We start from the raw sequence: 72,089 nt of genomic DNA, 5'->3' as shown, positions 1-72,089 counted from the left end.
GGATAAATGTGATGTGCTGTATTTTGGAAAGGCAAATCAGTACAGTATATATGCAGGTAATGGTGTGTTCATGGGGGTGTGTTGCTGAACAACGAGACCTTGCAGTGTAGGTTCATAGTTCCTTGAAAGTATATTTTCGGGTAGATAGGACAGAGAAGAAGGCGTTTCGTTTGCTTGCCTTTACTTTTCAGTGCATTGAGAATAAGAGTTCTGAGGTTCCGTTGCGGCTGTACAGATATTGATTCGGCCAATTTACGAATATTACATGGAATTCTGGTTTCCCTCCTTTAAGAAGGATTTAATGAAACTTGAAAGCATTCAGAAAAGATTCACAATAATGTCGTCTTTTGAGGGTTTGAGCTCTCGTGAGACACTGAACTGTCTGGGGCTCTTTTCCCTGTAATTATTGTCACAGAGGAGGGAACATTTCTTTTTCATTTATAAAATCATGAGGGCCGTGTTGAAGGTAATTAAGATTGTACTTTCCATTGGTTGGGGGAATCCAGAAATAGAGGCAATGGCTTTAGGGTGAGTGGGAGGAATTCATAGGGACCTAAGGGGTAATGTTTTTTTACATAGAACACGGTATGGAATGAGCTGCCAGAGGAAGTGGCGAAAGCTTGCACATTTCGAACATGTATTGAACGTCTGGATGGGTATATCACCAGGAAGAGTTTCGAGGGAAATGGGCCAAATGGGACTAAATGGACCTGGGATATGTGGTCAGCATGAATAAGTTGGAAAAGAGTGTCTGTTTCCATTTTGGACAACACTACGAGACACCAATAAGAGCATGGTTGAACTGTGATCTAACCACTCATTCCTTCCTTTGTCCGTTACCTACAACATCTTCGTCATCAATTCGATTTCAAACAATAACACACTTCCCGTTGTGTTATGGAATGCACATGGTCGTCGTCCTCAGCCCTTGTGGCATGTCCTGCTACCGAGCACAGCATCTGATTTCAGGTCAGTATGCAGTACAGAAGCCACTCAGTGCCGGGGGCAAGTGTGAATTGAAAGCATAAAATCGTTGACATCATCGATGAAATTCCAGTCTCTAACACTGTATTAATTAAACATGTGAATATTACATTGTGAGTTGGAATAGAGAAAGCTGAATTTTATTTTCTGTCACATTCTGTTCCTCAATCAACATTACTTTTGGAGTGTTTCTGTAACGTGAGGCAGAACACTCCCACCTTCACAGGGGCCGATAAGAATGGGGGAACAAATGCTGAACCCAGCCAATGATGCCCACATCTCATTAGCGAGTGAAAAAACATTCTCTTTGTGTTCCTCCTCACTCACTGCCTCTGCAGACAAAGCAAAACATCCTCACTTCCCTCGTCCCACGGCTCGATGACATTGGCAAACATTCTAATGTTTGGTGTCACTTTCCCATGAGGTCACACTGATTTGTGTACAACAAAATGGAAAATAATATGTAATACTTAATAAATTGTGTAGTAAAGGGGTACTAGCTCCAACAACGCAGGGCTCGGGTCTCTTACTCGATTTCTCACTCACACAGCCACACACAGACAGTCACACAGACACACACACACACACAGAGGCACACACACATTATATCTCTGTTAAACAATCCCTGAATGTTAGATTAACGCCGGACATTCACACGCCTGGGTCAGGCTCAAGACACACCTCCCCCCGGCACTGAGTGTATTCTGTACTGCATACTGACCTGAAATCAGATGCTGTGCTCGGGAGCAGGACATGCCACAAGGGATGAGGACGATGACCATCTGTATCTTCAGAACCCCAATCTAACAGGGAATCAGAACATGACAGTGAGAAGCAAATAAAGAACTTGATGTTGAATTTGTAGAGTAGTTCAGGTCTTGCTGTGCGTGTGTACATGTCTGTGCGGCCTGCCATTGTATTTGTCTGTGTCTGTGCATCTGAATATAAGATAATGAGAGTAGAGAGTGAATTTAACTCAGCACCTCTTGTCAGATTATACATGCCTTTTAAAACATATATTGGGATTTCAGCTGTATAAAACTCTATGCTTTACCTGTCTGGGGAATTTCTTGATGGCTACAATGTGAAGTGGTGTTTCCTCTGCATCTAACCCTGTGCTGGCCATACCGTGGGCATTGCTGGGAATACATTAAAGATAGCCATACAGTATATCCAACTCTATCCTGTCCCTAACCAGAAAGTGTTTGATGGGGACAGTGAAGGGGGATATTAACTTTGGAACATAAGAACTATGCTAAGCCATTCCGCCCTTAAGCCTGATCTATCATTCGATGTGGTCATGGCTGATGTGTCCCCTCACTCCATGTTCCTTCCTTGGCCCACACCCCTCAAGACCTTCACTGACTAAAAACATAGCTGTCCGAGATTTAAACTGAACATCAGACCCAGCATCTTCGCTGTTTTTGGCAAAGGATTCCAAATCTCTCTCATGCCTTGCGTTTCACAGCACTTCTTAAATCTTTCCTGAGGTCTCTGGGCATTCAGGCTCAGGCTCTGCTCCATCTCGTTCTACAATCTGCAAACAGTAGACATTCTTTATCATGGTGGAACATGTCTCATCCAGTTCATATCTTGAAGGCTTTAATTAGATCTCCCCTGAGTCTTTTCAATTTGAGCTGAAACTTTTGTACAATCTCCCCTCAGAATTTATCCCCTCAAGTCGAGGATCATTCTTTCTTCTAACAGTTTATTCCCGTTCTCCCGATCTATCAATATCTCTGTGTAATTTGGAGGGAGCATCTGTACTGTTTGCAATGCTGCTAAACTGTAATCCTATCCGAGTGTTCTGCCTATATTGGGAGAGTATTATCGAAACAGTGTAGAAAGCGCTTTATTCTGCATTGAACACTGTGCTGCACCTGCCCAGGGAGTGCTTAATAGGGGTAATATAGAGGGTTCTTTACTTTGCACCTAACTTGATTTTCCACATGTTTCGGTGAGGTCTAGATTGAAAATATGAGAGGGGCACATACTCTGATTTAACCCAGTGGTGTTGCTGCCTGAGTGTATTTGATGGGCTAAGGATGGGGGAAGTCGGTGATTTTATCAATATCTGACCCACGCTGAAAGTGGCCTGGGAATTTCAAAAGCTGCAGAGTAGAGAGAACTCTATTCTCGATGTAATCCCATTCTCTACTTGACCTGGTTTAAATATGGCGAGTCTGGTGAATTGTTAGGAGAACTGAAACAATGTGACATGTGAATTGATGCTTTGTGGATGTTATAACGAAGACAAGATAAATTAAACCATCATATGTTAATTTGGTAGCAGAAATTCACAGAAAGCTTCTGTTCTGTTACTTATCTCCAAATTACTGTCGCAACGTGCAATGAATCAAAAGCTGATTTCTGTCCCATGTAAATGTATCATCGCAATATGAATATTCGTTACAGAGGTAGTAAATGGAAGAGTTTTTTGAAGGTGATTAAATGCAAATTCCAGAGACTGTTTGCAGTGAATCCCTGAGACAATGTCACGTTTCCCAAGTGTTTGTCTTACTTTCCAAGCACTAAATATCTGCACGACACATATATGCCAAAACTGATATAGTTCACCCACTGAATTGCACGTGTACAGACTTGTTCAGATCCTGATGATATTGGCTTTTGCCCGAAACGTCAATATTCCTGGTCCACGGATGCTGCCTGCCCTGCTGTGCTTTTCCAGCACCAATAATTCAGACTAGTTCAGTATCTGTCGCAAAGTTTGAATTCTGTAGAGCTAGGCCGCATCCTAAGTCTTCCTGAAATGCAACACAAACCAGCTTATGTAAAGATGAGACGTGAAGGCTCAGCTAGGGCACTTGAGAGTAACTAGATATCAACTGGATGAGGCATTTTTCCTCAAAATAAAGAATTCTTCGAGTTTGCAGATTGTAAAACGAGATGGAGCAGAGCCTGAGACTGAAAGCCCAGAGACCTCAGGAGAGATTTAAGAAGTGCTTTGAGACACAAGGCGTGAGACAGATTTGGAATCCTTTGCCATAAACAGCAAAGATGCCAGGTCTGCTGTTCAGTTCAAATCTCGGACAGATATGGTTTTAGTCAGTGAAGGTCTTGAGGGGTGTGGGCCAAAGGAAGGGACTTGGAGTGAGGGGGCACATCAGCCATGACCACATCGAATGATAGATCAGGCTTAAGGGCGGAATATCTTTGCATAGTTCTTATGTTCCAAAGTTAATATCCCCCTACTCTGTCCCCATCAAACACTTTCTGGTTAGGGACAGGATAGAGTTGGATATAGTGTCAGGCTATTTTTAATGTGTCCACAACAACCCCCATGGTACGGCCAGTACAGGATTGGATGCAGAGGAAACGCCACTCCACTCTGAAGTCATCAAGAAATTCCCCAGACAGGTAAAACATGGAGTTTTATACAGCTGAAATCACAATACATGTTTTTAAAGGCATGCATAATCTGAGAAGAGGTGCTCAGTTAAATTCACTCTCTACTTTCATTTTCTTACATTCAGATTCACAGATACAGACAATCGCAATGGCAAGCCGCACAGACATGTACACACACATAGCAAGACCTGAACTACTCTACAAATTCAACACCAAATTCTTTATTTGCTTCTCACTGTTCTGTTCTGATTCCCTGTTAGATTGCTGTTCTCATCCCTTGTGACATGTCCTGCTACCGAGCACAGCATCTGATTTCAGGTCTGTATGCAGTACAGAAGTCACTCAATGCCGGGGGGAGGTGTGTCTTGAGCCTGACCCAGTGTGTGGATGTTCGGCGTTAATCTGACATTCAGGGATTGTTTAACAAGAGATGTAATATGTGTGTGTCTGTGTGTGTGTATGTGCGTGTGCGTGTCTGTGTCTGCCTGTGTGAGTGAAATCGAGGAACAGACCCGAGCCATGCATTGTTGGAGCTTATACCCCTTTACTACAATTTGGTAAGTATGAAATATTATTTACCATTTTGTTGTACACAAACCAGTGTGAGCTCATGGGATGGTGACTTCAAATTTTCGAATGTTTTGCCAATATCATCGAGCCGTGGGACGAGGGAAGTGAGGATGGTTTGCTTTGTCTTCAGAGGCAGTGAGTGATGAGGAACACAAAGGGATTTTTTTTTTCATTCGGTAATGGGATGTGGGCATCATTGGCTGGGTTCAGCATTTATTCCCCCATTCTTATCGGCCCCTGTGAAGGTGGGAGTGTTCTGTCTCACGTAACAGAAACACTCCAAATGTAATGTTGATTGAGGAATAGAATGCGACAGAAAATAAAATTCAGCTTTCTCTATTCCAACTCACAATGTAATATTCGCATGTTTAATTAATACGGTGTTAGAGTCTGGAATTTCATCGACGATATCAACGATTTTAGGTATTCAAGACCTCCCCCCGGCACTGAGTGCCTTCTGTCCTGCATACTGACCTGAAATCAGATGTTGTGCTTGGTAACAGGACATGCCACAAGGAATGAGGACGACGATCATGTGTATTCAAAACACAACGGGAAGTGTGTTCCTGTTTGATATCGAATTGAGGACGAAGATGTTGTAGATAAGGGACAAAGGAAGGAATGAAGGGTTAGATCACAGTTCATTCATGCTCTTATTGGTGTCTCATAGTGTTGTCCAACATGGAAACAGACACTCTTTTCCAACTCGTCCATGCTGACCAGATATCCCAGTTTCATTTAGTTCCATTTGTCCCATTTCCCTCGAAACTCTTCCTGGTTATATGCTCATCCAGACGTTCAATAAATGTTCGAAATGTGTCAGCCTTCGTCACTTCCTCTGGCAGCTCATTCCATATACACATCACGTACTGCGTAAGAAAACACATTACCCCTTAGGTCCTTATGAATTCCTCCCCCTCACCCGAAAGCCATTGCCTCTATTTCTGGATTCACCCAGCCCATGGAAAATACAATCTTAATTACCCTCTCCAAGGCCCTCATGATTTTATAATTAAAAAGCAAATGTTCCTTCCTCTGAGACAATTGTTACAGGGAAAACAGCCCCAGGCAGTTCAGTGTCTCACTCTACCTCAAACCCTCAAATGGTGACATTATTTTGAATCTTTTCTGAACGCTTTAAAGTTTCATTATATCCTTCTAAAAGGAGGGAGACCAGAATTACATGCAATATTCATAAATTGGCTGAAACAGGCTTATGCCTAAAACGTCGAATTTCCTGTTCCTTGGATGCTGCCTAACCTGCTGTGTTTTAACCAGCAATACATTTTCAGCTGTGATCTCCAGCATCTGCAGACCTCATTTTTTACCCGAAACAATATCCTGTACAGCCGCAACGGGACCTCACAATGCACTGAAAAGAAAAGTCAAGCAAACGAAATGCCTTCCTCTCTATCCTATCTACCTGAAAATACACTTTCAAGGAACTATGAGCCCACACTACAAGGTCTCGTTGTTCAGCAACACACCCCAAGGAACATACCTTTTCCTGCATATATCCTTTTTATTTTTATTTCTATTCTGTTGTCGTGCAGCTTAATTTGGCTCCTTACCCGCTCCTTTCCATTTGCTCATTGGCCTATCTCTTTAAAGATGAATGGGCTGTGCATAGTTCTCACCAAACCTGTTAGTTTTGCCCTTGTTTTTGAAATAGGGTTCAAACAAGATGTAATGCCTCCCACTGAATCAATCATGTCTGGAACAAATTCAATCTCCATAGTGCAAGTTAAATATAGTTTGTACTTTACCCGGCTCAAGGTCAGCGGTTGCAATCAGTACATATTTTCCTCAATGTGCAGGCAGCTCACTGTTTGAAAATTATCTGTAGAGAAGGAACAATACTGATTTAACAACGCTTGTGAAATTCATGGTGGAGAGCTAAAAACCAAATCTACTGCTGGAATGGAGAGGAACTATGTTGAGAATGTTGTGCTAATGGGATTGACTGGAACGAGGGGTCATAGTTTATAAGGTGTTAGGAGGAAAGTATAAAGGAGATGTCAGAGGTATGTTCTTTATGCAGAGAGCTGTGAATGCATGGAATGCGGTGCTAGCGGTGGTGGTGAAAGCAGAGTCATTAGGGACATCTAAGTGACTGCTGGACATGCATATGGACAGCAGTGAATTGAGGGGTGCGTAGTTAAGTTATTTTATTTTAGATTAGGATTAATACTCAGCACAACAACGTGGGCTGAAGGACCTGTTCTGTGCTGTACTTTTCTATGTTCTATTTTTTACTTCAGTTCATGAATGACCAGTTCGTCTGTCTCCACACTTTGTCAAGGGTATCGTGTCTGTCGTACTATTGAGAAACTTAGTGAAATTTTGTCTCTGAGAAAAAGACCAAAAATATCATCTTTAATTCTCTGTTGTTTACTTTGTCCCAATTTCAGCATTTCATCTGCTGCCAATCGAGGGCACATATTTGACTTTCCTGATCACATTTTGCTTTACCTGCAGAAAGCTATTGCAAACACATTTGTATCTCTAACTAGTTTAATTTCATGGTGTTTTCTCTCACAATGCAATATTTTGTTAGTCCCTCCCTTTACTGAATTAGAACCTGTTCTGAGTCTCCAGGCCCGGGGTTTAACGTCAGCTTTAATTATATTTTATACATTTACTACATTACCACTGCACCAGAAAACGCTCCCCACCACCCAGCATCAGCTTTGTACACCTCGTCCTTTTATTGACAACACTCTTTACCTTCCCCTGGATTCCACGATTAGATGTTTATTAGGCTTTTGCTCATGTTTGCAACTCAAAGTTGGAACAAATGATGAAATCATTAAAATCTTTGACTTAAATGGAGGCTAACCAGACTACATAGTATACAGACTGTCGCATTATCAGGAGCAGTGGGGAGGCATTGCTTCACTGTCAGGTTGTCCACTTGCCAGATGTCAGCTGGCTTGAGCCTTTGAGTAAAGTGTACAGTATCGCTGACCTTATGAGGGAAGGTTATGCTTCCAGTGGAGAGATCAACGTAAAAGTATTTCTTCAGATGAAGTACTTGCCTTCTGACATAGAAATGATTCATTCCATTGAATGTTTGGATGATGAATAAACGTATTTCGTTCGGGGGAGTCTGGGACTAGGTACCACGTTATAGAAATCGAGTTTTTTAGAAGGAAAGGAATATACAACTGCAATCGAAATTATCTTCTGCATTTTGCGTTCAATCCCTGTTGACGCAAGAGGTGGCTGGATATTTGTTGTTCGTCTGGCCGAGATGGATGTTTTCCAAAATATAATTGTTGGCCAAATTAAAAGAAGGAGTGGGCCAACAGGGACAGTGACTTCAATTGAGGATTCAAGGGCAGAGTCGGTAATCAGTTCAGAGAAGAGGTGGTTCAGGTTGATGAATCTTTTCTGTCTCTCCCTCTCTCTCTCTGCCTGTCTCCATTTGATACAATCTCCCTCACCCCTTCTCTCTGTTCTCTGTCTTGCTCGGTCATTCTCACTATCTCGTGCTCTCACACGCTGACTCTCTGTCTTGTTCTTTCACTCTTTCTATGACTCAGTCTGTCTATCTGTCTCTGTCATTATCACTCTGTCTCTCCGTCTGCCTTGTTCTATGTGTTTTTTTCCCTCTCATTTCTCTCTGTCTGTGTCTCTTTCTGTATCTTGCTGTTTCTGTATCTTGCTGTCTCTCACTGTCTTTCTTTCCTCGGTTCGTCTCAACTGCTGTCTCTCTCTCTTACACTATCTTTCTCTCTCTCACTGATTCTCAGACTTTCGCACAGCCTCTGCCAGTCTCTCTCTGTCTCACTTTTTCTCTCTCCATCCTGCTTTTTCTTTACCTGCTATCACTCTGTCGCTACCTTCCTGTCTGTCTGTCTCCCTTTCTGCCTATCTCTCTGTGCATCTCTGTTTCTGTCTCTTTCTCTCTGACTTCCGCTATCTATCTCTCACTATCTGTATCTCTTTCCCTTTCTCCCCCACCTTTCCCTCTTTCACTGTCTCCCCCTCTCCCACTGTATCTCCCTCTATCACTGTATTTCTCCAGCTCCCAGTCTCTGCCATTCTCTATCTCACGTTCTCTGTCACTCATTCTCTCTGCCTCTTTCTTTCACTACTCTCTTCCCGAACTCTATTCCCTCCTTTCTTTCACTCACACTGTCTCTTCTTCTCTCCCGCTTTCACTCTCTCTCGCGCTTCTCTCTCTCCCTCTTCGTCTCTCTGGCTCTCTCTCTCTCTCTCTCTCTCTCTCTCTATATATATATATATATATATGTAGTGTCTCTATTTAGCTCTCTCCAACTGGATGTCCCACCCTTTCTTTATTGCTGCCCCTTCCTCTCTTTCTTGCTGTCCGTCCCTCTCTCTTGCTTTTCATTTCGTTTTCTCTCTTTCTATCTTGCACTTACTCTGTCTGTCGCTGTGTCTCTTTATATATGTCGTATTCACTGTTTCTCGATCTGTGCCTCCCTCAATCCTCCTCCCTCTTTATCCCTCTCTCTCTCACACACAGTGTCCCCCTCTCTCGCTCTCTCCCCATCTCTCTTGCTGTCTCCCCCTCTCGCTTCTCCCGTCACTCTCTGTCATGCTCTCTCTCTGTCCTACTCTCTCACACTTGCTGTCGAACGCTCTCTCTCTCATCTTCCCGTGCTTTCACTCTCACTGTTCCGTGCTCTCTCTCGCTCGCTGTACTGCACTCTTCTTTGATTGCTGTCCCATGTGCTATCTTGTTCGGGGTCCTGCACTCTCTCTCTCTGTCCCACGTTCTCTCTCTCTCGCTTTCCAGAGATCTCTAGTTTCCACTGTCCCGCGCTCCCTCTTGCTCACTGTCCAGCGCAGTGCCTCTCTCTCACTGTTCTGTGCTCCCTCTCTCTCACTGTCGCGCGCTCCCTCTCCCTTACTGTCCAGCGCTGTCCCTCTCTCTCACTGTCCTGTGCTCCGTCTCTCTCTCTCTGTCCCGCGCTCCCTCTCCCTCACTGTCCAGCGCTGTCCCTCTCGCTCACTATCCCACACTATTCCTCTCGCTCACTGTCCAGCTCTCTCCGTCTCGCTTATTTTCCAGCACTGTCTCTCTCGCTTACTGTCCAGCGCTGTCTCTCTCTCACACTGTGCAGCGCTGTCCCCCTCTCTCTCTGTTCCGCGCTGTTACTCTCTCTCATGGTCCAGTGCAGTCCCTCTCTCTCACTGTCCTGCACTGTCCCTCTCGCTCACTGTCCAGCGCTGTCCCTACCTCTCACTGTCCCGCGCTGTCCCTCTAGCTCACTGTCCCGGGCTGTCCCTCTCGCTCACTGTCCCGGGCTGTCCCTCTCGCTCACTGTCCCGGGCTGTCCCTCTCGCTTACTGTTCAACGCTCCCTCTCTCTCACTACCAGTGCTGTCCACCTCTCTCTCTTTCTCGTGCTGCTCCTCTCTCTTTATCTCTGTCCCGCGATCCTTCTCGCTCACTGTCCTGCACAGTCTCTCTCTGTCACTGACCAGTGCTGTCCCTCTCTCTCGCTGTCCCGTGCTCCGTCTCACTCACTGTCCAGTGCTCCCTCTCGCTCACTGTCCAGCACTCCCTCTTTCACTGTCCACTGCTGTCCCTCTTTCTCACTGTCCTGTGCGCCCTCTCTCTCACTATCCAGCGCTGTCCCTCTCTCACACTGTGCATCGCTGTCCCTCTCTCTCTCTGTTCCGTGCTGTCCCTCTCTCTCTCACTGTCCCTCGCTGTCCCTCTCTCTCACAGGTCAGAATTTTCGCACTCTCTCACTGTCCCGCGCTCCCTCTCGCTCACTGTCCAGCGCTGTCCCTCTCTCTCACTGTCCAACGCTGTTCCTCTCTCTCATACTGTGCAGCACTGTTCCTCTCTCTCTCTGTTCCGCGCTATCCCTCTCTCTCACTGTCCCTCGCTGTCCCTCTCTCTCACGGGCCAGAGCTTTCGCACTCCCTCACTGTCCAGCACTGTCCCTCTCTCTCACTGTCCCACACTCCCTCTCGCTCACTGTCCAGCGCGCCCTCTCTCTCACTGTCCCGTGCTCCCTCTCTCTCACTGTTCCGCACAGTCTCTCTCTGTCACTGACCAGCGCTGTCCCTTTCTCTCACTGTCCTGCGCTCCCTCTCTCTCACTGTCCAGCTCTGACCCTCTCTCTCACTGTTCCGCGCTCCCGCTTTCTCACTGTCCCGAGGTCCCTCTCGCTCACTGTCCAGCGCTGTCCCTCTACATATCCTCCACACATCCCCTCTTCCAGGAGTTATCGGGAATGCGTTAGCAGTGTCCTATGACTCGTGTAAGAAACTCCAATCGTCACCTGCAAATCGTACCCAAGGGAGATAACCGGAACATCTGCTTAATTGCTGGGCAAGCATCACCTAGGAGATAGACAGACATTTTCTGTTTGCTGACATGTGTGTCCCTGCATATCTTTCACACTCTTGCCAATGTAGGATGAATTGAACAAGTTGTTTTTTTCATCCTTTTCAGATTTTTTCTGTGTTTTCCCTGCAGTACGGTAAAAAGGTGCTGACAAATTTCAAAATGCGGGCACTCTGCCTGTTCCTGTTGCTGCTGCTCACAATCGCCATGTCAGATGCGGCTGTACTCGAAACCCTTACCTTGACTGGCATTGTCCATTGGTAAGTGTCAGTGAAACAGATCTTACCTGACCATCTCTGTAAGCTGGGGGTTGTGCTCAATCTGAGGTCAAGTCAGAGCCTGGTTGCCTGGAGCAGACTGGTAATAAATGGCGAGGATATGGCAGGTATAGGGAGTTTAGATTAGATTACTTACAGTGTGGAAACAGGCCCTTCGGCCCAACAAGTCCACACCGACCCGCCGAAGCGCAACCCACCCATACCCCTACATTTACCCCTTACCTAACACTACGGGCAATTTAGCATGGCCAATTCACCTGACCCGCACATCTTTGGACTGTGGGAGGAAACCGGAGCACCCGGAGGAAACCCACGCAGACACGGGGAGAACGTGCAAACTCCACACAGACAGTCGCCTGAGTCGGGAATTGAACCCGGGTCTCAGGCGCTGTGAGGCAGCAGTGCTAACCACTGTGCCACCGTGCCGCCCACCGTTCTCTGCAGCTGTTGGAAATAAGACTAAACCTATTAGCCAGGACTCTCAGTGCTCCCAGAAGAAGGGACTTGCAGGAAACTATTACCAGATTTCCCGGTGTCATATCTCTAACAGTGAAATCGATAGCTCCCGCTGACCCTGAAATGAAGGATAGAGTGAAATACATCGCAGTGAGCTTTGAAGAGAAAGTCCAAATTCCCCACACAGGCAACATTTTACTGTTTACTGAATCATCTCACTCACCTCTCAGTTTCCCTTTGTCTCCCTCTGCCTCCGTAGCTATTATTCCCATTTCCTGTCAGTCTGCAAGCCTTTTGTTCTGTTTGTCACTGTATGCCCCAAACAATTTTCCGGTTGACAAATCTTCCAGGATTCTCCCTACATCCAGCTCCCACTGATTGCACCTATAGCTCTCATTCTCTATCTCCCTCTCTCTCTCTCCCAGTCTCTATTTATTTCTAACCATCCCGTGTATCATGCGGCATCAAGCTGTGCATCAGTCAAAGTAACTTAAAATGAAGTTACAGCGAGTTATCAAGAAGGCTTGTGGCATTCTCTGATTCATTGCAGGAGGATTTGTCCAAAAACAAGTAACATTGTTCTGCTCTCTGTCAATTAACTTGATTCTCTCTTTAAACATCTCACTAATCTCACTGAATTTGCTACAACAATGGAATAGGGATACAAAGGAAATCAACATTGACCATCTCATGCAAGAACTTGAAATGTGAATTGCAGGGTTTCACGTTTTCTTTAATATGATGGGCATTGTTCCAAGCCACACATCTCAAACTGTGCACATTGACTCTGCAAAGAGAATGTTTTACCCAAACTCTGTTCCTTGACTGACAGCCTGACTTTACCTCTTTCAGTTTCCGCAGAGCATCAGGGCACCAGGTGACCGATAATGGGAGACAACACTTCGCCTTCCTGGTGGCTTTACTTGTTTCTCAGTGCGGAAGGACCAACAGACATGTAGACTTGAACGCCAGCAGACCAGGACGGCCATTCATTACCTACAATGTGAACAATTTCCTTAACTATCCAGGTGAAAACTACCTCGCTGTCTTCCCGAACAGCGGCAGTCGTTGCCCAGAAAGTAAATTGCTGAATCCCGCCCAGATCAACGGGAACCGCACCACGGCTCAACTTTTCCAAACTCTGCTGAATAACAGAACCCAGCACAATAACCAGCCAGTGGGCTGTACCATTCTCTACACCACCTACAGCCCATGTCTAGATCACTGTTTCAGTAACACGGGGAATTGTGAGATCATCCCAGCCTTGCATAGTTCCCCATTTCGGGACATATGGACTGATCCAGACATTCACAAGTATTTTGTTTTCAGTGAAATATTTGCACATGATGCAGATCAGAGCCGACACCAGGAAATCCGTGAAAAGCTGGCTGCAGTGGAGAATACCGGGTTTCATATCAGAAGGTGTGATGGAAAAGGCCTATTCCTGTATAGAGAATGCTCCGCACCAGAATACTGCATCGAATTGGCTCCAAGAATTGATTTAACATAATAAGGGATCTGGGAATTTCTGTAAATGGGTGCCGTGCCTGTTCAAATACATCTATCACATTTCAAATCATTATAATAATCTGAATTTACTAACTTACACTGATATCATTTCTGCTTGTCATTCAACGAATCATATTGGATGTGATCAGAGATAAAGTGTTAGTTATCCACTCAATAAATTCAAGAAACCCTCACAGTCAAAATCAATTGCATTCACAACGTCTTTTTCCTGTCCAGCAACACATCTGTAAATGCAACCCAATAGTGGTCCCACATTCTCAGTGTCAGTCTTATTCTAACCAGTCTTATTCCTGATGAAGGGTTGCTACCCGAAACGTCCACTTTCTTGCGGCTTGGATGCTACCTGACCTGCTGTGCTTTTCCAGCACCACTCTAGTCTTGACTCGAATCTCCAGCATCTGCAGTCCTCATTTTCACCTTATTGAAATCCGGCTGATCACTGCAGTTAGAGATGTTTCATAACAATATTTGATAGTGTTCAGAAACCATTTCCAATGATGTCGCCAGGTTTACGGGGTTTGATCGATAGGGAGAGGTTGAATAAACTGTACTCCATGTAATCTAACCTTGCGAGCCAGTCTACCATGAGGAACCCTGTCGAACCCCTCACTGAAATGCATCTGGTTCCCATCCATCCATCCATTTGAATGGGTATATGAATAGGAAGGGTTTTACCGAATATTGGCCAAATGCTGGAAATAGGGATAGATTTATTTAGGATACCTGGTAGGCTGTTTCATTGCTGAATATCTCTCTAACTCTCTGACTGTGACTCTAATACGAAGGTTATACAGTAACATTCAAATCCAGTGCTGGAGCTGGATGTGAAATACTTGCACTGAGGCTGGTGTCCTTCTTCAAGTCTCCCTTTATTTACACATGAGCAGCCCTTCCCTTTATCACTGTCTCATTCAGAGACCACATCTCTGACACTGACCTTTCTTAGCTGTCAGCCAGATTAACAGCCCCAATCAGGGAACTCATATTCTATGAGATCCAGTTAGCTGTATGGTCTCAACGACTGCAATATGTCCTCTGGAAATAAAGCAGACACTAAAGAGAAACAGTTACATAACCACGGTAAAGGAAGGGGTAAGGCCATGCTGGGGAAGGAAAGGAAGCTACACATTTGGGGTGACTCAGAGAGTGGAAAAAATCGGATGGGAAGGAGATCAGTAAAGAATGAGTAAAACAGATTTAATCGCCTGAATGAAGCTGTCCATTTACCAAATCATTTCAGAGTTTGGGTGCAGCATGTCGTCAGGTTCCCCTTAATCAATCTGCAGTTTCTGCATCATTTCCAAATGTTGTCTCTCCAATATTGTAGTGTTGGAATCGTTTGAACAGCAGAGATATCATTTCTTTGCACAGCTGTATTCAGTGAAATGATTCGCATGTATAACCAGATGTGATTTTTCTGCTTTTGATTTCTGCATATAAAATAAAGTTAATTCCACCATTGAACAGCAATATGTTTGCAAATGTATGATTTCTGTTTTGTGAAGAAATATGAATGAGCTGGAGAAGTAGTGGTAGTGCCCTGAGTGAGGATTCTCCAACATTGTAGTTGGAAGATGGGGTCAGGGAGGGGGTTGGGGTTCACAAGAACTATTCAAGATGGAAAAGGAGAGACACGTGGTGTACATTGTAGCACCAAGGCAGTGAGGAGAATGACATGCGGCCTGGAGGGAATTCTGGCTCCATTGTCAAAGGCAGGGGCTAAGTAGAAAAGGCCACAAAGTATTGACTCTCAGGAAGTAAGGATCAGGCTAGGCTGACTGTGGAACAGGCAACAGACACTGATAGGAGGGTGAAAAATACAGGGTCACTGTGAACCCGTTGCCAGTCACCATATAGTTACTGGGCCAAACATCAACTAAACCTGGAGGACCGTCACCTTAATGAACAATGCTCTTTGGTCTGCCTGAAACGTGTTGGTCTTCCAGAGCTAGGAGTTGACCCTGACTGCGTGTTGTAGACTGACACATCTCAAGGTCCAGGCGGACGTGCTGAGGGATGGAGTAGAGCTTGGGGCAGCTGCTGCCACGGTGCAGTGGGGAAGACTACTATCTCAGGTCTTCCTGGTGAAGGGAAACGGGGGTTCGCTCAGTTATCGGACCGTCCCAGTGATTCCCGTAGGTTTAATTATGTGCATATAAGAGAGCGTTTTTGATTTTTGGTTCAAGTCATTTCCAATATTTTGTTTGTTTACTTGAACAGAATATTCTTTATTGCAATATACTTTATTGTCACATGACATGCAACTGTAAAGGGCCAAACTGCATTTGTGACTATATGTATACAGGAACATATTTCTGATGAATAAAATATAATGTTGAAATTTAAAGAAAAGCCATGCTCAGTGTTAGACTGTTCACAATCACCACGTAGGAACTGGGTGGTGTGCAGATGAGTCCAGACTCTTAATGAGACGGTTTACAGTCAACATATTGTTACTGGGTGGTGCATTAATGCGGCTAGTTTCACTGAGAGACTATTTTACACTGATATTATATTGACTGGGAGGTGTGTATATGAGGCCACAATCATTCTGTGACTGTCTACAGACACTGTATAGTGACAGAGACGTGTTAAATGAGGTCATACTCAGTGTGAGATTGTTTACAGACACCGTGCAGATGCTGGGAGGTGTGCAGTTCAGGTTAGAATCGCCGTGAGATTCTTTAAAGTCAACGTATAGATACTGGGACGTGTGTAGACCAGGCCAGATTCACTGTGAGACTCTTCACAGTCAGTGTACAGGTACTGGGGGATGTGCACATCAGGCCAGACTCTTTACAGTCAGTATATAGTTACTGGGAGCTGTGCATGTCAGAGCAGAATTACTGTGAGACTTATTACACTCAGTGTATAGTTATTGGGAGGTGTGCAGATCACGCGAGCCTCAGTGTGAGACAAAAACAGAAATTGCTGGAAAACCTCAGCATGTCTGGCAGCATCTTTGAAGAATAATCTGAATTAACATTTCAAGTCCACTATCCCTTCAAAACTACACCTCATTGTGGGGACAGTGTGCTCATATTTATTTGGGTCTTTGTAGATGAGGACAGTTTGCAGCGACTGTATGGATACTGGGAGGCTTGTAGATGAGGACAGGCCCTCTATGAGGCTTTTTGCAGTGATTCTATGATCACTGTGGGATGTGAGATGAGTACAGGCTCTCTATGAGACTGTTTGCTGTGACTGTATGGTTACTGGGAGGTATGTAGTTGAGGACAAAAGGATAACCACAGAGAGAATAGGGCCCCTAAAAGATCAGTAAAGCGGCCTTTGTGTGCAGCCACAGAAAATGGAGGAGATACTGCATGAATATTTTGCCTCAGTATTTATTGTGGAAAAGGATATCGAAGATTGTGACTGGAGGGAAGTAAATGGTGACATCTTGCAGAATGTCCATATTCAACAGGAGGATGTGCTGGATGTCTTTAAATGGGTAAACGTGGATCAATCTCCAGGACCTGATGAGGTGTACCTTAGAACTCTGTGGGAAGCGAGGGAAGTGATTGCTTGGCCTCTTGCTGAGATATTTCTATCATCGATAGCCTCACATAAGGTGCCGGGAGGCTGGAGATTGGCTAATGTGGTGCCACTGTTTAAGAAGAGTTGTAAGGACAAGCCAAGGAACTATCGATGAGTAATCCAGACGTTGGTGTTGGGCAAGATGTTGGAAAGAATCCTGAGTGAAAGGATATACTTATATATGGAAAGGCAAGGAATGCTTAGGGGTAGTCAATATGGCTTTGTGTGTGGGAAATCATGTCTCACAAATTTGATTGAGTTTTTGAGGAACTAGCAAAGAGGATTGATGAGGGCAGAGCTGTTACTTATGTGGTCTTCAGTTAGGCATTGGACAAGGTTCCCCATGGGAGATTGATTAGCAAGGTTAGATCTCATGGAATGCAGGGAGAACGAGACATTTGGTTACAGAATTGGCGGTTGGTGGTGGAGGGTTGTTTTTCAGACTGGAGCCCTGCGACCAGTGGAGTGCTACAAGGATCAGTGCTGGGTCCTGAAGGACTTTAAGGCTCAATCTACAAACTTATTATCTTGTATGTGTGAGCCAAGTCCTGCGTGCTCTTTAAAATAAAGCAATAAGAAAAAACATTTAATCTTGCACTTTCAGTTTTATTCTAACAAGAAGTGGATAAAGTATACAGAGCTCTGGGTCTAAACCTTTCTGTCCCTGACAAACTACTAAGCCAGTCAGTTCACAAAGAACAAAGACTCCTCTCTGTCCCTGATCCAGTCTTTTATACTATGCAAAATATCATACCATCACTCAAGTGAAACTGTCTTCTCATTGGCTGTTGCTCCGATTCCATTCCCCGCCTCCTCGCATTTCCGGCTGTCCGATCTCACGTGACCTTCCCTTTTTCAGGACCACCATGCGGCCTCCTTTCGAGCGCAAAACGGCAGTCTCGCCCGCTTCCGGTGCGCGAAACGTCCGATCACGTGACCTCCCGGAGCGCGAAACAACGAGACCACGTGACCGCGCCCGCGTCCCGGGGCATCCCGTCATCATCCTCGAGGTACAGTAGGTAAGTTTGCAGGTGACACCAACATTGGAGGTGCAGTGGACAGCGAAGAGGGTTACCTCAAATTACAATAGGATCTTGATCAGATTTAGGCAATGAGATGAGACGTGGCAGATGGAGTTTAATTCCGATCAATGTGCAGTGCTGCATTTTGGGAAAGGAAACCTTAGCAGGACTTATACACTTAATGTTCGCGCCCTATGGAGTGTTGCTGAGCAAAGAGACCTTGGATAGCTCCTTGAAAGAGGAGTCGCAGGTAGATAGGATAGTGAAGAAGGCGTTTGGTATGCTTTCTCTTATTGGTCAGAGTGTTGAGTACAGGGGTAGGGCGGTCATGTTGCGGCTGTACAGGACATTGGTTGGGCCACTTGCTGGAATATTGCATGAAATTCTGGTCACCTTCCTATTGGGTAGATGTCGTGTAACTTGAAAGGGTTCAAAAGAATTTACAAGGATGCTACCAGGGTTAGAGGATTTGAGCTATAGGGAGAGGCTGAATAGGAAGAGGTTGGTTTCCTTGAAGCGTCGGAGGCTGAGGGATGACCATATAGAGGTTTACAAAATTACGAGTGACATGGATAAGCTAAATAGGCAAAGTCTTTTCCCTGGGGTCGGGGAATCCAGAACGGGAGGGCATTGGTTTAGCATGAGAGTGGAAACTTATAAAAGAGACCGATGCGGCACCCTTTTCCACGCAGAGGGTGGTACGTGTCTGGAAGTGATAAAGTTTGATACAATTGCAACTTTTAAAAGGAATTTGGATGGTTATATGAATAGGAGTGGTTTTGAGACAGGTGAACCGGGTGCTGGCAGGTTGGACGAGATTGGGTTGGAATATCTGGTTGGCATGGGCAGGTTGGATCAAAGGGTCTTTTGACATGTTGTACATCTTTATGACTTATGTCAGTCTCTGTATGAGACTGTTTGCAGTGACTGTATGGTCACTGGGAGGTATACAGATACGGGCAGGCTCTCTATGAGACTATTTGCTGTGACTGCTTGGTTACTGGGAGTTGAAAGCAGAGTCAGTGTGAGATTGTTTGCTGTTACCACGTAGTTGCTGGATGGTCTGTATATCAGGTCAGTGTCACTGTGAGGCTGTTTACAATCGCGGTATATTAACTGGCGAGTGTGTTGATGAGGCCACGGTCACTGACAGACCGTTTACATTAACCGTACAGTAACTGAGAATGTGTAGTTGAGGCCAGACTCACTGTGAGACTGCTTACAGGAATGTCATACTTTCTGGGAAGTGTGTCAATGAGGTCACGCTCAGTGTCAGACTGTTGAGCGCTCCCTTGTGGGGATGAGTCCAGCACATTCAGACTATGTTTTCACTGGAGAGTTGCAGAAGAGCAGGTGCCCTGATTGAACGTCCTAGGATTCAGTGAGGATGAGAAAGTGGTGATGCTGAGAGGCTGTTTCCCCAGTGGGAGAATCCAGAACCAGGGTGCACACCTTCAGAGTAAGGAATGTCCCATCAAAGACAGGAAGAGCGAAAATTCATAGAATATTCTCCCGCAGTTCAGGCCAAATATCCCTCGATGTTGCACTGAACTGTGAAACTAGTCCGGAGCCCATCTATCCTACATTATGTTATTTTCACCCATATGTTTATGCAATGACCAGTTAACTGCCCTTAAAATTGGCAAGTCTACTACTGTTGCAGGCAGTGCACTCCACGCCCATGCTACTCCCTGAGTAAAGAAACTACCTCTGACATCTGTCCTATATCTATCATTCCTCAGTTGAGAGCGACATCCACTTGTGCTGGCCATCACCTTCTCAGGAGAAAGGCTCTCCCTGTCCATCCTATCTAACCTTCTGATTATCGTATATGCCTCAATTAAGTCACTTCTCAATATTCTTCACTCTACCAAAAACAACCTCAATTCCATTACCCTTTCCCAATAAGGCCTGCCCTCCGTACCTGGCAACATGCCAGTAAATTCATGCAAACTTTACAAAACTTCCATATCCTTCCTATAATGCAGTGACCAGATCTGTCCACAATACTCCCAAATGCAGCCGCACCAGAGTTTCGTACAGCTGCAGCATGACCTTGTGGCTCTGAAACTCGATCCCTCTAGCAATAAAAGCGAACATCACATTTGTCACCTTCACAGCCCTACTGCTGTGTGGAAACTTTCAGGGGTCTATGTTCATGGAGACCGAGATCTCTCTGCTCTTCTACGCTACCAAGAATCTCACCTTTAACCCAGTTCTCTTTATTTCTATTCCTCCGTCCAGAGTGAATCCCTTCACACGTGTCCCATTAAACCCCATTTCCTACCTCTCAGCCCAGTTCTGCAGCTTATCTATGTCTCTCCGTAACCAGTAAGTTCCTTCAGGAGTGTCCACAACTCCAATAACCTCAGTCTCACCGGCAAATTTACTAACCCAATCTACGCGCTCATCAAGGGGATTTATAAAAATGACAAACAACAGTGGCCCCAAAACGGATCCTTGCAGAACCCCACTAGTATTTCAACTCAAGGATGAAGATTTCCCCTCAACCACCATCTTCTTTCAGCACGCCAATTTCTGATCCTATCCATTAAACCACCCTCAATCCCATGCCTCAGTATTTTGTGCAATAGCCTACCGTAGAGAACCTTATTAAACGCCTTACTGAAATCCATATACACCACATTAAACACTTTACCCTCATCCACCTGCCTGGTCACCATCTCAAAGAACTCAATAAGATTTGTGAGGCATGACTACCCTTCACAATATGGTGTTGACTATCCCTAAACAACGTATTTCTCTGTCAATTATTATCAATCCTAACTCTTCTCCAACTTTTACTCACAAACGACGTGAAGCTCACTGGTCTTCAATTACCAGGGTTGTCTCAACACCCCATCTTGAAGAACAAGGGAGCAACATTTGCCATTCTGCAGTCTTCTGAAACTATTTCTGTAGGCTATGACGACATAAAGATCAAAGCCAAAGACTCGGCAGTCTCCTCCCCGGCTTCGCAGAGAATCCTCGGATAAATCACAGCCGGCCCAGACTTTTCACATACCCCAGAATTGCAAACGCATCCTCCTTGTGAACCTCAATCCTGTCTAGTCTCGACTCAGTATTCACCTCCACACCATTGTCTTTTTCCAATGTGATTACTGACAAAACATATTCATTTAGCAGTTCCGTTATCTCCTCGGACTTCACGCACAACTTCCTACTACCATCCTTGATTTCCCCGAATCTTTCTCTCGTCATTCTTTTATTCCTGATATACCTATAGAAATCCTGAAGGTTTTCTTTGATCCGAGCGGTCAAACAATTCTCTTGTTCCTTCCTGTCTCTTCTTAGCTCTCTCTTCAGTTCATTTCGGGCTAATTCCGGAAGTGCCCCAACTAAGCCATCATGTCTCATCCGAACATAAGCCTTGTCCTTCCCCTAGAAAACAGATTCAACTTCTCTTATAATCCACAGATCCCTCGCTCAACCTCTTCTTCCCTGTCTGAGAGGTGCATACTTATCAAGGGCACGCAGCAGCTGTTCCTTGAATAAGCTAAACATTTCAATTGTGACCATCCTCAACAGATTCCTTTTCCATCATATTCATCCTAAATCTTGCCTAATTGCATCATCATTGCCTTTTACCCAGCAATTACTCTTGCGGTGCGTTATAAACCTATCCCTTTCCATTGCTAAACCAAACATAGCCAAACTGTGGTCAATATCAACAAAGTGCTTACCTACCGCTAAATCTAACATCTAGTCTGGTTCATTACCCAGTAGCAAAGCCAATATTGCCTCGGCCCTTGTTGGTTTTTCTATATACTGTGTCAGGAAACGATCTTGGATGCATTGGACAAAAACTGACCCATCTAAAGTACTCGAACTATTATATTTCCAGTCATTCCAGGAACGTATCATTCTGATTGCAATATGGATGGGAGGTGATAAAAACAATGCAGAACTTCCGCAAACATTTCCTGAAAGGATATCTCCAAACATTCTCAGATGGTTTAATCGGTTGCTCTCAGCACATTTTCACCTCAAAATTCTCTGATGCAGTGTGAAGTTAAGCATGTTTCATAAAAGATTGTTCATCCAACGAACGTCTGAGATATGCCAGAAGTAATTTTGATGAGGACACTGATAAATTTGAGCTGAAACTCCATCAAATTGTTTTCTTGCATGTATGATTCGTGAGCAGCAGTGGCTTACTTGTTGATCTCCAACAACCAGGAATTGTGCAGGATTTGATAGACACGAATTATTTATTTCAAACATAGGGCACTGTCAAAACTGAAAAGTTTTGGAAGTCATGAGGAACTTTCCTGCTCGAAACGTGGATTCTCTTGCAAATCGGAGACTGCCTGACCTGTTTTGCCTTTTCGAGCGCCTGACGTTTCAACTCTGATGCTTTGCAAGAGAATATATGACATGCAAAGCATAGGCCAGAAATTGCAGAACAGCACAGCAGGATGTACTTCGATTTCCATTTCACTTTCTACTGAAAACAAATATGGGAACGCTGTTCACATGTTGGATTTTCGTAAATTAAAAACAAAACAACAACTTTTAGGAAAGGTAATCTACCTTGCTTAACTGTTATAGCATCCATGCAAAGTCAGAACGTTCAGAACTTCAGAACGAAAAACACTCTCCCTATCGACCCTATCTCACCCTCTGATTCTCTTATATGTCTGAATTAATTCAACACTGAACCTTGTTCTCTTTAACGTAAACAGCAGCAATATCAGCCTTTCCGCATAAGACCTTCCCTCCATACCAGGCAACAAGATTTTAATAGTGTGTTGACGTCCAAAAGTCATACATAGAACATAGAACATTACAAGTTAGCACAGGGCTTTCAAACTTCGAGATTGCACCAAACTGTGGAATCAATCTGAAGGCTATCTAACCTATGCTATTCCACTTTCATCCATATGTTTATGCAATGAATTATTAAATGCCCTTCAAGAAGGTGAGTCTTCTTCTGTTGAAGGTAGGGCGTTCCATGCCCGTAATACTCTCTGAGTAAAGAAACTACCTCTGACATCTATCCGACATCTATCCCCCTCAATTCAAAAGCTACGTCCCATCATGCTAGCCATCACCATCCGAGGAAAAAGACTCTCCCTATCCGCCCTATCTCACCCTCTGATTGTCTTATATGTCTTAATTAAATCATCTCTCAACCTTATTCTCTCTAACGAAAACAGTAGCAATGTCATCAGACTTTCCCCATACGACCTTCCCTCCATACCAGGCAACATCCTAATAAATTTCGTCTGTGTCATTTCCTAAGCTTTTATATCCTTGCTATAATGCAGTGACCAGAAATATATGCAATATTCCAAGTACAGCTGCACCAGACTTTTGTACACCCGCAACATGACTTCGTAGCTTCAAAACGTAGTCACTCTACCAATAAAACCAAACACACCGTCTGCCTTCTCAACGATCCTATCAAATTGGATGGCCACTTTCAGGGATTGACTCCAAGATCTCTCTGCTCATTGACATTAGCCCAGTACTCTTTATTCCTGTTGTTCCTACAAAAGTGAGTCACCTTACACTTTCTCTCATTAAACTCAATTTTCCACCTCTCAGACTAGCTCGTCAGCTTATCTATGCACGACTGTGACTTGCAACATCCTTTAGCACTATCCACAACCCCACTGCCATTAGTCCCATACGCAAAGTAACTAACCCATCCTTCTACGCCTGCATCCAGGATATATATAAAAATGACAAATCGCCTTGGCCCGGAAACAGATCGTTGTGGTACATAACAATAACTGAACTCCAGGATGAACATTTCCCGTCAAGCACCACCCTCTGTCTTTTCCAGCTGACCAAATTCTTATCCAAACCGATAAATCAATCCCATGCCTCCGTATTTTGTGCAATAGCCTACCATGTGGAACTTATCAAACATTTACAGATATCCATATACAAAATGACAACCATTTTACTCCCACCCACCTGTTTAGTCACCTTCTCAAAGAACGCAATAATATGTGTGGGTAACCACCTACGCTTCACAAAATCGTGTTGACTCTCCCTGGTCGTCTGAACGCTGCAGCTAGCAATTCAATTAAAGGACAATTAATGATGGAGAAGAATGGTGGTCGATGCAGTTATTTAGAAATTCTCAGAATAATGACATGGACAGGAAGTATATTGGTCGGCTGAGGTTGTGCATCACGGTGGCACAGTGGTTACCACTGCCGCCTCATAGCATCAGAGACCCGTGTTCAATTCCCGCCTCAGGGACTGACTGTGTGGAGTTTGCACAGTCTCCCCATATCTTCGTAGATTTTGTCCAGGTGCTCCGGTTTCCTCCCAACCTCCAAAAATATGCATGTGAGGTGAATTGGCCATGCTAAATCTTCCGTAGTGTTAGTTGAAGAGACAAATGTAGGGGAATTGGTCTGGGTGGTTGACGGATCGGTGTGGACTTGTTGGGGTCTGTTTCCACACTGTAAGTTATCTAATCTAATCATGATTAAGGTAAAGGTTTCCCGGAATGCTGCCTGGTATTTTGTAAGTGGTGATGGACGGAGGAATCAGAAATCTGACAGGGGGTCGGAACTCCACTCATAGTTAATCAAAATGTAAAGATTCCCGACAGACATCACCATTAACCAGAAAGTGCACAGAATTCCTCGCTACGAATAGCGTTTCTTTTAGAGAAATTCGACAGGACAAAAATGGAATAATTTCACTGGTTCAGAACATATTACGCAGAAACTATTCATGGGCAAATTAGTTGACGAGAATTCTGAAGATAAAACATCGCACTTTAATGATAACTGTTTTTCACTCCTTAGTCTACCGAATACTTCCAGCCTTATTTCCAGATTTGTTGATTTAAGCTTCCATGATAATGGCAGCGAGTCAGGGGATCAGAGAGAGCTGCAGCTCCTTTAAAAGGCGCCAATAATAGGCATTCAATAAACCAGTTTAATCCCATTTCCTCAGCCTTGTCTGCCTTATCATTGCGCGTGCACATGGAAATCCTTCTTAAATATTGTGCAATTTCTCAACTCCCTCATCCTCACAGACTCTGAGCTCCAGATATCCATCATCCACTCGATGGCAAACATTGTTCCTTACAGCTTCCCTTATCCTTCGACAGCTTAATCTGTCCAATTTCACTTCACAACTGAAACTCTCTCGTCCATTCATACACTGGTATATGTCCTGTGCACCTTCGACAATGTTGTCATATCCGCCATATAATTTGGACTCCTAAACTACACGCAATGCTCTCACTTTAGCTCAACCAACATTTTACACAGCTTCCAGAACTGCTCACACCTCTTCCTTATGCACCACAATCCCCTCTGGGCTCGTAGTTTGTATTTCAGTATTATCCTCGCACACATTGTCTTTTTTAAATGTGAATACTGACGAAATGTGTTCATTTAGAGCTTAATCTATCTCATCTGATTCTACGCACCTCTTTGTACTACTATGCTCCATTCGCCCTAATCTTACTCTACTCATTGTTTAATTCGTGATGATGCTGTAGAAAGCCTTAGGGATTTCCATGATCCGCCAATGAATTTTCATGTCCCATACTGGTTTGTCTTCGGTCGAGATTTGGATGTAATGCTATCCCTTATCAAAAATGATGCCCCCGTCCTCATTTGATCCATTTTCTTACTCTGCCTTAGGGTTTACCTGCTTTCTATTTTTAGCACTCTGTTTTAGGGAACATCTCTGGGACACCCGCACGAACCAACCAGACTGCCCTGTGGCCCAAAATTTCAACTCCCCCTCCCACTCAGTCGAGGACATGCAGGTCCTGGGCCATCTTCACCGCCGCTTCCTCACTACCCGACACCTGGAGGAAGAACGCCTCATCTTCCACCTCGGAACATTTCAACCCCAGGCCATCAATGTGGACTTCACCACTTTTCTCATTTCCCCTTCCCCCACCTCACCCCAGTTCCCAACGTCCAGCTCAGCACAGTCCCTATGACCTGTGCGACTGGCCTATCTTCTTTTCCACCTGTCCACTCCACCCTCCTCCCTTACCTATCACCTTCATCCACACCCCCACTCATATATTTTCCTCTATGCTATATTCTCCCCCCCTCCCACTGTCCTCTCATTTATCTCTCCACCCTTCAGGCACTCTGCCCGTCTTCCTGATGAAGGGCTTTTGCCCGAAATGTCGATTTCACTTCTCATCGGATGCTGCCTGAACTGCTGTGCTTTCACAGCACCACGGTATTCCCGAATCTGGTTTCAAGCATTTGCAGTCAATGTTTTTACCTTTGAGCGCATTGTGCACGCTGTCCGAGATATTCTTGATCTGGGCACTGAGGAGGCAACAAGCCATTCACGCGGTCCCCTGCAGAATGTTTGTACCTCTGAATTTAGAGGTTCCTATCACAACCAATCGCTTGGAACCTGACATTTTACGTTACATTAAAGCCTGTCTTGGTGACAGAAACTTGACTGCTGGTGCTACATTCATCTGAGATTCATCTCGAGTACATCCCAATCACCATACAATTTTGAGATGGGGATAGCCACCAGAAACTCCAGCACTACCTGCCTCTTCTTCCGAACTTAAATAGACGTAACCCATCTACATGACTGTATCTGCGGATTTTCCCCCTTCCTATAACTGCTATGCTCCTGTAAATTCTTCACTGCCTCTAACTGCCGTTCCAGCTGATCAAAATATACACATTGAATTCATAACCAAACACCCTTACTGCCAACGTACTCAACCGTAGCATGGAAACTCTCCCTAACCCTTCACATTGTAGAGGAAGGGCACATCACTCTCCTGAAGGCAATCTTTACACCTGAACGATCTATAGTGACAAGAAATAGTACAGTCTTACTGCTCTAACAAAGCACTGCTCCAGGCAACTTCAGGATCTATATTTTGTATTTTTAAATTTAATCAAGAGGCAGAACTCAATAAACGTATCATCACAAAGAATCCACACTCTTCACTATTGCAGACCTTCAAAAAAAGGGCAGTGAGGTTCCACTTAAAATATTTTTAAAACTATGCACTTAGCTGCTCCTGTACCGCGAGCTCTCTCTCGCAAATTCCTTCAAATACATCTTGGAATTTGACAGTTGGTTAATTTTTCATAGATACACTTCGTTGTCCAAAGATACTTCTCTGAAACAGCTGTGTCAAGCAGTTGTATCGGTTTCTTTCTGCTTTAATACTTTGAGCACGAGGTTTTTGCCTTTGTCTCTCTGTCTTTTTGAAAAGTGTCATTTTTATTCTAATCTTTCTTTTCCCCAAAATTTACAAAACAACACAACAGCTTAGAAAACTGTAATTGCTGCTTCTGGAATTTGTGAAAATGACCTCTAATAGCTAAATATCTAAAAAAAAAAGGATTAGATCATCCCGCAACATTTTTCCGGTCCTCTGTTTCAGATTACATAAATCATGAGAAAAATAAACAAAGGGAGGAACAGATATCCAGATCAAGCCGCGGGAACTGAATGGAAACAAAGTATCCCTGGAAACACATTTATGATTTAAAAACATATTTTATACAGTATGCCATTTATTTTTCTTTAATTGGAAGATGCTCATGTTTTTGTAATGTGTCCAGCTGTGTGGATCCGAGAGTTATTGGAGAAAGGGTTTCCCACACTGGCCTGCAGAGAACGATGATACATTCACCAGAGAGTTTAGTTTTGTGTCAGCCTCACTTGCTGTGCAGTCATTGCTTGGGAGATTTTTTTTCTCTGAGGCATGAATCATTCCTCTTTGGTTTGGGCTTTGTTGTTCAGCTTTCTGTATTCTGCTGCTCATTGCAATCAGCAGTTTACTTTGACTTTGTTCCTCTCGTCTCTTCCGTGTTGCTCCTTGGAAGGAGTCATTTCTTTCTCATTGGAAAAAAACAACAAAATTCTGTTGCTCCTCCTTTTTTTTCCATTTCGTTCATTCCTCACGTGGACACCTCGTTCCATTATCTGCTGCATCTCATGTTGGCTCTCAATCACTTGGATTTATTAATCAATTGAATTGATTTTATAACTGGATATTTCACGGCATACTTTAACTGATCTCTAAAGTTTTTCTGTGTCACCACATAAATAAATGCATTTGTGCAGCAACTTAGATTCCGCAGCATGTATGCAACTTGTTTAAAGAGATAAAAATCATCCACAGAATAACCAGCATCGAACATATATAAAATATACACAAACCAGAGAAGGATAAAATTGGCCGACATGGCAAACAGTAAAATCACAGATTTCTTTCTGCTGTCTATCTCTGGGTCAATCTCTGTTTGTCTCTGACCCCTCAGTCCTGTACGTGCCTTAATGGCCTCAAAGATGTGTCTGACGGTCAGAATGTTGAGGAAGACAATAAAAATGAATGGGAGAAATGGTGTTAAAAATGTTGCAAAATATTTAAAGCTCACCCAATGTACATTGTCATAAAAACTGCCTTTGACGTAACAAAACCATGGAATGTTATTAACGATCCTTCCGGATTCATATGTGAAATAAACGGGACTATTCTTTAAAGAGAAGAAAATGCAGATTGCTGCTAGAACTCTCATTGCTGTTTTCGCTGTGCAATACTGAGATTTCATCTGATGAATACAAATGGCTACAAATCGATCAAATGTAAAAGCAACAGTGAACCAGACAGAACAATCAACAGTTAAGAAGCTCAGGACGTGGATAACACTACAAACAGGAGTGATGTCCAGAAAAGACAGTGGATAATAATAGTTAACAAACGCAAAAAATATGATATCAAAAATAATGAACAGTAGATCAGACACTGCCATGGCTACGAGGTAGCAAGTGGAACATGTTGACAGGCCACACTTGTTCCGAGATAAGAATGTAATTGCCACCAGACTAACTGTAAGATGAAAGAAAATAGATTTGAAATGATTAATTGAATTTTCTAGATTAATGTTGAATTTTAGAACGCAGGTTTCTTTTTGTTCAGTACAATGTCATGGGAACCATAACAGTAGCTTCTCTCAATTGAAATAACTTGCACTTTCAAAAGACAAACAGAATCACATGGGCAGAAAATTAATCTCACAAACACGACCAGGTCCTCAATACGTCTTTTTGGGGGCGGTGGAGAGGTGGGTCGGGAGAAGGTATTTATTTTGCTTTACAGTTTACTCTGTCTAGCTGTAGTTTCACATAACAAAACACTCACAAAAATAAAACACCCGGAATCAGTAAAACGCTGATTCGGAGACTCTTGATGGGCATCTGTTTTACACAGAAGGTGATTTAGTTTTGTAATGAACTGCCGCAGGAATTCATAAATACCATTACAGATGCAATATTCAAAAGGCGTTTGGACAGGTACATGAATAGGAAATGTATAGAGGGCTTGGGATGGCACAGAACTTCAGTGGCTTGCACTGTTGTCACACAGTACATGGAAGTCAGGTTCGATTCCAGCCTCACTGCAACTGTCTTTGTGGAGTTTACTAGTTTTCCAAGTGTTTTACTTCAGTTTCTCCCGGATGCACCAACCTCCTACAAAAGTCCAAAAATGCACATGTCAGGTGGAATGACTGTGCTGAACTTTCCCTGGTGTTCAGGGATGTGTAGGTTCGGTGCATTAGCCGTTGGAAATGTAGGGGGTAACGTAGGGGGATCAGATGTGGACTTGTAGGACTGAGCTGCCTGTTTCCACACGATGTGGATTCTTTGAAATGCAGAACTTAGTCGGCATGGACAAGTTGGACTGAAGTGTTCGTTTCCATCTTACAACTCTATGATGCTCATCGTGCATTCAGGGATGGTAATGGCATTGCAGGTCAATGGGCGTTTGATCGATTCTTACTGCTTAAGGTTATTATTGTCTGGTGTTTGCGGAGTGCGATAGTTATTTATCAATGACCATACCAAGCTGGATGCTATCCTGAAGTTTTGGGACACAAATGTCTTCATTATACAAGGAGGTGCAAACTGTGCTGAACATGTTGTAATTGTGTGGAAACATCTTTGCTTTGGGCATGAGAAGTGCACGGAAGGGCATTGGTGAGACAACTGCAGAGTTTGGTGCCAAGGACACGACCTTGCAGAATTCGTGCATCGAAGTGTGACAGCTGAGACGATTGTCCTTTTAGTGGCAGAACTTGCATTCAATCGTATTTACAAACTACAATGACAAATTCATCACTGAACACATCAGAAATTAGAAATATATTATGAAAGAAGCATTCCACATTTACAGTCAAATTATGGTCCTCGTTATGAAGGCAGTCAGGTATTCACTTGAATTCGGTTCACCACAAACAGTTCAATTCTATATTCATAGATACCCCTACGTACACAAAGCCACTGGGGCAAGTTGTTCCCCTCCAGTTAGTAACCCACGCTCAGTATAATTTTACTTTGAGTGATGCTCCCAGTAACACTTGGACACTGGGGTTACTTGTTCCTCTTTGAATATAGACCCACATTCTGAATAATTCTAATTGGAAGATGCAGAGATATGTACAACATGAGTGGTTTCACGACTTACCAGGAACTCCAACAACAGCAATGATGGTGTAGTAAACTTTTTCGACCATTTGCCTTGGAAGCAACATTTTACTGTTTTTGGCACTAACTCTCCCTTGCTGCAGCTGTTAATCTGTTGGAATTGGAGGTAATACAGTTTCAGAGACTTTATATTGTGTGGTATATCCACTGGGAAATTATGATGACACTTTCAACGTTTTAATCATTTTCAACAACTAAATTATCCCAACAGATATACTGTAATGATGTTTTTCACGAAGTCAATTTGAATACCCCAAGTTCTGAATTAATGGGATCCTCTTGGGTCTCAAATGCGAATTGCAGGTTGTCCTCAAACAACAAGACTTGCTTTATTTCTCTCACAATTAGTCCCAAAAATATAATTTTTTTGCACATATTTTCACTGAGGACACTTGTTATTGCTGAGGCTATTCGATCATTCAATGCCTCTCGTTGTAGAATTCGTTGAGAGGTGTTCTCCTCCACATGGTTATATTGTTGCTTTCCTTTTACTTCACTTTTGCAACTCGTTTGGCAAAATTTATCTGTGAGTGAATTCTCTGAATCAGAACCAGAAGTTCCTAATAACTATCCCAACAGCTTGGACGTGCGCGATTTAATAGTCCTTCAAAACGAAGACAAAAATTAGTTCGGCGCAACTTAGGTGAATTGGCCATGCTAAATAGCCCGTATTGTTAGGTGAATGGGGTAAATGTATTGGAATTGGTTTACGTGTGCTGTCCTCCGGTGGGTCGGTGTGGACCTGTTGGGGTGTAGGACCTTTTTCCACACTAAATCGTCTAATCTAATCTAAAAACAGAACCTAATTCAGAAAGTTAACTGACAAATCATTGAATGATAACATTATATGGGATAGACTTGACTCATCGATCTGACGTGTTTGTAACTCGAAAATTAGATCATAAACTACACGATTCCCATTTGAAAACTTACTCCATTGTCTTGATTGTCACTCAATTACTTTTAAAATATTTTAAGGTTGCCAACTCAACCGACCGTCCTCTGGGTGTCATCTTTCCTTTGAACCTCGAGCCTTTCAACTAAAAAAAATGGGCCACATTGCTATTGGATCTTCAGAGTAGGGGAAAAACTGTTTTAGATTCTAACAATACATGCCCCCATAGTCTTATCCTCTTATCTCTACTCGTTAGATAGCAACTGGACATTATACAGAATCTACCTTCACAACTAAACTGCTAATCTCCCAGCGACATTTTCACGAATGTCTTTGTGCACCCTGTCTAAAGCAATCACATGCTTTTTATCGTAAAGTGACCAGAACTGCACACAAAACCCCAATTGTGACTGAACCAAAGTAATCCAGAGCCCCAAAGGAAATCCCTGCTGTTAAAGATACTGTTTCCACTGAACCATTAACCACTTCTGCCACATTGATGGATCTTTATTTCCTCTGAACTTCCTCGTATCCCACCACTCATTGAGTACTGTCTTGTCTTGAGCCTCCTGGCAAGAAGCATCATCTCACATTTATCAAAGTTAAATTTCATCTTCCACTCACATGCCCAACTGACAAATTTGTCTGTATCTATCGATAACCTGAGATTATCTTCCTCACTACCAATCACCCTGTGAATATTGGTATCATCAAACTTACTTCTCATCCCTAAACTTCCACTCCGTTTATCCCACCAACCAGGCTCACCACTAACACACAGCACATATACGCATTTGAATTTTATGTATGCTAACATGTTCCTACTTATCACCTTACTTACTGTGAGTAAGAATTTCCCTCTGCTCTTTTACAGTTCCTTCAAACTCAGCAAATACACGAACCCACCTCAATGAGAAGCAAAGGAGATGGTCTCATAATTATTCACAAACAGTTCAAATAAACATAGCTGACAGTTAGAAGTAAGTTTGGAGTGCACATCGCAGTACGTGGTCGTAGAAAATGCCAATATATAATTAATGATGCCAGAAGTTAAAGATGTTAGTGTTATTGGATAGTGGATATAGCAAGTGATATTCAAGACATTTGGGGGATGTGGGAAGCAGAGGTGTTTACGATGCTGACTAAAGCAAGACCACCTAAGTCTGAGTTGGACTACACAGTGATATTTGGTGAATGTCAGGATGAGGTGTTAGAAAGACAGTGCCAGTAGAAAGACAGTGCTCCTCAAAATTTGAGAAGCGAAGGAATGTTATTAGAGAAGCAGGAAATGACCCTGCAAATAGAGAGAACTCCATTCCTGCAAAAATAGTAGAGTGTACCACGCCTTGCACTGCATGTTTACAAGGGATATCAATCTAAAGATTTAGACCTTATGGCCAGGCATGTACAAACAATTAGTGAATGGTATATGCTCACGCCAGGGTCTTGGGAACCCAGGGATGGCAGCCATATTAAAACACTAGCGTGCTGCAGGTTGATAAGGAATCTATAGGAAGCCAAGCTAACAACCAAGCGGAGCATACACAGTGGAGGAAGATGATCAATATGGTAATGAACAATTGGATACAGTACCAGACAATTTGTGGTCGCAACATGATACAGATGGGGGAGAGTAAAATCAGCTGGACCAGTGGACATAAGGTTGAAAGCAGGAGTTGGGACATTCGTGACATTTATGATGTATCAATATATCTCAAGGATTGGTATACCGTTGGAAACCAGCTCAGAGAATGAGTCTATCTTCATTCAGAACGTCGTTAACTTGATGCTGCATTCTTTGAAAATCAAGCAGAGATTTGGAGGTGTATATCATCCCCAGTCTTAGGGTATGGTGGAAAGTATTCATGGGACATTGACAGCCAAATTAAACAAGATCTGTGCAAGCACCAACCTTAACTGGATTGATGTGATGCCGCAGGCTTTGCAATCTATCACTACATGAGATGCTCACACCGCTTGAGATGCTCACAGTTATACTGATACAACCATGCCTTGATAGTGCTTGTCCATCGGTACGTCTCAGTGAAACAGATCTTACCTGACCATCTCTGTAAGCTGGGGGCTGTGCTCAATCTGAGGTCAAGTCAGAGCCTGGTTGCCTGGAGCCGGCTGCGAATAAATGGCAAGAACACGGCAGGGTTAGGGAAAGCTCTGTAGCAGGGGGAAATACATCTGAACCCATTAACCAGGACTCTCATTACTCCCAGATGAAGAGACTTCCAGGGAAACTATTACCAGATTTCCTGGGGTCATATCTCTAACAGTGAAATCGATAGCACCCGCTGACCCTGAAATAAAGGAGAGAGTGAAGTACATCGGAGTGAGGTTTAAAGAGGAAGTCCAAATCCCCCACACAGGCAACATTTTACTGTTCACTGAATCATCTCACTCACCTCTCAGTTTCCCTTTCTCTCCCTCTGCCTCCTTTGCTATTATTCCCATTTCCTGTCAGTCTGCAAGCATTTTGTTCTGTTTGTCTGTGTATGCCCCAAACATTTTTTACGGTTAACCATTCTTTCTGGATTTTCCCTCCCTCCAGCTCCCACTGATTGCACCAGTAGCTCTCATTCTCTTGCACTCTCTTTCTCTCTCCCCGTCTCTATTTATTTCTAACCATCCCGTGTATCATGCGGCATCAAGTTGTGCATCAGTCAAAGTAATTTAAAATGTAGTTACAGCGAGTTATCAAGAAGGCTTGAGGCATTCTCTGATTCATTGCAGGAGGATTTGTACAAAAATAAGTAACAGACTGCTGCTCTCTGTCAATTACCCAGATTCTCTCTTTAAACCTATCACTGATCCCAGAATTTACTACAACACTCGGATAGAGATACAAAGTAATTCAACATTGACCTTCCCATGCAATAACTTGAAATGTGAATTGCAGGGTTTCATGTTTTCTTTAATATGATGGGCGTTGTTCCAAGTAACTCATCTCAAACTGTGCCTCTTGACACTGCAAAGAGAGTGTTTTACACAAAGTCTGTTCCTTGACACACACCCTGACTTTGTCTCTTTCAGTTTCCGCAGAGTATCTGGGCACCAGGTGACCAATTATGGGAGAAAACCCTTCGCTTTCCTGGTGGCTTTACCTGCTTCCCAGTGCAGAGAGACCAACAGACATGTAGACATGAACGACAGGATATTATTGCATCCTTTCATTACCTATGATATGAACATTTTCCTGAAATTCCTAGTTGGAAATTGCCTCGCAGTCTTCCAGAACAGCGTCAGCCGTTGCCCAGAAAGTAAATTGCTGAACACCGCCCAGATCAACGGGAACCGCATCGCGGCTCAGCTTTTCCAAACTCTGCTGAATAACAGAACACAGCGCAATAACCAGCCAGTGGGCTGTATCATTCTCTACATCATCTACAGCCCATGTCTAGATCACTGTTTCGGTAACACGGGGAATTGTCAGATCATCCCAGCCTTGCAAGTTTCCCCGTTTAGGGACATATGGACTGAACCAGACATTCACAAGTATTTTGCCTTCAGTGATGCAGATCAGAGGCGACACCAGGAAATCCGGGAAAAGCTGGCTGCAGTGGAGAATACCGAGTTAAATATCAGAAGGTGTGGTGGAGAATACCTATTCAAGTGTAGAGAATGTGCTGCACCGCAATACTGCATAGAACAGATTTAAAATTGTCGAGTCCTCGACTGATGCAGGCAGGGCATTCCATGTCCTAACTACTCTCTGAATAAAGAATCTATCTCTGATATCTGGCCTATATGTATCACCCCTCAGTTTAAACTATGCCCCCTTGTGCTCGCAATTACCATCCGAGGAAAAAGGCTCTCACTTTCTGCCCTTTCTATTCCTCTGATCATCTTGAGTGCCTCTGTCAGGTCTCCTTTTACCCTTCTTCTCTCTAATGAAAACTGCATTAAGTCCCTTAGCCTTCTTCATGAGACCTTCCCTCCGTACCAGGCAACATCCTGATAAATATCCTCTGCACCATTTCTAAAGCTTCCACATCCTTCCTATAATTCAGTGAGCAGAATTATGCGCAGTACTCCAAGTGTGGCCACACCAGAGTTTTGTACAGAAGCAACATTACCTCATGGCTCCAAAACTCCAAAATAGCCTTTATTAATAAAAGCTAACACACGTATGCCATGTCAACAACCCTTGAACCTGAGTGGAAACTTTCAGGGCTCTAACATGGACACTGAGATCTCTCTGCTCATCCACACTAACAAGAATCTTACCATTAGCTCAGTACTCTGTATTTCTGTTATTCCTTCTAAAGTGGATCACCACTCACTTTTATGCATTACCCACCATTTATCACCTCTCAGCCCAGCTCTGCAGCTTATCTTTGCCTCACTGTCACCTACAACATCATTTGGCACTATCTGCACCTCCACCTTCATTAATGGCCTCCGCAAATATACTAACCTAGGCTTCGATACCCTCATCCACATCATTTATAAAACTGATCAACAGCAATGGCATCAAAACAGATCCTTGCAGTACACCACTAGTAACTGAACTCCAGGATGTCACAATTCCCATCAACCACCACCCTCTGTCTTCTTACAGCCAATTAATAATCCAAACCACTAGATCACCATCAATACCATGCCTCCGTATCTTCTGTGATAACTTACTGTGGAGAATCTTGTCAAACGCCTTCCGGAAATTGAGATGTTTGACAACAATACTTGAAAGGGTACAGAAAATATTTCCAAGGATGCTGCCAGGGTTGAAGGGTTTGAGCTGTGGGGAGAGGCTGAATAGACTTTATTCACTGCGATCTAATCTATGGCTTAGCAGTAGAGGAATCTTGTCGAACACTGTTGTGGAAAAAATATAGAGAACCACCAAGAAACGCAGAGAGTTCTTCAAGAAGTAAGCATTTTATTTGCAAACAAAAAACCGTCACAACGAGAAAGCTGATTCTCGAAAGCCCACCGACCTCATGCTCCGTGGATTTTTATATTTTTTAATCATGTTTCTGTTAGCTTATTAAGATGTCCAACTGCATGAATCAAGTACCTCACTCTAGGTACAAAATAAATCAGTAGTGTTAGTAACCATTGTCACTTAATTTGTACATTCTACTTCGTGTTGTTCTAATGTCACCGTTAGATATTTATTGGTAACTCTGCTACAGTGATCTTCAATTGCAGACTAATCTATCATGATAGATATTTAACTATTCCATCTGTTACAATAGTCTCCTGTCTCAAGCTCACTCCAGTAACTATTAATTAGCTATTTTAATGTCATGTCCCACATATTTATAGCCCCAATCCTGTCATAATAACATTTAACAGAGAAACTTGCTTTATTAATTGTGTTATCTCATCTTGCCATAACGACCTTTCAGCCTTAACATTACTCTGCTAATTGGTGGAAGAATGTTCCACTATAGTTATCCCATCCTGCCCCTGCCTTCCAAAGAATACAGTTGCCAGTAGTCCTCATGCTTTAACCCTTCCCATGCTTTCATGTTCTTTATTTTCCATATTCCCCCCTTTGAGACCTACTGTTTTCACCCACGGAAAGAAGACAATAAGCTTAGCCTCTCTTGTGCCCAATACCAGAAGTATAGATCCCAACATGGACAAAATAATTTTCCGAGTCGGAAACTTAAAGTGTTCTACCTCCATTCCAGAGGTCCCTTGGGCCAAAAACCTGCCCTCCAATATCCAGAACAGGAAAAATGACCCAAGATCCCGCACAATCTTGGACCCGCACCACGTTCTTCAGAAGTATCGTCGACGTCCCCACGTGGACATATTCCTTGTACTGTGGCAGTTGTAAGATCATAACCATCTAACAGTGGGGTTCCACCTGAGGAGTAAACTTTTGCTGGGGTATCTGAAATGATCACAAGTTGCGGTGCAGTGACACGAACTAAAAAGGACTTTATGAAAGGTAGAGCACAACAAAAGATGAAGGCAACAACAAGCAAAACTGCACCTACAGTCAGAGCAATCTTGACAAACCATGCTCCCCAAGACACTAATATAGTATTCAGCCAATCAAAAGCCTGATTACCAAACCCTGCATTGTTTTTATTTTTATCTCCCTTCTTAGATTGTTTAGTTTTTCCATTGCTTCAGTCAAAGAGCCCCCAGAGCAAGTGTTGTTAGATATAAAGGCACAGCAATGTTCCCCAAACATCACACAAACTATGCCTTTTTCTTACTGTATCCAATCTAAGGCCTGTCTGTTTTGTCATGTCATTTTAGTGGTAGCATCTAATTGTTCTCCGAAGGCCACAACGGCATCATCAGTATAATTGATAAATCTCTGCTTTTTGTAATAAATGTAATTAATCCATTCAGCATTCTTGCTAATCCCCATCATTGGGAGAAGAGCTTCCCAGCCCGTGGCAATCTCATTGCGGGCCTTAAATCGTTAGGAATAGCTCTTGGCTGTCCGATACTATCAATCTGAATTGTCGGATCAGGGACATACCGTCGCTTAGTTCGGCGACAGTAACGTAGCGTCCAGCTGCGTGTGGTTGTATAACTACCATGTGTGGGAGCAATACACTGACAAAGCTGTCACTCCAGTCAGTGAGCAGCGTCATGCCCAACCCTACTTCCTTGCCTCAGGCAGTAAGTATCTGTCAGTGGGACACGTTGAGAATTTTAAACTGCCCCAAATGTGGTCTTCACCTCCATTTGAATTGTATTCCCACAAAGACCCATAAAGTAGCCTACTTGCGTGGAGCTATTTCACTTAAAGCTTTCAAAACTCAACTTTTCCCGATCCCTGAAAGCAGTCTCGGGAAACGTGTCATGAGTCTTACCGGTGAATCACCGGGTACGATATCAACACCACCGTTGGTGTTGCTGCCAGCCCACGTCATCCTGCTGATAGAATGTAGTGACCTGAAGTAGCAGACACCAAATGGGGGCAAGGGGGTGGCCTGTAAGTTGATGAATCATTCGTGTAAAGAGGTCGGCTAGAGTGCTGCAAACACCATTCAGTACAGATGCTCAAGTTAAAGGGCATATGGACAACATAGTATGAGGGGATTAACTTAGTGCACAAGAAGCAGCCCTATCTAGCCATTACTACGACCGTGTAGTTTGTGCATTGATACCAGTGATTGTCACGGGCGCGTACCCATGCTAGGGCAGCAAAATAACCCTGGCATTACCAGTCCAGGTCTGCAAAGTTAATGGTCTCCAAGTCTGATTGTGCAGGCCTGGCATCAGAAAGGTGGTTATCAGGGGCATCCCCCCGATGTCTTCCCCATCCTTGCTGCCAGGAGGACTGCCCTCGACATCTCCATAAGTATCATTTCTGGAATGACCAGGATTCCCAAGAACTTCACATGTAATTTGTTCAAAACACTGTGGAGGCGTACTAGCCTCCTGTGTGCCCTACCTGTGTCCATGTTTTTCAGCCTTAACTCCACTTACCTCAGTGTTAGAGTTAATTTGTGCCAGTGAGAGAGCTTTAGTACAATGATTAAGCTGGTACCATATGTGTCGTCCTTCCACTTGGATGACGGTAGGTGATGCCTTCATCACTGAGACAGTTCTCTCTCCTCGACTCATTTCAGCATCTTCGAAGTACCCGCATGTATACCCAATCCCCGGGCTTACTAGGTCCTTCCTCTTTGACAGCTGTCAGTTCCCTTTGTATTTCCAGCAGGTGGTTCGTCTCATGTATCATAGGTTGCTGCTGCATATATTGCTTAAGTTCTGAGTTTAACTGCTCCAAGCGAGATTGTAAAGCCAGCGGCAGCACATCAATCCAATTAAGGTTGGTGCTTCACAGATCTTGTTTAATTTGTCTGTCAATGTCCCATGAATTCTTTACACCATACCCTGTGACTAGGGATGATATACACCTCCAAACCTCTGCTTCATTTTCAAAGAATGCAGCATCAAGTTAACTAGGTTCTGAATGAAGGCAGATTCATTCTCTGGTCTGATGTCCGATGATATACCAACCCTTGAGATATCTTCATTCGTCAGAAATGTTACTACTGTCGCAGCTCCTGCTTTCAATCTTATTTCAACTGGTCCAGCTGATTTCACTCCCCAGCCCACCCCCCCCACACACCCCCCCCCCAACACACACACACCATCTTCATCATGTTTCGACCTCAAATTGCCTGGTAATGTATCCAATTGCTCATTACCATATTGATCACCTTCCTCCACTGTCACTGGCATGCTCCGCTGGATTGTTACCTTGGCTTCCTTTCAAGTTGCAGCACACTAGTGTTTTTATATAGTTGCCATCCCTGCGTTCCCAAAGCCCTGTCGTGAGCATATTCCATTCCCTAATTGTTTCTACATGCCTGCCCATACTGCCTAAATCTTGAGATTGATATCCCTTATTTACCAGTAAGGCTACATGCAGTGCAGAGCCTGGGTCACTACATCAGTTTGGCAGGAAAGGATTTCTCTCTATTTGCAGGATCACTTCCTGCATCCCTAATAACATTGCTTCACTTCTCACATTTTATGGAGCACTGTCTTTCTATGCCACTGCGTTTCTAACACATTATCCTGAGATCTATCAAATATCACTGTGTCGTCCAGCTCAGATTTAGGTGGTCTTGTTTTAGTCAACATCGTAAACACCTCTGCTTCCCACATCCCCCAAGTGTCTTGAATATCACTTGCTATATCCACTATCCAATAAACATTAATATCTTTGACTTCTGGTATCATTAATTGTATTTTGGCATTTTCTACGACCAAGTCCTGCTATGTGCACTCCAAACTTACTTCTAACTGTCAACTACCTTTATTTGAACTGTTTGTGAGTAATTATGAGACATCTCCTTTGCTTCTCATTGAGGTGGGTTAGTGTATTTGCTGAGTTTGAAGGAACTGTAAAAGAGCAGAGGGAAATACCCACAGTAAGGAAGGTAATAGGTAGAAACATGTCAGCGTACTTTACATTCGAATGTGTATATGTGCTGTGAGTTAGTGGTGAGGCTGGTTGGTGGGATAAACAGAGGGGAGGTTTAGGGATGATAAGTAAGTTTGATGACACAAATATTCAAAGGGTGAATGGGAGTGAGGAAGGTAATTAGTCAGTTGGGCATGTGAGTGGTAGATGAAATTTAACTTTGATAAACGTGAGATGATGCTTCTTGCCAGGAGGCACAAGACACGGCAGTACTCAATGAGTGGTGGGATACGAGGAAGCTCAGAGGAAATAAAAATCCATCAATGTGGCAGAAGTGGTTAATTGTTCAGTGAAAAAGATATCTTTACCAGCAGGGATTTCCTGTCGGTGCTCTGGAGGACTTTGGTTCAGTCACAATTGGCGTTTTGTGTGCAGTTCTGGTCACTGTACGATAAGAAGGATGTGATTGCATTAGACAGGGTGCACAAGGACATTAGTGAAAATGTTGCTGGGAGAGTAGCAGTTTAGTTGTGAAGACAGATTCTGGATAAGGTCGAGTTGCGACCTTACGAGTAGAGATAAGAGGATAAGACTATGGGGGCATGGATTGGGGGAATCTAAAGAAGTTTTTCCCCTTCTCTAATGATCCAATAGCAATGTGGTCCATTTTTTAGCTGAAAGGCTCGATGTTCAAAGGGAAGATGACATCCAGAGTACGGTCGGTTGAGTTGTGAATTTTCAAAATCTTTAAAAAGTACTTGAATGACAATCAAGACAATGGAGTAAGTTTTGAAATGGGACTCGTGTAGTTTATAATATAATTTTCGAGTTACAAACGCGACAGATCGATGAGTCAAGTCTGTCCCATATGATGTTATCATTCAATGATAACTTTCTGAATTAGATTCTGTTTTTAGATTAGATTAGACGATTTATGTTTGGAAACAGGCCCAAGGGCCCAACAAGTACAAAACGACCCTCCGAAGAGCAACCCACCTAACCCCATTCCAATACATTTACACCTTCACCAAACACTACGGGCAATTTAGCATGGCCAATTCATCTATGTTGCACCAAACTAATTTTTGTCTTGGTTTTCAAGAAATATTGACGAGTGTACGTTCAAGCTTTTGTGATGGTTACTACGATCTTCTGGTTCTGATTCAGAGAATTCATTCACAGATAGATTTTGCCAAACGAGTTGCAAAAGTCAGTTAAAAGGAAAGCAACAATATAACCATGTTGAGGAGAACACCTCTCAACGAACTCTTCAACGAGAGGCATTGAATGACCAAATAGCCTCAGCAACAACACGTGTCCTCAGTGAAAAGAAGTGCAAAAAATTATATTTTTAGGATGAATTGTGAGAGAAATAAAGCAAGTCTTGTTGTTTGAAGACTTCCTGCAATTCGCATTTGAGACCCAAGAGGATTCAGTTAAATCAGAAATTGGGCTATTCAAATTGACTTAGTGAAAAACATCGTTAAAGTATACCTGTTGGGATAATTTGTTTGTTGAAAATGATTAAAACGTTGAAAGTGTCATCGTAATTTCCCAGTGGATATACCACATAATATAAAGTCAAGTCTCTGAAACTGTATTACCTCTAATTCCAACAGATTAACATCTCCAGCGGGGAGAGTTAGTGCCAAATACAATAAAATGTATCTTACAAGGCAAATGGTCAACAAAGTTTACTACACCATCATTGCTGTTGTTGGAGTTCCTGGTAAGTCTTGGAACCACTCATGTTGTACATATGTCAGCATCTTCCAATTAGATTTATTCGGTATGTGGGTTCCTATTCAAAGAGGAACAAGTAACCCCAGTGCCCAAGTGTTACTGGGAGCATCACTCAAAGTAAAATTATACTGAGTGCGGGTTACTAACTGGAGGGGAACAGTTTGCCCCAGTGGCTTTTTTTACGTAGGAGTATCTTTGAATATAGGAGTGAATTGTTTGAGGTGAACCGAATTCAAGTGAATACCTGACTACGTTCATAACATTCCTGATGAAGGGCTTATGCCCGAAACGTCGAATTTCCTATTCCTTGGATTAGATTACTTACAGTGTTGAAACAGGCCCTTCGGCCCAACAAGTCCACAACGACCCGCCGAAGCGCAACCCACCCATACCCCTACATTTACCATGGCCAAATCACCTGACCCGCACATCTTTGGACTGTGGGAGGAAACCGGAGCACCCGGAGGAAACCCACGCATACACGGGGAGAACGTGCAAACTCCACACAGTCAGTCGCGTGAGGTGGGAATTGAACCCAGGTCCCTGGCGCTGTGAGGTAGCAGTGCTAACCACTGTGCCACCGTGCCGCCTAACCTGCTGTGCTTTAGCCAGCAACAAATTTTCAGCTGTGGTCTCCAGCATCTGCAGACCTGATTTTTTACCCTCCGTTCATAACGAGGACCATAATTTGACTGTAAACGTGTACTGCTTCTTTCATAATATATTTCTAATTTCTGATGTTTTCACTGATGAAACTGTCTTTGTAGATTATAAATATGATTGAATGCAAATTAAATAAATCGTTGATGTGTATATTTGGAACTCAGTTTGCAAAGTTAAATGTTCCATTTGGGGTGCATATATGTGACTCATTCGCAGATCGTGAAAATAACAGAAGAGCAATGTCAATTCACTCACTTGTCCGATGGACATATCATGTTTACTTAAAAAATCTTTTGGACTAATTGATATTCCAGCATGGTTAGGGCAAGCCTGTATCATGGCTGCTGAATTTCTTTATCTAGACGTTAATAATGAAGGATCTGGATTAACAAGTGTTGACACTATTTCGCACCTGTATCTGATAAGATTTTGATTAACAATATTTGAAAAGGTTGTTCATAATCTAAGCGGAGTTGATTTTTAAAGTGATCACTGTCCATTACTTTATGATGTGTGTCCTCCTTGGGAGGAAGAGGTTTTGTTAAGGACATTGCACCAGTTAGTTTTAAGGCAATATTATTAAAAAGCAAAATAAATTTAATAGGAAAAATTCTGATGCAATAAATAATGGGCATCAGCACTTGCAATATTATGGCTGTGATAAATAATTGAATTAGAGAGGATTACAGAAAAGAAAGAGAATACAAAAAAGCATGTTGTATAATAATGTAGAAAATCGTGAACAAGAAAAGAGTTAACGAGATTTTTGACTTCAGGCATATTCGTGAGATTTAGCTGGCCTTCTACATAATTCATGTTACAGGCAGAGCTCATAAATCTAATTTTCCAAGTTGAGAGCATTTGTCTTCTTTTCATGTGATAATGATAAACGTTCTGACTCTGCCAGATGTCCAACCTCATTACTCAACCCCAATTTTTGTTCCACAGTTTCTGTTTATTCAACATAACCATGCGTTAAACTCTAAAGTGCTACAATATCCGGATTGTTTGAATTGCAATTACAAAATATTTATTCCTTAATCAGATGTTCCTATTTTTATAGTTTTTTGTAATGAAATAAAATCTCCGGTTCTTAACGTATAACTTATAAACATATACTGACAACAGGAAGCCTTAAAGAAACTGGAGTCAATGAGATTACAACTCTTTATTATTGTACTGCCTACAGGTAAGATGGTTCTGGCACTAAAAGGACAAACATCTCAGCTGTCACACATCGATGCCCGAATTATGCAAGGTCATGTCCTTAGCCCCAAAGTCTGCACTTGCCTCACCAATGGGCTTCCCTGCACTTGTCATGTCCAAAGCAACGAAGTTTCCACATAATTACACCACGTTCAGCACAGTTTGCACCTCCTTGTATAATGAAGACATTTGTGTCCCAAAACTTCATGATAGTCTCCAGCTTGGTATGGTCATTGATAAATAACTATCGCACTCCGCAAACACCAGACAATAAGAATCTTAAGCTGTAAGAATCTACCAAACACCCATTGACCTGCAATGCCATTACCATCCCTGAATGCACGATGAGCATCATAGAGTTGTATGATGGAAACGCACACTTTCTGTCCAACTTGTCCATGCCGACTAAGTTCTGCATTTCATGGAATCCACATCGTGTGGAAACAGGCAATACCGTCCAACAAGTCTGCATCCGACCCCCCTCCGTTATCCCCTGCATTTCCAATGTAAACGCACCTAACCTACACATCCCTGAACACCAGGGAAAGTTTAGCATCGTCAATCCACTTGACATGTGCAATTTTGGACTTTTGCAGGAAGTTGGTGCGTCGGATAGAAACTGAAGTAAAACACGGGGAAAACGTGCAAACTCCACATAGACAGTTGCAGTGAACGTGACTCCCTTGCACTGTGACACAGCAGTGCAAACCACTGAAGCACTGTGCCATCCCAAGCCCTCTATACTTTTCCTATTCATGTATCTGTCCAAATGACTTTGGATTATTACTTGTGTACCGGTATTTATAAATTCCTGCGGCAGGTCATGACAAAACTAAATCACCTTCTATGTGAAACAGTTGCCCATCAAGAGTCTCCGAATCGGTGTTTTACTGATGCCAGGCGTTTTCTTGTGAGTGTTTTGTTATGGGAAACTACAGCTAGACTGAGTAAACTGTAAAGCAAAATAAATACCTTCTCCCGACCCACCCCTCCACCGCCTCCAAAAAGACGTATTGAGTACCTGGTCGTGTTTCTGAGATTAATTTTCTGCCCATGTGATTCTGTTTGTCTGTTGAGAGTGCAAATTATTTCACTTGAGAGAAGCTACTGTAATGGTTCCCATGACATTGTACTGAACAAAAAGAAACCTGAGATCTTAAATTCAACATTAATCTAGAAAATTCAATTAATCATTACAAATCTATTTTCTTTCATTTTACAGTTAGTCTGGTGGCAATTGCATTCTTATCTCGGAGCAAGTGCGGCCTGTCAACATGTTCCACGCGCTATCTCGTAGCCATGGCAGTGTCTGATCTACTGTTCATTATTTTTGATATCATATTTGTTAAGTTTGTTTACTATTATTATCCAGTTTGTTCTCTGGACATCACTCCTGTTTGTAGTGTTATCCACGTCCTGAGCTACTTTACTGTTGATTGTTCTGTCTGGTTCACCGTTGCTTTTACATTTGATCGATTTGTAGCCATTTGTATTCATCAGATGAAATCTCAGTATTGCACAGCGAAAACAGCAATGAGAGTTCTAGCAACAATCTGCACTTTCTTCTCTTTAAAGAATATTCCCAATTATTTCATATATGAATCCGGAAGGATCATTAATAACATTCCATGGTTTTGTTACATCAAAGACAGTTATTATAACAATGTACATTGGGTGAGTTTTACATATATTGAAATATTTTTAACACCATTTCTCCCATTCATTTTTATTGTCTTCCTCAACATTCTGACCGTCAGACACATCTTTGAGGCCGTTAAGGCACGTAAAGGACTGAGGGGTCAGAGACAAACAGAGATTGACCCAGAGATAGACAGCAGAAAGAAATCTGTGATTTTACTCTTTGCCATGTCCGCCAATTTTATTCTTCTCTGGTTTGTGTATATTTTATATATGTTCAATGTTTTTTATTACGCGGATGATTTTTATCTCTTTGGACAAGTTGCATACATGCTGCGGAATCTAAGTTGCTGCACAAATGCAGTTATTTATGTGGTGACTCAGAAAAACTTTCGAGATCAGTTAAAGTATACCGTTATATATACAGTTATAAAAACAATTCAATTGATTAATAAATCCAAGTGACTGAGAGCCAACATGAGATGCAGCAGATAATGGAACGAGGTGTCCACGTGAAGAATGAAAGAAATGGAAAAAGAGGAGAAGCAACAGGATTTTGTTGTTTTTTCCAATGAGAAAAAATGACTCCATCCAAGGAGCAACACGGAAGAGACCAGAGGAACAAAGTCAAAGTAAACTGCTGTTAGGAATGAGCAGCAGAATAGAGAAAGCTAACAACAAAACCCAAACGGAAAGAGGAATGATTCATGCCTCAGAAAGAAAAAATCTCCCAAGCAATCACTGCACAGCAAGTGGAGCAGTCTCAAAAATAAACTGTCTGGTGAATGTAACATCATTCGCTGCAGGGCAGAGTGGGAAACCCTTTCTCAAAGAACTCTCAGATCCACACATCTGGACAATTTACAAAAACATGAGCGTCTTCCAATTAAAAAAAATTAAATGGCAGACTGTATAAAGTATGTTTTTAAATCATAAATGTGTTTCCAGGGATACTTCGTTTCCATTCACTCCCCCGGATTGATCCAGATATCTGTTCCTTCATTTGTTTATTTTCTCATGATTTATGTAATCTGAATCAGAGGACCGGAAAAATGTTGCTGTATGATCTAATCCTTTTTTTTGTTTAGATATTTAGCTATTAGAGGTCATTTTCACAAATTCCAGGAGCAGCAATTGCTGTTTTCTAAGCTGTTGCGTTGGTTTGGAAATTTTGGGGAAAAGAAAGATTATAATAGAAATGACACTCTTCAAAAAGACAGAGAGACAAAGGCAAGAAATGTGTGCTCAAGGGATTAAAGGAGAAAGAAACCGACACAACTGCTTGACACAGCTGTTTCAGGGAAGTATCTTTGGACATAGAAGTGTGTCTATGAAAAATTAACCATCAGACAAATTCCAAGATGTATTTGAAGGAACATGCGAAAGAGAGCTCGCATTCCAGGAGCAGCTAAGTGCATATGTTTTAAAATATTTTAAGTGGAACCTCACTGCCCATTTTTTTTGAATACTGAACAGAGTGGGTTCTTTGTGATGATATGTTTATTGAGTTCTGCCTCTTGATTAAATCTAAAAATATAAAATAATGATACTGAAGTTGCCTGGAGCAATGCTTTATTAGAGCAGTAAGTCTGTGCTATTTCTTGTCCCTATAGATTGTTCAGATGCAAAGATTGCCTTTCGGAGAGTGATGTGCCCTTCCCCTACGATGTGAGGGTGAGGGAGAGTTTTCATGCTATTGTTGAGTATGTTGGCCGCAAGAATATTTGGTTATGAATTCAGTTAGATTATTTTGATCAGCTGGAACGGCAGTTAGAGGCAGTGAAGAATTTACAGGAGCATAGCATATCAGTAATACAGGCAAAGTGCCTGAAGGGTGGAGAGATACATGAGAGGAGGGTGAGGGTTTGAAGAAAGCAGCACAGAGTACAATAGGTAGTGGGGGTGGGGATGAAGGTGATAGGTCAGGGAGGAGAGTGGAGTGGACTGGTGGAAAAGAAGATAGGCCTGTCGCACAGGGAACAGGGACGGTGCTGAGCTGAAAGTTGGGAACTGGGATGAGGTGGGGGAAGGAGAAACGAGAAAACTGGTGAAATCCACATTGATGCCCTGGGGTTGAAGTGTTCCGAGGTGGAAGATGAGGCATCATTCCTCCAGGCGTTGGGTATCGAGGGAGCGGCGGTGAAGGAGGCCCAGAACCTCCATGTTCACGACTGAGTGGGAGGGGGAGTTGAAATGTTGGGCCACAGTCTGGTATGGTTGGTTCGTGCGGGTGTCCCAGCGATGTTCCCCAAAGCAGAGGGCTAAAAATAAGCAGGTGAAACCTAAGGCATAGTAAGAAAATGGAGCAAAAGAGAACACGGAATGTCATTTTTGATAAGGGATAGAATTACATCCAAATATAGACTTAAGACGAACCAGTATGGGATATGAGAATTCCCGATAAACTTTAATTTGGATAAATGTGATGTGCTGTATTTTGGAAAAGCAAATCAGTACAGGATATATGCAGGTAATGGTGTGTTCATGAGTGTGTGTTGCTGAACAACGAGACCTTGAAGTGTAGGTTCATAGTTCCTTGAAAGTGTATTTTCAGGGAGATAGGACAGAGAAAAAAGCGTTTCGTTAGCTTGCCTATACTTTTCAGTGCATTGAGAATAAGAGTTGTGAGGTCCCGTTGCGACTGTACAGGATATTGTGTCGGCCAATTTATGAATATTACATGAAATTCTGGTCTCCCTCCTTTAAGAAGGATGTAATGAAACTAGAAAGCGTTCAGAAAAGATTCACAATAATGTCGTCATTTGAGGGGTTGAGGTATAGTGAGACAGTGAACTGCCTGGGGCTGTTTTCCCTGTAACGATTGTCACAGAGGAGATAACATTTTATTTTTATTTATAAAATCATGAGGGCCTTGGAGAGGGTAATTAAGATTGTGTTTTACATGGGCTGGTGGAATCCAGAAATAGAGGCAATGGCTTTAGGGTGGGGGGAGGAATTCATAGGGACCTAAGGGGTTATGATTTTTACGCAGAACATGATGCGTATATGGAATGAGCTGCCAGAGGAAGTGGCGAAGGCTGGCACATTTCGAATATTTATTGAACGTCTGGATGCGTATATAACCAGGAAGAGGTTCGAGGGAAATGGGCCAAATGGGACTTAAATGGACCGAGGATATCTGGTCAGCATGGATGAGTTGGAAACGAGTGTCTGTTTCCATGTTGGACAACACGATGAGACACCAATAAGAGCATGGCTGAACTGTGATCTAACCCCTCATTTCTTCCTTTGTCCCTTACCTGCAACATCTTCGTCTTCAATTCGATTAAATAGTAACAGACGTCCCGTTGTGTTATGGAATACACATGGTTGTCGTCCTCATCCCTTGTGGCATGTCCTGCTACCTCACACAGCATCTGATTTCAGGTCAGTATGCAGTACAGAAGCCACTCAGTGCCGAGGGGAGGTGTGTCTTGAATACATTAAATCGTTGATATCATCGACAAAATTCCAGTCTCTAACATCATATTAATTAAACATGTGAATATGACATTGAGAGTTGGAAGAGATAAAGCTGAATTTTATTTTCTGTCGCATTCTGTTCCTCAATCAACATTATTTTTGGAGTGTTTCTGTTCCGTGAGGCAGAGCACTCCCACCTTCTCAAGGCCTGATAAGAATGGTGGAATAAATGCAGAACCCAGCCGATGATGCTCACATCCCATTAACGAATGAAAAAAACATTCCCTTTGTGTTCCTCATCACTCACTGCCTCTGCAGACAAAGCAAAACATCCTCACTTTCCTAATCCCACGGCTCGATGACATTGGCAAAACATTCTAATATTTGGTGTCACTATCCCATGAGCTCTCTCTGATTTCTGCACAACAAAATGGAAAGTAATATTTAATACTTAATAAATTGTGTCGGAAAGGGGCACTAGCTCCTATACCGCAGCGGTGGGGTCTCTTACTCGATTTCTCACTCACACAGGCACACACAGACACGCACACACACATACACACAGAGAGACACACACACTATATCTCTGTTAAACAATCCCTGAATGTCAGATTAAAGCTGGACATCCACACACCTGTGTCAGGCTCAAGACACATCTACCCCCCGGCACTGAGTGGCGACTGTCCTGCATCCTGACCTGAAATAAGACGCTGTGCTCGGTAGCAGTACATGTCACAAGGGATGAGGACGATGACCATGTGCATCTTCAGAACAGCAATCTAACAGGCAATCAGAACAGAGCAGTGAGAAGCAAATGAAGAACTTGGTGTTGAATTTGTAGAGTAGTTCAGGTCTTGCTATGTGTGTGTCCCTTTCTGTGCGGCCAGCCATTGTGTTTGTCTGTGTCTGTGCATCTGAATATAAAATCAAGAGAGTAGAGAGTGAATTTAACTCAGTACCGCTTGTCAGATTATACATGCCTTTAAAAACATGGGATTTCAGCTGTATAAAACTCCATGCTTTACCTGTCTGGGGATTTGTTGATGGCTACAGTGTGGAGTGGTGTTTCCTCTGCATCTAACCCTGTGCTGGCCATACCGTGGGGGTTGTTGGGGATACATTAAAGATAGCCTTACAGTATAACCAACTCTATCCTGTCCCGAACCAGAAAGTGTTTGATGGGGACAGTGTAGGGGGATATTAACTTTAGAACATAAAAACTATGATAAGCCATTCCACCCTTAAGCCTGATCTGTCATTCGACGTGGTCATGGCTGATGTGTCCCCTCACTCTATGTTCCTTCCTTTGGCCCACACCCCTCAAGACCTTCACTGACTAAAAACATATCTGTCCGAGATTTAAACTGAACAGCAGACCCGGCATCTTCGCTGTTTATGGCAGAGGATTCCAAATCTCTCTCACGCCTTGGGACTCAAAACACTTCTTAGATCTCTCTGTGAGGTCTCTGAACATTCAGTCTCAGGCTATGTTCCATCTCGTTCTACAATCTGCAACCAGTAGGCATTCTTCATCTTTGTGGAACATGTCTCATCCAGGTGATACCTTGAAGGCTTTGATTAGATCTCCCCTCAGTCTTTTCAATTTGAGCGGAAACATTTGTACAATCTCTCCTCAGAATGTATCCCCTCAAGTCCAGGATCATTCTTCCTTCTAACGCTTTCTACACTTTGTTGATAATACGCTCCTAATATAGGCAGAGCACTGAGATAGGATTAAAGTTAATCAGCATTGTGTTCTATCTTCACACTTTCCATAAATGCTTACACCTCCTCCTTGTGAACGGCATTCTCGCCTAGGCTAATATCTTGTATCTGAGTATTCTCCTCGACAACATTGTCTTTTCCCAGTGGGAATGCTGACGAAAATTATTCATTTGGCGCGTTCCTGTGACCCCACTCACAACTTCCTCCAACTACACATGATTGTCCCTCATGTTTCTCTCGTCATACCTTTATTCCCGATAAACGTATAGAAAGATTTTGGATTTTCCTTGATCATATCTGCCAACGACTTGTTTAGCCCCCACTGCCCTACCTGACAGGTGCACATTTATCAAGGTCACAGAATAGCTGTTCCTTGAATGAGCTCCATATTTCAACTGTGCCAAACCCCTGCAGCTTCCTTCCCTATCCTCTGCATCCTAAATCTAACCCAATCACATCATAATTGTCTTTCCCCCAGCAATAACTCTTGCCCGGGTTTATATATGTACCTCTTTCCATCGCTCAAGTAAACGTAACCACATTGTGATCATTATCCTCAAAGTACTGACTTACCGGCAAATCTGGCACCTGGCGTGGTCTGTTACCTAGTACCAAATCCAATGCAGCCTCTGCCCTTGTTATCTTTTCTACATACTGTATCAGGAGACCAACCGGAACACACTGGACAAAATCTGACCCACCCGTACTCCATCTAGGTAATTTTCAAACTATATTTCGAAAGTTGAACTCCCCTATAACAACTACCCTGTTACTTTGGCTCCTATCCAAAATTATCTTTACTCTCTTTTCCTCTACATTTCTGGAATTATTTGGAAGCCTGTAGAAAACAGCCAATCGGGTACCTTCTCATTTCCTGCTTCTAACCTCAGTCCATACTACCTCAATAGAAGAGTTCTCAAACGTTCTTTCTGTCATTGTAGTACTATCCTTGACCAACTGTTGCTGTCTGAAGTCTTGCTGTCTTCCCCTCATAAGATTCTCTGGGAAGTTAGGGAGGAGATTGCAGAGCCTTTTGTTTTGATCTTAATGTCATTATTATCTACAGGACTAGTGCAAGAAGGTTGGAGGATAGCAAATATGGTCCCATTATTCAAGAAGGGGAGTAGGGGCAACCCTGGTAATCATAGACCAGTGAGCCTTACTTTGGCTAAAACAGTTAGAATATTCGAAAGGTTATGAGAGATAGGATATCTGACCATCATGAGAGAATAAAGCTCATTAATGATAGTCAACATGGTTTTATGAAGGGTAGTGCGTACCTCACCAACCTTATTGAGCTCTTTCAAATGGGAACCAAACAGGTGGATGACGGTAAAGCGGTTGGTGTGGTGTATATGGATTTCAGTAAGGCGTTTGGTAAGTTTCCCAATGGTAGGATATTATACAAAAATCGGAGGCATGGGATAAAGTTAATTTAATGGGTTTGGATCAGAAATTAGCTGGCTCAAAGAGGGCAGAGGCTGGTGGATGATAGAAAATTTTCATTCTGGAGTACAGTTAATCGTGGTGTACCAGAATAATAAATTTTTGGAGACACTGTGCTTTGTCACTTTTATAAATGACCGCAGTGAGTGTGTAGCAGAAAGGGTTCGTAAATTTGCGGATGACACTAAGGTCAGTGGAGATGTAGACTGTACCGAATGATGTTGCAGGTTACAGAGGGACATAGCTAATCGCCAGAGCTGAGCTGAGAGATGGTAAATGGAGTTGAATGTGGAAATGTGTGAGATCATTCACTTTGGAAGGAGCAATGCTAATAAAGAGAACTGGGAGCATGGTAAGATTCTTGGTGAGCATAAATGAACATAGAGATCTTGTTGTCCACATACAAGGATCCCTGAAAGTTGACATCCAGGTTGATCGGGTTGTTAAGACGGCATTCGGTGTGTTAGCTTTTATTGGAACAGGGATTGAGTTTCGGAGCCTCGAGGTCATGCTCCACCTGTACAAAACTCTGGAGCAGCCACACTTGGAGTAGTGTGTACAGTTGTGGGCAACATATTATTGGAAGAATATGGAAGTTTTGGAAGGTTTAAGAGGAGATTTATGAAAGTGCTGTCTGATATAGAGGCAACGTCTAATGATGAAAGACTGAGGGAATTGAAGCTGTCTTAGTTAGAGAGAAGAAGTTTGAGAGGTGACTTAATTGTAACATATAAGATAATTCAGAGGTTTAGATAGTGTGGATAGTGACAGCATTTGTTCCTCAGATGCTGATGGCTCGAAAGAGGGGACATCCCTTTAAACTGAGGAATGATAGGGATAAGACAGGTGACAGATGTAGTTTCTTTACTCCGAGAATAGTAGGTGCGTGGAACACACTGCCGGTAATAGGTGTAGGCTCGTCATCTTGAAATGGTCATTGGATACACATACGGATGAAAATGAAATAGTTGAGGATGGAAAGCTTTAGATTAGTTCCACAGGTCAGCAAAACATCGTAGGCCGAATGCCCTGCACTGCACTCACTGTTCTACTGTTCCATGCTCTGCCCTTGAATGACCCAGATCTTAATAAAGTCAGTATTTTGTTCCTGGCATCATTTAGAATGCTTTCGGGTTTCCTTGATCTTACCTGCCAAAGACTTCTTATGTCCCCTCCTGGATCATCTCAGCTCTCTCTATATGTCCTTCCTGCCTGCCTTGTTACTCTCAAGCGCCCTAGCTGAGCCTTCACTTCTCATCTTTACATAAGCTGGTTTTTATGGCATTTGAGGAAGACTTAGGATGGGGCCTAGCTCTACAGAATTCAAACTTTGCGACAGATACTGAACAAGTCTGAATGAGTGGTGCTGGAAAAGCACAGCAGGGCAGGCAGCATCCGTGGAGCAAGAATATCGATGTTTCGGGCAAACGCCCATCATCAGGAGCTGAACAAGTCTGTACACGTGCAATTCAGTGGGTGAACCACATATGGTTTGGCATATTTGTGTAGCGCATATATTTGGTGCTTGGAAAGGAAGATACAAACGGGGGAAATGTGACATTGTCTCAGGGATTCATTGCAAGCAGTCTCTGGAATTTGCATTTTAATCACCTTCAAAAACCTCCTCCATTTAATACCTCTGTCATGAAAATTCATATTGTGATGATAAATTAATATGGGACAGAAATCAGCTTTTGATTCATTGCACATTATGACTGAAATTTGGAGATAAGTAACAGAACAGAAGCTTTCTGTGTTTCTGTTACCAAATTAACATCTGATCGTTTAATTTATCTTGTCTTCGTTCTAACATCCACAAAGCATCAATTCACATGTCACATTGTTTCAATTCTCCTAGCAATTCACCAGACTCGCCATATTTAAACCAGTGCAAGTAGAGAATGGGATTACATAGAGAATAGAATTCTCTCTATTCTGCAGCTGCTGAAATTCCCAGGCCAGACACTTTCAGCGTGGGTTAGATATTGATAAAATCACTGACTTCCCCCATCCTGAGCCCATCAAATACACTCAGAGCAGCAACATCACTGGGTTAAATCAGAGTATGTGTCGCCTCACATTTTAATCTGGACCTCACCGAAACATGTGGCGAATGAAGTCAGATGCAAAGTAAAGAACCCTCTATACTACCCCTATTAAGCACTGCCTGGACAGGTGCAGCGCAGTGTTCAATGCAGAGTAAAGCGCTTTCTACACTGTGTCAAGAATACGCTCCCAATATATGCAGAGCACTGGGATAGGATTAAAGTTAAGCAGCATTGCAAACACTGTAGATGGTCCCTCCAAATTACTCAGATATATTGAGAGATCTGGAAAACGGGAAGTAATTGTTAGAAGGAAGAATGAACCTCGACCTGAGAAGATAAATTCTGATGAGAGATTGTACAAATGTTTCTACTCAAATTGAAAAGAATCAGGGGAGATCCAATCAAAGCCTTCAAGATATCAACTGGATGAGACATGTTTCATCAAGAGAAAGAATGTCTCCTGGTTACAGATTGTCGAACGAGATGGAGCAGAGCCTGAGACAGAATGCCCAGAGACCTCAGATTTAAGAAGTGATTTGAGACGCAAGGCGTGAGAGAGATTTGGAATCCTCTGCCATAAACAGCGAAGATACCGGGTCTGCTGTTCAGTTTAAATCTCGGACTGATATGTTTTTAGTCAGTGAAGGTCTTGAGGGGTGTGGGCCAAAGGAAGGGACATGGAGTGAGGGGACACATCAGCCATGACCACATCGAATGTTAGATCAGGCTTCAGGGCGGAATGGCTTAGCATAGTTCTCATGTTCCAAAGGTAATATCCCCCTACACTGTCCCCATCAAACACTTTCTGGTTAGGGACAGGATAGAGTTGGATATACTGTAAGGCTATCTTTAATGTATCCCCAACAAACCCCAAGGTATGGCCAGCACAGGGTCAGATGCAGATGAAACACCACTCCACACTGTAGCCATCAACAAATCCCCAGACAGGTAAAGCGTAGAGTTTTATACAGCTGAACTCCCAATATATGTTTTTAAAGGCATGCATAATCTGACAAGAGGTGCTGGGTTAAATTCACTCTCTACTCACATTATCTTATATTCAGATGCACAGACACAGACAAACACAATGGCAGGCCGCACAGACATGTACACACACACACACAAGACCTGAACTACTCTACAAATTCAACACCAAGTTCTTTATTTGCTTCTCACTGTTCCCTGCTGGATTGCTGTTCTGAAGATACACATGTTCGTCGCCCTCATCCCTTGTGGCATGTCCTGCGGGCAAGCACAGCATCTGGTTTCAGGTCAGTATGCAGTACAGAAGCCACTCAGTGCCGGGGGGGCGTGGGTGGAGATGTGGCTTGAGCCTGTGTGGATGTCCGGCGTTAATCTGACATTCAGGGATTGTTTAACAGAGATATAATGTGTGTGTTTCTGTGTGTGCGCGTGTCTGTGTGTGTGTGTATGTGTGTGTGAGTGTCTGTGTGTCCTGTGTGAGTGAGAAATCGAGTAAGAGACCTGAACCCTGCGTTGTTGGAGCTAGTACCCCTTCACTACACAATTTATTAAGTATTAAATATTACTTTCCATTTTGTTGTTCAAAAATCAGAGTGACCTCATGGGATAGTGACACCCAATTTTAGAAAGTTTTGCCAATGTCATCGAGCCGTGGGACGAGGGAAGTGAAGATGTTTTGCTATGTCTGCAGAGGCAGTGAGTGATGAGGAACGCAAAGGGAATGTTTTTTTTTCATTCGGTAATGGGATGTGGGCATCATTAGCTGGGTTCAGCATTTATTCACCCATTCTTATCAGCCCTTGAGAAGGTGGGAGTGTTCTGCCTCACGGAACAGAAACACTCAAAAAATAATGTTGATTGAGGAACAGAATGTGACAGAAAATAAAGTTCAGCTTTCTCTATTCCAACTCACAATGTAATATTCACATGTTTAATTAATACGCTGTTAGAGACTGGAATTTCATCGATGATATCAACGATTTAATGTATTCAAGACACACCTCCCCCCGGCACTGAATGCCTTCTGTACTGCATACTGACCTGAAATCAGATGCTGTGCTCTGTAGCAGGACATGCCACAAGGGATGAGGACAACGACCATGTGTATTCCATAACACGAGGGGAAGTGTGTTACTGTTTGAAATCGAATTGAGGACGAAGATGTTGTAGGTAAGGGGCAAAGGAAGGAATGAGGGGTTAGATCATAGTTCAGCCATGCTCTTCTTGGTGTCTCGTAGTGTTGTCGAACAGGGAAACAGACACTATTGTCCAACGCATCCATGCTGACCAGATATCCCAGGTCCATTTAAGTCCCATTTGGCCCATTTCGCTTGAAACTCTTCCTGGTGAAATACACATCCAGACTTTTAATCAATTTTCGAAATGAGCCAGCCTTCGTCACTTCCTCTGGCAGCTCATTCCATCTTCACATCATGTACTGGGTAAAAAAAAATTATGCCTCAGGTCCCTATGAATTCCTCCCCCTCATCCTAAAGCCATTGCCCCTGTTCCTGAATTCCCCCATCCAGTGGAAAGTACAATCTTAATGACCCTCTCCAAAGACCTCATGATTTTATAAATAAACAAAACAAATGCTCTCCTCTGTAACAATCGTTACAGGGAAAACAGGCCCAGGCAGTTCAGTGCCTCATTATACCTCAAACCCTCAAATGACGACATTATTGTGAATCTTGTCTGAGCACTTTCAAGTTTCATGACTTCCTTCTTAAAGGAGGGAGACCAGAATTCCATGTAATATTGATAAATTCGCCGAACCAATATCCTGTACAGCCGCAATGGGACCTCACAACTCTTATTCTCAATGCACTGAAAAATAAAGCAAGCAAACGAAACGCCTTCTTCTCTAACTTATCTACCTGAAAATGCACTTTCAAGGAACTATGAACCTACACTATAAGGTCTCGTTGTTCAGCAACACACCCCCGTGAAAAAACCATTACCTGCATATATCCTGTACTGATTTGCCTTTCCAAAATGCAGCACATCGCATTTATCAAAATTAAACTTTATCTGCCACTCCTCCGCCCACTGGTCCAACTGATTAAGTTCCCATTGTACTCTGAGATAACGGTCTTCGCTTTCCACTGCATCTCCAGTTTTGGTGGCAGCTGTAAAGTTCCGAACAATAACTCCTGTGCTCACTTCCAAATCATTTTAAAAAATAATGAAAAGCAGTGCACCCACAACCGCTTCCTTATGGCAAAACATTGTTCAGAGGCCTCCAACCTGGAAAACAAACAACCAACACCACCGCCTCTCTTTTACCTTGGAACCAGTTCTGGATCGAAATAGACAGTTATCCCTATATTCCATGTGGTCTAACCATGCTAACGACTCTCCCATATGAAATATTGCGAATGCATTACGAAAGACCCCAAAGATCACGTCCACCATTCTGCCCTCATCATTCCTCTGCCGTTACTTCTTCAAAAACTTCAATCACGTTAGTGAGACATGACTCCTCAAGCATTAAGCAGTGTTGACTATCCCGAATCAATATTTGTCATTCGAAATGCTTGCATATCTTCTCCCTCAGGATTCCTTCCAAAAACTAGCCCATCACTGATATTGGTTTATTTTTGGTCTGCAGTTCCTTCCTACCTTTCTGAAATAGTGGCACCACTTCGGTGAACAGCCAATCATGTGGCACGTCACCTCTGACTATTGATGAAGCAAAGATCTCAGAAAAATGCTCAGAAGTCATTTCTCCAGCTTCTCACAGAGACCGAGAGTACACCTGATAAAGTCCTGGGATTTATCCACCGATATGCATTTTAAGACATCCAGCACCTGCTCCCTTCTAATATGGACATTTTTCAAGATATCACCATCGATTTCCCCACCTTCCATTTTCTTCTTCATCGTAAACACTGACGCAAAATACTCGTTTAGAATATCCCACCTCCTGCTGCTCCATTCATCGGCTGCACTGCTGACAGTTAAGGGATGCTACTCTCTCCCTAGCTAGCCTTTTGTCCTTCTTTTATTTATAACATGAACTTGGATTCTCATTAACCCTATTTGCCAAAGTTATCTCATGTCTCCTTTTCACACTTCTGATTCCCCTCTCAAGTATATGCCTACTACCTTTATACTCTGCAAATGATTGACTCGATCTCTGCTGCCGATACCTGACATGTTTCCCTCTTTTTCTTAACAACCTCAATTTCTCTCGTGACCCAGTATTCCCTTTTCAGTCTAGCAATTTTCTTCACCCGAACAGGAACATACTGTCTCTGGATCCTCATTATCGCATTTTTGAAGTCTTCTCATTTTCCAACTTTTGCTTTACTGGCGAATATTCACCCCCAGTCAGCTTCCAAAATTTATTTCCTAATATCTTCAAAATTGGCATTCCTCCCCTTTAGAGCATTAAGTTTTAGAACTGGTCTATATTTTCCCATCACTGTTTTAAAACAATAGTTTTATGGCCTCTGGCCCAACATGTTCCCCCCTGACACCTCAATGACCTGCTCTGCACAGTTTCCCAAGAGAAAGTTCATTTATTGACTGTCTCTCGTCTGGACATCCACAAAATTTATTAGAACGTTTTCTTACACACACTTGACAAATTCCTTTCCGTCTAAACCCTTAAAACTATGGCAACTTTAGTTTATGTTTGCATGGTTAAAATCCCCTACCATTACCATTGTATTTTTCCTACAGATAACTACGATCCCATTGCAAGATTGTTTATCAATTTCCAGTTGATTATTGTAGGGTGTAAAGTACAATCCTGATAAGGTAATCATTCCTTTCTCAGTTCCCGCTCCGCATCTCTGGATGTGTTACCATGTGGAACCTCCTTAGGTACACAGAACATCAAACGTTACGTTCTCTTTGTCCCTCGATGTTGCGCCGACCTGTGGAATCACCCTGAAGCCCATCTAACCTACAGTATTCCATTCTCGTCCATATGCCTATTCTAATGTCAATTTAAATGCCATTAAAGTTGACGAGTCGACCACTGTTGCAGGCAGTGCGTTCCACACCGCTACTACTGTCAGAGTAAAGAAACTAGCTCTGATGTTCGTCCTATATCTATACCCCATCAAATTTAAACTACATCCCCTCGTGCTAGCCATAACCATCAGAGGAAGTAGGCTCTCAGTGTCCAACCTACCTAAATGTCTGATTACCTTATATGAATCATTTTGGTCGCCTCTCAATCTTTTTCGCTGTAACGAAAACACCCTCAGATCTCTCAACCATTTCACATATTACCTTCCCTCCACAACTGGCAACATCCTGGTAAATCCCCTCTGAAACATTTCCAAAGCAACCACATTCTTCATGTTATGCGGTGACCAGAACTGTACGTAAAAATCCCTATGTGGTTTTACAATTGTTGTTTTTGACCTCGTGGACCCGAAACTCAATCCCTCGATCAATAACAGCTAACAAACTGAATGCCTTCTTACTCTCCTCTCAACATTGGTGGTAATTTTCAAGGATCTTAAGTACCTTTCACTAAGATCTCTCTTCTCATCTACACTACCAAGAATCTTACTGTGGGATATAGGTAAATTAATGTTACTTCTGCAATTCTGCAATTATAATTGATTATATAAAAATAAATGAACTCCCATCAGCGTATAATTGTTTCAGCCAGGAGCTGAGAATGGAAACTATGTGGAGGAAATGCAAAAATTTTTTTTTGTATTAGCTAAAAATGTATGCAAGAAAGGAACGGGACTGCAAAACAATGGTTGATAATACAGCCACGAGATAAAATGCTGTGAACAGAGGCTGTTAAACTAAATATGCCTGGATAAACAGTTGGTATAAACATCTGTTTCACACTTTTACAGAAACACAGGAACAAACATCAATTAAAAGGGTTTAGTGATAAAATGCTGTGAGGGGCAGCACAGATGGAGGGAGCAGATAATGGTAAGCAGAGGATGGGATGAGGTCACATGGCCTTGTGAGGCCAGAAATAAGCATTCTGTCACAGACACGGCCGGATAAGACAAGAGATTAAGAGGAGTAATGGGTACCGGTCTTAGGGAAGTGGAGTATGTAAACGCCGGCGGGGGAGTGGGGGTAACAATGAAATAAGAAAAGTATGTAGGAACCAAATGATATAAATATCGAGTATTTGTTGAATTCAGTGTGTTTTGTTCCTGCCTTGTGGACATCACCCCCACTTGCAAGTGTGAAATAAATGACACGACTGATTCAGATCTTGTCTCGGACTTAAATTATTGAAGTGAGTGAGCTTTGTTTCTCACATTACCACTAGCCCAGTACTCTGTATTCCTGTTACTTCTTCCAAAGGGAATCACCTCACACTTTTCCACACTCAAATTCATTTGCCAACTGTCTGCCCAGCTATGCAACTTATCTATATCTCTCTGTAAAATACAACATCCTTCACCACGATCCACAACTCGACCAACCTTAGTGTCATCCGCAAATTTACTAACCCACACTTCGATTCTCTCATTTATGTCTTTTATAAAAATGAAAAACAGTGGCCTGAAAACTGATGCTTGCCGAGCGTCACGAATAACCAAGGTCCAGGATGAATATTTCCCATCAACTGTCACCTTCTGCCTTTTTAAGCTAGCTAATTTCTCATCCAAACTGCTAAATCATCCTCAATCCCAGGTCTCCATATTTGTGCAATAGCCTACAGTGGGAAACTTATCAAACACTTTCCTGAAATCCATATCTACGATATCAACCGCTTTACCACCATCCATCTGCTTGGTCACCTTCTCAAAGAACTCACTAACGCTCGTGAGGCACGACCTACCCTTCACAAAACCGTGTTAACTATCCCTAATGAACTTATTCATCTCTCAATGATACGAAATCCTGTCTCTCACAACCCTTTCCAAACTTTGCTGACAACCGAATTGAGGCTCACAAGTCTACAATTTCCAAGGTTATCTCTACTCCCCTTTTGAACAAGGCGCCAAAATTTGCTATCCTCCAGTCTTCTGGCACGAATCTTGCAGACAATGACGATATAAAAATTAAACCCAAAGGCTGGGCAATCTGCTCCTTGACTTCCCTGAGAATCCTAGGATAAATCCTATCCAGCCCAGGGGACTTGTCTATTTTCATAGTTTCCAGAACTGCTAACACCTCCTCCTTATGCACCGCAATCCCATCTGGTCTAGTAGCTTGTATTTCATATTATCCACGCGCACATTGTTTTTTACTAGTGTGAATACTTACGAAACATGTTCATTTAGAGCTTAATCTATCTCCTCTGACTCCACGCACCACTTTGCACTACTATGCTACATTAGCTCTAATCTAACCCTAGTCATTCTTTTATTCGTGATGATGCTGTTGAAAGCCTGGGGGGTTTCCTTGCTCTGCCAATGAATTCTCATGTCCCGTACCTGTTCTTCTTCGATCTATACTTGGATGTAATGCTATCCCTTATCAAAAATGATACCCTCTGTCCTCTTTTGTTCCATTTTATTACTATGCCTTAGGGTTCACCTGCTTTCTATTTTTAGCTTCTGCTTTAGGAAACATCTTTGGGACACCCGCACGAACCAACCATACCATCCTGTGTCTCAAAATTTCAACTCCCCCTCCCACTCAGTCGAGGACATGGAGGTTTTGGGCCTCCTTCAACGCCACTCCCTCACTCCCCGACGCCTGGAGGAAGAACGCCTCATCTTCCACCTCGGAGCACTTCAACTCCAGGGCATCAATGTGGACTTCACCAGTTTTCTCATATCCCCTTCCCCCATCTCACCCCAGATCCCAACTTCCAGCTCAGCACCGTCAATATGACCTGTTCGACTGGCCTATCTTCTTTTCCACCTGTCCACTCCAGCCTCCTCCCTGACCTTTCACCTTCATCCCCACCCCCACTCACCTATTGTACTCTATGCTATATTCTCCCCACCCCCACCCTCCTCTCATTTATCTCTCCATCCTTCAGGCAATTTGCCTGTATTCCTGATGAAGGGCTCTTGACGGAAACATCGATTTGACCGCTCCTCGGATGCTGCCTGAACTGTGTACCCTCTCGAGTACATCCCAAGCAGCATACTTGTTTGAGATGGGGATAGCCACCAGAACCTCCAGCACTACCTGCCTCTTCTTCCTGACTTTAATAGACGAAACCCATCTGCATGACTGTATCTGCGGATTTTCTCCCTTCCTGTAAATGCTATGCTCCTGTAAATTCTTCACTGCCTCTAACTGCCGTTCCAGCTGATCAAAATATACACATTGAATTCATAGCCAAACACTCTTACTGCCGACATACTCAACAGTATCATGAAAACTCTCTCTACCCCCGGAAATCTGAGAAAGGGCACATTACTCTACTAAAAGCAATCTATGAACCTGAACAAGCTAAAGGTGCAAGAAATAGCATAGTCTTACTTCACTAATAAAGCACTGCTCCAGGCAACTACAGTGTCAATGTTTTGCATTTTTAAATTTAATCAAGAGGCAGAACTCAATAAACATATCACCACAAAGAATCCACTCAATTCACTATTGCAGACTTCCAAAAAAAAGGGCAGTGAAGTTCCACTTAACATATTTTAAAAACAATGCACTTAGCTGTTCCTGCAATGCGAGCTCTCTCGCAGATTCCTTCAAGTTCACCTTGAAATTTGATTGTTGTTTAATTTTTCATCGACACACTTCGATGTCCAAAGATACTAACCTGAAACAGCTGTGTCAAGCAGTTGTGTCAGTTTCTTTCTCCTTTAATACCTTGAGCACAAGGTTCTTGCATTTGTCTCTCTGCCTTTTTGAAAAGTGTCATTTTTATTCTAATCTTTCTTTACTCCAAAATTTCCAAACCAACGCAACAGCTTAGAAAACAGTAATTGCTGCTCCTGGAATTTGTGAAAATGACCTTTTATAGCTAAATATCTTTTAAAAAAATGGATTAGATCATACAGCAACATTTTTCCGGTCCTCTGATTCAGATTACATAAATCATGAGAAAAATAAACAAAGGAACGAACAGATATCTGGAGTAAGCCGGGGGAACTGAATGGAAATGAGGTATCCCTGGAAACACATTTATGATTTAAAAACATATTTTATACAGTATGCCATTTATTTTTCTTTAATTGGAAGATGCTCATGTTTTTGTAATTTGTCCAGCTGTGTGGATCAGAGACTTCTGTGAGAATGGGTTTCCCACTCTGACCTGCAGAGAACGTTGATACATTCACCAGATAGTTTATCTTTGTGTCAGCTTCACTTGCTGTGCAGTGATTGCTTGGGAGATTTTTTTTCTTTCTGAGGCATGACTCATTCCTCTTTGGTTTGGGCTTTGTTGTTTAGCTTTCTGTATTCTGCTGCTCATTGCTATCAGCAGTTTACTTTGATTTTGTTCCTCTCGTCTCTTCCGTGTTGCTCCTTGTATGGAGTCATTTCTTTCTCATTGGAAAAAAACAACAAAATCCTGTTGCTACTCCTTTTTTTGCCATTTCGTTCATTCCTCACGTGGACACCTCGTTCCATTATCTGCTGTATCTCATGTTGGCTCTCAGTCACTTGGATTTATTCATCAATTGAATTGTTTTTATAACTGGATATTTCACGGCATACTTTAACTGATCTCTAAAGTTTTTCTGTGTCACCACATAAATAAGTGCATTTGTGCAGCAACTTAGGTTCCGCAGCATGTATGCAACTTGTTTGAAGAGATAAAAATCATCCACGTAAAAACCAGCATCGAACATATATAAAATATACACAAACCAGAGAAGGATAAAATTGGCAGATATGGCAAAGAGTAAAATCACAGATTTCTTTCTGCTGTCTATCTCTGGGTCAATCTTTGTTTGTCTCTGACCCCTCAGTCCTTTACGTGCTTTAACTGCCTCAAAGATGTGTCTGACTGTCAGAATGTTGAGGAAAAGAATAAAAATGAATGGGAGAAATGGTGTTAAAAATGTTGCAAAATATTTAAAACTCACCCAATGTACATTGTCATAAAAACTGTCTTTGACGTAACAAAACCATGGAATGTTTCTGACGATCCTTCCGGATTCATATATGAAATAAATGGGAATATTCTTTAAAGAGAAGAAAATGCAGATTGCTGCTAGAACTCTCATTGCTGTTTTCGCTGTGCAATACTGAGATTTCATCTGATGAATACAAATGGCTACAAATCGATCAAATGTAAAAGAAACAGTGAACCAGACAGAACAATCAACAGTAAAGTAGCTCAGGGCGTGGAGAACACTACAAACAGGAGTGATGTCCAGAAAAGACGGCGGATAATAATAGTAAACAAACTGAACAAATATGATATCAAAAATAATGAACAGTAGATCAGACACTGCCATGGCTACGAGATAGCGAGTGGAACATGTTGACAGGCTACACTTGTTCCGAGACAAGAATGTAATTGCCACCAGACTAACTGTAAGATGAAAGAAAATAGATTTGAAATGATTAATTGAATTTTCTAGATTAATATTGAATTTTAGAACTCAGGTTTCTTTTTGTTCAGTACAATGTCATGAGAACCATTACAGTAGCTTCTCTCAAGTGAAATAACTTGCACTTTCAAAAGACACAAAGAATCACATGGGCAGAAAATTAATCTCAGAAACACGGCCAGGTACTCAATACGTATTTTTGGGGGCGGGGGAGGGGTTGGTCGGGAGAAGGTATTTATTTTGTTTTGTTAACTCTGTCTAAATTTCAAAACAAATCAATCACAAAAAACACCCGGAATCAGCAAAACACCGAATCGGAGACTCTTGATGGGCAAATGTTTCACACAGAAGATGACTTAGTTTTGTAATGAGCTGCCGCAGGAATTTATAAACACCGGTGCAGATGTAATATTCAGAAGACATTTGAATCGTTAAAATATAGAGGTCTGGGGATGGCACAGTGATTCAGTGGTTCGCACTGCTGTCTCCCAGTACAAGGGAGTCAGGTTCCATTCCAGCCTCACTGCAACTGTCTTTGTGGAGTTTACATGTTTTCCCCGTGTTTTACTTCAGTTTCTACCAGACGCACCAACTTCCTGCAAAAGTCCAAAAATGCACATGTCAGTTGGTTTGACTACACTAAAGTATGCCTGGTGGTCAGTGATGCGCATGTTAGGTGTGCTAGCCATTGGAAATGCAGGGGACAACGTAGGGGGATCGGATGCAGACTTGTTCGATTGAGCTGTTTGTTTCCACACTATGTGGATTCCATGAATGGCAGAACTTAGTCGGCATTGACAAGTTGGACTGAAGTGTGCGTTTCCATCATACAACTGTATGTTACACAACATTCTGTATTGTATTCTCTTTCTTTTCTGTAAACCTCTCTATTTCAATTATTTATCACAACCATAATACTGCAAGTGCTGATGCCTATTATTTATTGCATCCGAATGTTTTCCTATTAAATTTATTTTGCTTTTAAACAATATTGCCTTAAAACTAACAGGTGCAACGTCCTGAACAAAACCTCTTCCTCCCAAGGAGGACACACATCACAAAGTAATGGACAGTGATCATTTTAAAAATCAACAGTGCTTAGATTATGAATAACCGATTCAAACATTGTTAATCAAAATCTTATCAGATACAGGTGCGGAATAGTGTAAACAATTGTTAGTTCAGATCCTTCATTATTAAAGTCTAGATAAAGAAATGTAGTTGCCATGATACAGGCTTGCCCTAACCTTGCTGGAATATCAATCAGTCCAAAAGATTTTTGAAGTAAACAGTATATGTCTAACGGAAAAATGACTGAATTGACATTGCTATTCTATTATTTTCACGATATGTGAATGAGTCACATATATGCACCCTCAAATGGAACATTTACCTTTGCAAACTTAGTGCCAAATATACATATCAACGATTGATCTAATTTGTATTCAATCATATTTACAATCTGCAATGGCAATTTCTTCAGTGAACACTTCAGAAGCTAGAAATATATTATGAAAGAAGCATTCCACATTTACAGTCAAATTATTGTCCTCGTTATGAACGTAGTCAGTATTCACTTGAATTCGGTTCACCACAAACAGTTCAATTCTATATTCATAGATACCCCTACGTACACAAAGCCACTGGGGCAAGTTGTTCCCCTCCAGTTAGTAACCCAGTATAATTTTACTTTGAGTGATGCTCCCAGAAACACTTGGACACTGGGGTTACTTGTTCCTCTTTGAATAGAGACCCACATTCTGAAAAATTCTAATTGGAAGATGCAGAGATATGTACAACATGAGTGGTTCCAAGACTTACCAGGAATTCCAACAACAGCAATGATGGTGTGGTAAACTTTTTCGACCATTTGCCTTGGAAGCAACATTTTATTGTTTTTGGCACTAACTCTCCCTTGCTGCAGCTGTTAATCTGTTGGAATTGGAGGTAATACAGTTTCAGAGACTTTATATTGTGTGGTATATCCACTGGGAAATTATGATGACACTTTCAACGTTTTAATCATTTTCCACAATCAAATTATCCCAACAGATATACGTTAATGATGTTTTTCACGAAGTCAATTTGAATACCCCAAGTTCTGAATTAATGGGATCCTCTTGGGTCTCAAATGCGAATTGCAGGTTGTCCTCAAACAACAAGACTTGCTTTATTTCTCTCACAATTAGTCCCAAAAATATATATTTTTTGCACATCTTTTCACTGAGGACACTTGTTATTGCTGAGGCTATTCGGTCATTCAATGCCTCTCGTTGTTGAATTCGTTGAGAGGTGTTCTACTCAACATGGTTATATTGTTGCTTTCCTTTTACTTCACTTTTGCATCTCGTTTGGCAAAATTTATCTGTCAGTGAATTCCTTGAATCAGAACCAGAAGTTCCTAGTAACCATCACAACAGCTTGAACGTACACGAATTAATAGCCCTTCGAAACGAAGACAAAAACTGGTTCGGTGCAACTTGGGTGAATTGGCCATGCTAAATTGCCCGTAGTGTTAGGTGAATGGGGTAAATGTATTGGAACAGGTTTACGTGTGCTGCCCTCCGGAGGGTCGGTGTGGACTTGTTGGGGTGTAGGACCTTTTTCCACACTGTAAATCGTCTAACCTAATCTAAAAACAGAACTTAATTCAGAAAGTTAACTAACAAATCATTGAATGATAACATTATATGGGATAGACTTGACTCATCGATCATTCGTGTTTGTAACTCGAAAATTATATTATAAACTAGACGATTCCCAGTTGAAAACTTACTCCATTGTCTTGATTGTCACTCAATTAATTTTTAAAGATTGTAAGATTGCCAACTCAACTGACCGTCCTCTGGGTGTCATCTTTCATTTGAACCTCGAGCTTTTCAACTAAGAAAAATGGGCCACATTGCTATTGGATCTTCAGAAAAGGGGAAAAACTGTTTTAGATTCCCACAATACATGCCCCCCATAGTCTTATCCTCTTATCTCTACTCGTTAAATAGCAACTCGACCTTATGAAGAATTGACCTTCGCAACTAAACTGCTAATCTCCCAGCAACATTTTCACGAATGTCTTTGTGCACACTGTCTAAAGCAATCACATGCTTTTTATCGTAAAGTGACCAGAACTGCACACAAAACTCCAATTGTGACTGAACCAAAGTCCTCCAGAGCAGCAAAGGAAATCCCTGCTGGTAAAGATACCTTTTTCACTGAACCATTAACCACGTCTGCCACATTGAGGGATATTTATTTCCTCTGAGCTCCCTCGTATCCCACCACCCATTGAGTACTGTCTTGTCTTGTGCCTCCTGGCAAGAAGCATCATCTCACATTTATCAAAGTTAAATTTCATCTACCACTCACATGCCCAACTGACAAATTTGTCTGTTTCTATCTATACCTCTATCTATCTTCCTCACTACCAATCACCCTGTGAATATTTGTATCATCAAACTTACTTCTCATCCCGAAACTTCCCCTTTGTTTATCCCACCAATCAGCCTCACCACTAACACACAGCACATATACGCATTTCAATTTTAAGTATGCTAACATGTTTCTACTTATTACCTTCCTTACTGTGGGTTAGAATTTCCGTCTGCTCTTTTACAGTTCCTGCAAACTCAGGCAAATACACGAACCCACCTCAATGAGAAGCAAAGGAGATGGTCTCATAATTAATCACAAACAGTTCAAATTAACATAGCTGACAGAAGTAAGTTTGGAGTGCACATCGCAGTACGTGGTCGTAGAAAAGGCCAATATATAATTACTGATGCCAGAAGATAAAGATGTTAGTGTTTATTGCATAGTGGATATAGCAAGTGATATTCAAGACATTTGGGGGATGTGGGAAGCAGAGGTGTTTACGATGCTGACTAAAGCAAGACCACCTAAGTCTGAGTTGGACTACACAGTGATATTTGGTGAATGACAGGATGAGGTGTTAGAAAGACAGTGGCAGTAGAAAGACAGAGCTCATCATAATTTGAGAAGCGAAGCAATGGTATTAGGGAAGCTGGAAGTGATCCTGCAAATAGAGAGAACTCCATTCCTGCCAAAATAGTAGAGTGTACCACGCCTTGCACTGCATGTTTACAAGGGATATCAATCTAAAGATTTAGGCCTTATGACCAGGCATGTAGAAACAATTAGGGAATGGTGTATGCTCACGCCAGGGGTTTGGGAACACAGGTATGGCAGCCATATTAAAACACTAGCGTGCTGCAGCTTGATAAGGAATCTATAGGAAGCCAAGTTTACAATCCAGCGGAGCATGCCAGTGACAGTGGAGGAAGATAATCAACATGGTAATGAACAATTGGATACAGTACCAGACAATTTGTGGTCGCAATATGATACAGATGGGGGGAGAGTGAAATCAGCTGGACAAGTGGAAATAAGGTTGAAAGCAGGAGCTGGGACCTTCGTGACATTTATGATGAATCAAGATATCTCAAGGATTGGGATATCGTCGGAAATCGTTGCACAGTCTGAGGGTATGGTGGAAAGGATTCATGGGACATTGAGAGCCAAATTAAACAAGATCTGTGCAAGCACCAACCTTAATTGGATTGATGTGATGCCGCTGGCTTTACAATCTATCACGACATGAGATGCTCACACCGCTTGAGATGCTCACAGTTATACTTATACAACCATGCCTTGACAGTGCTTGTCCATCGGTACGTCTCAGTGAAACAGATCTTACCTGACCATCTCTGTAAGCTGGGGGCTGTGCTCAATCAGACGTCAAGTCAGAGCCTGGTTGCCTGGAGCAGGCTGGTAATAAATGGCAAGAACACGGCAGGTTTAGGGAATGCTCTGTAGCAGGAGGAAATACATCTGAACCCATTAACCCGGACTCTCATTACTCCCAGATGAAGAGACGTCCAGGGAAACTATTACCAGATTTCCCGGGGTCATACCTCTAACAGTGAAATCGATAGCACCCGCTGACCCTGAAATAAAGGAGAGAGTGATGTACATCGGAGTGAGGATTGAAGAGAAAGTCCAAATCCTCCACACAGGCAATATTTTACTGTTTACTGAATCATCTCACTCACCTCTCAGTTTCCCTTTGTCTCCCACTGCCTCCTTTGCTATTATTCCCATGTCCTGTCAGTCTGCAAGTCTTTTGTTCTGTTTGTCTCTGTATGCCAAAAACATTTTTTACGGTTAACAATTCTTCCGTGATTTTCCCTCCCTCCAGCTCCCACTGATTGCACCGATAGCTCTCATTCTCTCGCACTCTCTCTTTCTCTCTCCCCGTCTCTATTTATTTCTAACTATCCCGCGTATCATGCGGCATCAATTAGTGCATCAGTGAAAATAACTTAAAATGAAGTTACAGCGTGTTATCAAGAAGGCTTGTGGCATTCTCTGATTCTTTGCAGGAGGATTTGTACATTGCCATGTCAATTACCCTGCTTCTCTCTTTAAACATCTCACTGATCCCAGAATTTATTACAACACTGGGATACTCATACAAAGTAATTCAACATTGACCTTCCCATGCAAGAACTTGAAATGTGAATTGCAGGATTTCACGTTTTTTTTAATATAATGGACTTTGCTCCAAGTAATCCAAACTGTACCTACTACACTGCAAAGTGACTCAAAGTCTGTTCCTTGATTGACAGCCGGGCATTAACCCTTTCAGTCTCTGCAAAGCAGCTGGGCACCAGGTGATCGATTATGGGAGACAGCACTTCGCATTCCTGTGCGCTTTACCTGCTTCCCAGTGCAGAAAGACCAACAAGACATCAATGCATCTTTTCATTGCCTACAATGTGAACTTTTTCCTCAACCACCCAGGTTGAAATTACCTTGCTGTCTTCCCGAACAGTGGCAGTCTTTGACCAGAAAGTAAATTGCTGATCCCGCCCAGATCAAGGGGAACCGCACCGTGGCTCAGATTTTCCGAACTCTGCTGAATAACAGAATGCAGCACAGTAACCAGACAATGGGCTGTATCATTTGCTACACCACCTACAGCCGATTTGTAGATCACTGTTTCAGTAACACGGGGAATTGTGAGATCATTCTTGCCTTGCAAAGTTCCCCATTTAGGGACATATGGACTGAACCAGACATTAACAATTACTTTGCCTTCAATAAAATATTTGCACATGATGCAGATCAGAGCCGACACCAGGAAATCCGGGAAAAGCTGGCTGCAGTGGAGAATACCGGGTTTCATATCAGAAGGTGTGATATAGAATATCCATTCAGATGTAGAGAATGCTCAAAACCGGAATAATGCATCCAACAGACTCCAAGAATTGATTTTACATAATAAGAGATCTGGGAATTTCTGTAAATGGTCGCCATGCCTATTCAAATACATTTATCACATTTCACAGCAAGTTAAAAACCCAAATTTATCAACATACACTGTTATTCTATCTGCTTACCATTCAAAGAATCATACCAGATGCCATCAGGTAGAAATAAAAATCAATTATCAACTCAATAAATTCAAGAATTCCTCACAGTCAAAATGAATTCCTTTCACAAACCCATTTTTCTGTCCATCAACCCATCTGCAAATGCAACCCGGTACTGGTCCCACATTCACAGTGTCAGTCTTATTCTCACCATTCTGGTCACTGCAGACAGAGATAGAACATGGATACAGAATGTTTGAGAGACTTAACAAGCTTACAGAACATCGAACATTACAGTGCAGGACAGTCTCATCAGTGCTCGATGTTGTGCCGACCTGTGAAATCAACCTGAAGCCCTTGTAACCTACGCAATTCCATTATCATCCATATGTTTATCCAGTGACCATTTAAATGCACTTACATTTGGTGCTTCCTCGACTGATGCAGGCAGGGCATTCCTTGCCCTTACGACTCTCTGATGAAGAATCTATCTCTGATATCTGTCCTATATATATCACCCCTCAGTTTAAATTATGCCCCTTCGTGCTAGCAATCACCATCCGAGTATCACTGTCTGCCCTATCTATTCCCCTGAACATCTTGTGCGTCTCTGTCAAGTTACCTTTTAATCTTCTTCTCTCTAAGGAAAACAGCATTAAGTCCCTTAGCCTTCTTCATAAGACCTTCTGTTATGTACCACATCCTGGAACATATCCTCTGCACCATTTCCAAAGCTTCCACATCCTTCCTATAATGCAGTAACCAGAACTGTGCGCAGTACTCCAAGTGTGGCCACACCAGAGTTTTGTACAGCTGCAACATGACCTCATGGCTCCAAAACTCAATCCCTCCATTAATAAAAGCTAACACACGTATGCCATGTTAATAACTCTTCAACCTGGGTGGAAAATTTCAGGGCTCCAACATGGACACTGAGATCTCTCTGCTCATCCACACTACCAAGAATTTTATCATTAGCTCAGTACTCTGCATTTCTGTTACTCCCTCCAAAGTAGATCACCTCTCACTTTTCCGCATTAACCTCCATTTGTCATCTCTCAGCCCAACGCAGCAGCTTT

The sequence above is a fragment of the Hemiscyllium ocellatum genome, chromosome 51, assembly GCF_020745735.1.
Source record: "Hemiscyllium ocellatum isolate sHemOce1 chromosome 51, sHemOce1.pat.X.cur, whole genome shotgun sequence".
Lineage (NCBI taxonomy): Eukaryota > Metazoa > Chordata > Chondrichthyes > Orectolobiformes > Hemiscylliidae > Hemiscyllium > Hemiscyllium ocellatum.
The sequence above is the reverse complement of the archived record's forward strand: the minus strand, read 5'-3'. Positions refer to the sequence as shown.